We start from the raw sequence: 72089 nt of genomic DNA on the forward strand, positions 1-72089 counted from the left end.
ATGATTTTAAATCATTGAGTATTTTTCTCGTACCTAAGAATATATATTAAATTACAACAAATCGAAGATATATTAAATGTTTTTACCATCAATAACTTTTACATAAATGACAAAATATCTTTATTTTTATAGCTTAAAATATTTATTTGCAACTTGTACTTTAATATTCAATATAATTTAAAGTATATTATATATAAGACATATAATAATGAAAAAAAAAAAAAAAAAAAAACTGAACTCAAATCTCCGGTAGCTGTACTCTTATTTATAACACATAAGACACTAAATGCATTTCCGGTTAAAGTCAACTGATTAATCAACTACCGGAGATTTGAGTAAACGGGTAACGGGTCCAACATTTTTAACCCGTTTACCCGGCGGGTATCCCCGTTACCCGGCCCGTTTCAAAATCCGGGTAAACGGGTCCGGGTAACGGGTAAAAGATTATAGCGGGTACGGGTAACGGAATAGGTGTACCCGGTCTTACCCGTACCCGTTGCCATCCCTACTCATCTTCTTAGTGTTAGGATTTCAAATTTTAGGAATGAAAAGGGTGAATCACAAGACATGCGATCATTTAAACCAATTTTATAAAAGGGGCATGAACAGAATTCTTATTATTAATTATTATTATACTTACTCAAAAAGAGCCTAAGATGTAAGGCAAAAAATAAAAATAAAAAAGTTCGTACTCAGGATATAATGACACTTGACCCAATTAATTAACAAAATCGGGGAATGAAGAGGTGCCGGTAAGATTTGTACTAAAACCAGAGTACTTCCTAAAAATCGGGGTAAACCGGACAAGATTTTACCTAAAAAAAAAAATAGAAAAAGTTTAAAAAACTAAACTGTTTTTCAGCCTATTTATTCAGGCATGGGCCTAAGATTTTGGCAGCCCGATGATAATATATTATTTAGTCATGGGCCAAACTTGTAGGCTTCAGGTTATTATGTTGTGAGCAATTCCTTCGCCATTTCTAATACATCAAAACTTATATAGCTCAAGGGGAATGAACTCAATTAGTAGCAATTTTGATATTTTTGAACCAAAATAAATCGAATTATGTTTTTAGATAATTCTACTAGTAATTATAAACATATATATATCTTTAATTGTTGTTATTTGCAAACTTATAAGTTTACAATTTATGATAATTGTATATTTTTATGTCTACAGTTATTAATAGAAGTGTCCAAAAATATTATTTGATTTATTTTGGTTAAAAATATCAAAATTGCTACTACTTATTAAACTTTTCCATAACTCAACTCCACTAGCTATGTGAGACTTTTTTGCTACAAAATAATGAAACAAATGATTTGCATACATCATCATTGTCAACAATCTCTTTTTATTGGTAAAAGTTTGTACCACATATATTGTTTACACTTTACATCATGATAATATATTTTTTTGAATTTATAACCATAGATATTGTTGTATTAAAATTAAACAAAATGATACTTTATCTTTCTTTTTTAATCTTGATTGTTTATTTCATTATTACTTTAGCTAAGTATCATATTATCATCAACATTTAATACCAACAAATATTAATAAAAGTATACCATATGTTATTATTTAGTTTTAGAAGATGATATATATATATATATATATATATATATATATATATATATATATATATATAACATATTTAATAAGGAGCACCACTCCTTCAACTTGCATCCTGAGCCGCCACGTGACGCCGCCAGGAGGCGACACGTGGCGGGTTTTTTTTTCGGCCCCTGACCTTTGATTTTTTTTTTTTCGGCCTTTGCCCTTTGATTTTTTTTTTTCGGCCCCTGGCCTTTGTTTTTTTTTTTCCCAACTCTTGTCCTTTAATTTTTTTTTTCCAACCCTTGGCTTTTGATTTTTTTTTTTCAACCCTTATCCTTTAAATTTTTTTTTCCTCTCTCATCAACATATTTTGTATAGTTTTTTTTCCTCCCTCTCTCATCAATATATTTTGTATAAATTTTTTTATGTATATTATAATCATAATTACTAATATTATATTATACTATATTAATAACATACATTATGTATATGCTTATATATATATATATATATATTATTTGAAAAACTATATATAGATTTTATATTAATATAAATATAAGAAACTTTTTTTACTTTCTATTTCTCTATATTTTTTTTTCTTTAATTTTGTTATTTGTTAAACATCATTGATAACGATATTTCTAGATTTAATTTAATATAATTAAAAGTCTTCAACTTACTCTATTTTACTTATTTTTCTTTTTGACTTAAAAAAAATAAAAAAATTGCTAACTCGCGCATCGCGAGTTTATAAAACTAGTATATATATAAATACATGTTTGTATTAATTTGTTCACTTGATACCCTTTCGATAAGTTCGGTATTTGCTGATAAATCATGTCGATAATAGTAATTTCATCTGTACAGTTTACTCTTGTTCTCACTAGATATCTCGATAAACCATGGTAAATTGGTTCGGATTCTTCCAACAAGTGAGTTTTCGTTCCAAACCATTAACAAAGTTTGTAATTTTTTTTTCCCTCTTTTGGTTTTTCTAGGGTTCATGTTTTTTGTTCGAATCTCAATGGCTTCAAAATACTTTTTTTTTTAATTTCTTTGTTGCTATGTTATGACTTATGAAAACGATGCTGTTTTTGGGTACATTTTTCTTTATCATAAACTAAGGATATGGCAGGCCGCAGAAAGGAAGGAAAAACAAGGTGAGTATACGTATTGCTTTCTATATGCTTTTACTTTTTGTTTTCTGGAATGAAAACAGCAGAGCAAATGAAAACAGGTGCTTTGGAATGAACAAAAGAAGCTTCCTTTTTCTGAATAGAAGGAAAAAAGAAATGAGGGATGACTTGGAGTTGCTAAAGATTATCTTTTAATTTAGTTTTGATGTAAACCCATTAATTATGAACAAACCAAAACTCTTATTTATCTTCTCTACTTCCTTGCTGGCTTCTTTATTACATTCTCTTGGGACCCACCGGCACACCGCCTTCCATTGCTTGAGCCCCGCGCAAATCTCCGCCGTAAGGACCCAAGAAGTATTCTTGATTAACTTATTTAATTATTACCACTGCGTTTTGCTGTTGTGTGTCCCTATTTATTTTTCCTGGTTTTTTCCTTGCTCAGATTCTTCTTTCTTTCTTAGCTTTTCTATTTATATAATTTTTGGGCGAAAATGGCAGCAAATGGAGTCTTAACAAATTGAGATGTTCCGTATCCAGGAACTTTCAGATGTTCTATATACTGTACATAGCATAACACATATATTCATTTACTTTGTTTTCATATTTTACTACTTGAAGAAAACTGATCTTAATCATATTTCTATGTATCAATAATACAGGCTAATTCATTTGAATAATTTCTTGAATTATTGTTATTTTGAATTATATAAATAACAGTAAATAAAACAATTGCCGTGCCAGTAGTACTAATTATTTAATAGTGGTGTAAAAGTTGGGTAGGGTATAAAGATTCCTAGCAGAATAAATAGATTCAGTTGGAATCGCCATGTGATGGGCCATATTTATAAGTTAATGTCATAAAAGGAGGTAGCGTCACGGTGGGACTGTCACACTGCTAAATAAATCCACCAATTTTGGAACACATACATACTGAGATAGGTGGTTATATGAAAAGAAAAATATCATAAAACCTGTTGAACTTGATGACACAATCTTGCCATTTTTTACGCCCTAAATACATGTTTTTGACTTAATAAGACAACCATCTCTGTCAGCGGAGACACATGACGACCAAGGGCCAAGTGCTCCTTTAATTTTTGAAAATTATAATTTTTAACTTATATATTTATCTATTTTATATTTTAAAGATTTTTTAAATTTACCATACTGTAATTTCTAGCTCCGCCATTGATCATCTATGTTTTACTCACTATCATACGAATTTGATGCTTTTTATGTTTTTGTTTGAAAACCATTATGTTCACATATAGGCCCGACCCATCTACAATGAAACTAAAGCAAATGTTTTAGGCTCCCTCAATCAGAAGGTCCAATTTTTTTTTTTCATTTATATATGTACCAAAATATGTACAAGGACTCCATACCAATTAACCCATCTTGATTGTACTCCATACCCATCGGTTAATTGGGTTAATTGTACCAAAAAAAGAAATATGTACATGGACTTCATACTAAAGCTTTTTTTGTTTGTGTAAAACACTCCACTGTAACAAAAAGTAGCCACATTTCATCTTCTCCCCAAAAGAATTAAGAAACAGCGACTAAGTGACGATGGCAAAATCGTTTTACCAGCATGAAGAAGGAAGACAATGAATTAATTTCAGGTTTTATCTATCTTAATTTTATTTTTCCTTCTTAGTGTGTCTTGCTTGTTTTTTAGATTTAAATTAATTTTTGTGTGTTCAAGTGTGGTTTTTTTTTTTTTTTTTTTTTTGTCAAAGTGTAAATTTTTATTTCTTGGAATTGTAATGTTTTCTTGGTTTAATTTAAATATGTCTAGTAAAAAATATCAATCGGGGTATGATAAAATTAAGAAAAAAAAGAAAAGAAAAAAATTTGATTCATCTCAAAAAATGAGCACTTGAAAAATTTCTTACAAAAAGACATGAAACTACAAGTGAAGCAATAAGAGAAGAAAATTTACCTAATTCAAAGAGACGTGACAAAGTGGTGGTAGAAGAAGGTCTAGATAAAGAGATTAATATTGATGAAACGTGTGATATTGTAACGATTGATGAAGAAGGTGAAAAAATCATAGAAAAAGAGGAAATTGATATGGACACCAAGGGTGATAAATGTGATTTTATTGAAAATTCGACCAATATTTTTGACCCGTCTAAATGGAAAAATATAGATCAGAAGTTGAGAGATTTATTGGTGGAAAAAGGCCCCATTAGAGATAATGATATAACATTTCCAAAAGATGATAATTGTAGGCATTTTTCAACTTCTTTTTACACGAGAAAATTACTAAATGGGGAAAGATGTGATAGAAGATGGTTAGTCTATTCAAATGAATCGAACAAAGTGTATTGTTTTTGTTGTAAATTGTTTGGTACGAAGTCTAGTGTAAACCTATTAGGAAATGATGGAACAAATGATTGGAGAAATCTTGGTGCAAAACTTAAAAGTCATGAAACAATTGATGAACACATGATTAATATGAAAGATTGGTTTGATTTGGAGTTGAGGTTGGTCAAAAATAAAACAATTGATCAGAGTGCTCAAAACATAATTAACAAAGAGAAAGAACATTGGAGAAGTGTTTTGATAAGAATAATTGCTATTGTTAAAAACTTGGCTAAGAATAACTCGGCATTTCGGGGAACAAATGAAAAGATTTATCAATTTGGTATGATATCTTACATGCTATTAATTTGGTTAGCAAGAGTTTACAAATTAAAGATATGCATATCGATGTGGCATTAGATCAATTGAAAGGTCTTGTTTCATATTTTGAGAGTTATAGAGAAAATGGATTCACATCTGCCATGATTTCGGCAAAAGAAATTGCAAATGAGATGGGAGTAAAATCCCAATTTCGTGAAAGACGTGTGATTCATAGGAAGAGACAATTCGATGAGCCAATAGTTTCCGATGATACTAAATCTCTTGAAGAATTATTTCGAATTGATTATTTTTTATACATGGTTGATCAAGTTATTTCCTCAATTCAAATTAGATTTGAGCAGTTTCAAGAGTATGATAAAAATTTTGGATTTCTTTTTTACTTTTGATAAGCTGAAATTATTGGACGAAAATGTTTTGAAAACATATTGCTTGAATCTTGAAAATATTTTAAAACATGAGGAATCTTCGGATATTGATGGTTTAGACTTGTTTTCGGAATTAAAAATATTAAGAGTTGTTTTTAGAGCAAACTAACGGTCCAATTGAAATACTTGATTACATAAAAAAAAGGTGTATTCTTTTCCGAATGCATGTATTGCTTACAGAATTTTATTAACCATTCTCGTGACTGTTGCATTTGCAGAGAGAAGCTTTTCAAAGTTGAAATTAATAAAAACTTACTTGAGGTCAACGATATCACAGGAACGGTTATCTGGGTTGACTATGTTGTCTATTGAAAAAGATTTGCTGGAAAAATTAGAATATAATGATTTGATCAATACTTTTGCATCGCAAAAGGCAAGAAAAGTCAAGTTTTGAAGTTGTGTGCGTGTGTGTGTTTTTTTGCTTTGCAGGTTTCTCATGTTTTGTATGGTGTGAACGAAGAATATTGAAGTAAAGAGTTTGAAGATGAAGTTCATGGTGGAGATAGTTGACAAACATATTTTTGTTGAATATTTGTATTATTTAATGGTATTACACTTATGATTACCATATGTGAAGTTTATTTTGCGTGTGTTAAAAAAATGTCTGATTTTGTATATTTGCTTTAGGCCTCCAATTTCGTTAAGCCGGCCCTGTTCACATATTATTTTGAAAAGCAAACCTTAAACTTGAACCTAGAAAAAATAACCTTATATTAAGAAAAATTCAACGACATTTTATCATTATAATAATCGTTGAACTATAAGCACATTGGAAGATTTTATCATCAAGTCTAAGCTGAGTATTTTTTATACCATATTTTCCGGGTAAGACAACAAAATTTTCTAGTCAAAACTGAACGTTTTCATATGAATGTATTCCGTGTATGATATATATATAGGACAATGTAGAACACGCTTTCGGGGTTCACTACAACAAAAAACCGGCTTTTGGTTCGCGTACTCGAAAATAGAACTAATCTGAAATCAATAAGAAAAAAATGTTCATCATGTAAGAGCTTTGGGGAAGATACCTGCTAATTGATTTTCAGTATTGATGTGCTCAAGAGTGATAATCTTGTATATGATCTCTTTTGAAGTGGTGGAAAATTTCAATGTGTTTAGTCTTGTTATGATGAACATGATTTTTTGCTATGCTTATAGAACTTATGTTGTCACATTACAGTGTCAAGACATCCTGAGAGACATTGTATTCTCCTGTCATACGCTTCATCAAATCAAGTTGAGTGCAGCTACTTCCTACTGCAATGTACTCAGCTTCTTCAGTAGATAGGGAGACACAGTTTTGTTTCTTGTTGAATCAAGATATGAGATTGTTTTCGATGAAGAAGCGTCCACCAGAGGTATTATTTTGATCATCGATGTTTCCTTCCTAATCAGCATCACAGAACTCAACTAATGAGGAGTTGGTGGCATGGTAGAGAAACTCATAATCAGAAGTTCCATAAATGTACTTGATGATTTTCTTGACAAAACGCAAGTGACTTGCCTTTGGATTGGCTTGATATCAAGCACAAACACCGACAGAGAAAGCTATATCAAATCTGTTTGCAGTAGGATAGAGTAGACTATCTATCATACTTATGTAGATGTTGGTATTATAACAGCCTCTCCATTCTCATCCTTAGATATCTTAACATGAGTGGCAACATGAGTTCTCTTAGGTTTTCCATTTTCCAAGCCAAATTTATTTACAATATTCTTGGCATATTTACTCTGTGAGGGAAAGATGTTGTCCTCCATCTGTTTGATCTGAAATCCCAAAAAGAAAATGAGCTCATCAACCATGCTCATCTCAAATTCAGATTGTATCTCTTGATCAAAATGTTCAACCATTGTTTGAGACTTTCCACCACAGACAACATCATCCATATAAATTTCAGCTATCATTAGCTTAGAGTAAGAATTCATCATGAATAGAGTCTTATTTGCCCCTCCTCTAGTGTATCCATTGTAAGTAAGATACTTTGTGAGACGCTCATACCAAGCACGAGGGGCTTGCTTGAGGCCATAAAGAGACTTTCGAAGTTTGTAAACATGATTTGTGAACTTGGAATCCACAAATCCTTTTGGTTGTTAAATAAAGACATCTTCATTAAGAAATCCATTTAGAAAAGCACTATTGACATCCATCTGGTATAACTTGTAGTGGAGGTAACATGAGACACCCAGCAGCAGCCTAATGGTTTCACGACGTGCCACGATAGCAAACGTTTCTTCATATTCTACTCCTTCTACCTGAGAGTATCCTTGAGCAATAAGTTAGGCCTTGTTTTGAGTAACATATCCATGCTCATCAGATTTTTTTTCTTGAAAATCCACTTGGTACCAATGACGTTTATAGTCTCAAGTCTTGGAACAAGTTCCCACACTTCATTTCTTTCAAACTGAACCAATTCTTTTTTTTTTGCATGGCATTTATCCAATATTCATCATGAACGGCTTCAGTGACGTTCTTTGACTCAATCCTGGAAGTGAAGCAAACATTTTCGATCATTTCCAAGTAGTCCACTAAATCCTTTTTATGCATTTAAATTCCCAATGATGAAGTTGGTAGGATAATTCTTCTTGACCCCACTAGAGGATTTCTTCACAAGGGCATTTACAACACATTCTTCTTCACTTGAGCCAGAGTCGGAGTCTTCATTGTCAGTGTTGATGTTATTAACATCATTTGAGACATTACCAGTGACAAAGCTGAGAGAAATGACAACATCAACTTCATCTCTACCAGTCTCAACTTTCTCCTCATCATTAATGAAAACATTGATTTACTCCATGAAAATCTTGGGTCGCTTGTTATAAACCCTGAAAGCACGGTTGTTGGTGGAGTAACCAAGAAATATACTTTCATCACTTTTCGAATCCAGCTTCTTTCTAGGGTCACAATTAGACAAAATGTAATAAGTACTGTCGAAAACATGAAATTATTTTACACTAGGCTTTCTCCCCGTCCATATTTTATAGTTTGTGAAGGATGTACCTGGTCGAATAAAGACCTTGATCTAGGTATGACAGGAAGTGTTGAGTACTTCATCCCAAAACATGTAGAAAATCTGTTTAGCATGAAGCATAATTCTAGCCACTTCTTGAATTGTTATGTTATTGCGTTCAACTATTCCATTATGTTGAAGAGTGGCAGGGGCAGAGAACTCGTGCATGATTCCCACTGAGTTCCTGTTACGAATTATTACCCACGAGAATATGCTTTTGTAAATTCTCGTTGAAATATTAATAAAATAAAGTTTTGACATTTATAAGTTATTCTAATCAAAATCGTTATTTCTTATATATTAAGATTTATAAAACATTCATCAACCCATAGTCTCTGTATCGAACTGAGTCACGTGCACGACATCAGAGCTTGGGCGGTGAACTAAAGCTGGAAAAATGATTGGTTCATGCATGGGTAGCTGAATCTGAAATCATATATGTGGAACACAAGTAAAGGTTGAACGCTTAGTGTGAGCATTCTACACTTGTGATAAGTGTACGAATCAGACAGGTCTTGGTTGTAGATGTGTCGTTTAAGGACCATTACGACACACTAGCCGAGGTCGCAAATGATGGTCACAGTGAGACTTGATCTAAATCCTGAAGTGATCATGGACACTGGATCATGTTACCATACTATTTGACTCATTCGCTAAAAGGCCATTATCATGCTAATCATAGCTTATGTCTTGGAAGTTGCGGAAATGGTTCGACTGGAAAGTGATTTACAGATATGGAATCCAGCCTTCCTGAAAGAAGGTAAATGTTCTCTCATCTAAGGGTTGATTCCAGAACCGATAAGTTGCGCGCACTTCCGAAGTTTGTACGTTCGGAAGAATTTTTCGCTGGGGAAGCAACAATGCTTAGGGCTTATAGGTATCAAGAAAAATATAACGGAATGATTGACTTTTCTCGACACTGGATGAACTTGGAGGATCTTGATCACGAACTAACTATATCAGTGGACACTCATCACGATGAGTAAATATAATTCTAGTACCAATGATGATTCAGTCTTGGCTTGCAAGGTGGAGTCTGACCAAGATTAGACAAATCGATGTCGAAAAGATAAAGGAATTTTTTGGTCTTTTCATCGGATTTGTTAAGTTCTTATCTGATAAAGACAGATAAGAACTTTCGAATGATAATGTTTTCATTATTATAATCTCACTAGTAGTAATTGTGATTGACAGCATCAATTTTGAGATATGGGTATTTGCATAATTAAATAATAATATATGGTAGTATATTAATTATTTATTGTTTGATCAAGTAAATAATTAATCAATTACTTCTTTGTTTATTGTTGGACCAAGTAAATAAATAATTAATTGGTTTTAAGCAATTGGTCCTTGTACAAAAAATGAGGTGGCCGATTTTTTGGGGATTCGGGCACAAGGATTTGCGTCATCCCCCTTGGCCGTGTGTGTCCAAATTCGTCCATGTTATATTAGTACTTACCAATATTTTCTCTTTATTTGTTTAAATAAAATAGAGAGAAAAATATTTAAAAGGAAATAAAATATTATCTTTTATTCTCTCTCATGATTATTTAGAGAGAATAATATTTAAAAGGAAATAAGATATTGTCATTTATTCTCTCTCATGAATATTAGGAGAGAATAATATTTAAAAAGAAATAAGATATTGTCATTTATTCTCTCTCATGAATATTATGAGAGAATAATATTTAAATAGAAATAAGAAATTTCCTTAATTCTCTCATAATTAAATATTCTCTATTTAAACAGAAAATAAAATCTCATAGATATTGATCTGATGGCTAAGAGAGAAAGAAGGAAGAAGGATTCATGAAATGAGATCCAATGGCCAACCTTTGATTCACTAGTGTAAACACAATAAAAGGAAATAATATATTTTGGAAACTACCAAGAATATATCATTTCCACTACTATAAATAGGGGTTCATGAGAAGGCAACATACACACTTTTGTGCTTCAAAAAGTTCGACCAAGAGCTCTCCCTCTCTCTCTCTCTCTTGGCCGACGCCCCTCTCCCCTTCTTGGAACTCCGTGATTCCAATACCATAAACATGGTGCGATCTAAACACCTCGTTGTAGATCGTAGTGAGATAATGATTGTGCCCACTCACTTATTCGTCTCGGAGATTACGTCTCGGAAGATTACAATGCCATCACTGACGAGTTCAGAGCATTGAGGAGCTACAGCTTGAAGATAGTCTTTTGAGATGGAAGACGGATGAGTCAAAGCTTGAAGATTCAGTAGATGATCCGAATCATGTAAGTATCACTGAATCTCTGAACCTTGCTCTTATTGGTTGCTTGATATTGCTTTCAAGAATAATTAATAAGTAAATCTAGATATTGTTAGATAACCATAATATCAATTAGCTCTTGTTAGTGGCAATAATCACAACAGTTACAAAGTCAGTGAGCTTACGATTCTCAAATTCAATACCATGATCACTTCTGATCCTCACAATTTTGCCTGAGGCTAACTCTTTCTCACGTTGTAAGTTGAGACAAAGAGGTTGAAAACCTGAAAATCTTCAAATTTCTCACGCATAAACTCAACCCGAGTGTATCTGAAATAGTCATCAACATTGAAAAAATTTGTGTTTCTTTCCCCCCTAGACTCTTAACTCGCATATGACTCATGAGATCAATATGAAGGAGTTCAAGAAATATGCCGGTAGTGATGTAACTTACACTTTTTTTATAAGCTCTAGTTTTTTTTCTCAATTTGGCATTCCCCACATATCTTTCCTTCCTTGATCTTCAACTTAGGAAGGCCATGAACAGTTTCCGTGGACGAAATCTTACCTATGCTTCTTGGATATAGATGACCAAGTGGATGGAACAGTAGATGAAGGATTCCACAAGTAGCAGTTGTCAGGGGATATGATGCTCTTCATCATGGTAGACTCATCTTTGCTAACAACAAAACACCCATCTTTCCAAAAGTCCACAGTCATGTCTTGATCACAAAGTTGACTTATGAAAATAAGGTAAGCAGTAAGACCATCTACTAGCAAGACATTATCGAGCTTAGGGAGACCAGTGGCATGAAGCTGTCCTATTACCTACCACAATGCCTTTAGCTCCATCTCCAAAAGTGACATGGATTTTAGTACACGACTTCATATTGATCTGTTAAGATTTTTCACCTATCATATGACGTGAACAACAACTGTTAAAGTACTAGTCTTCTCTAGATGTGGCTTTCAAAGAAGTGTAAGCAACATGTGCTCTATGATCAGCACGAACCCTCCAGCCCATATAAACCACCACGGTAAGACTATTGATGGTCTTCTCATTTAGATCTATCTTCAAATGAGGATATCGACTTGAGCAAAAAGAATGAATTGGATGTGCCTTATGATCTGTGGCTTTTTCTCCAGATACCTTCAATAGAAAACATAGCAACAAGGATAAATGTGTCCCCATTTTCCACAGTAGTGATATCTACACTTGGTTTTGGAGCTGTGGAAAGCACTATAGTTACTTGATGTCCTAACTCTTGTTAGATACATCTTCTGAGAAACCTGATTCTCAAGCTTAACAGGAGGGACAACACACAGTCTTTTGTGAAGCCTTTGAAGATGACTGAAAGCCCAGCCCTCTGTGACTAGAAGAGGGTTGTCTCGTCTTCATAATGTCATTTAGATTAGAGATAATTGAATTCAATATTTGAATTGATTTGGCCATAACAGATAGATCACATGACCGCTTAGCAACCTATTTCTTCAAATCAGTTTTGATTCCAAGAGATTGGTCATTTCAGAATGAAGAGTTTCAATACTCTCCTTCAAAGAATCAGGGGAATTTCTCTTCATATTGTAATGCTTTTCAACAGATAAGCTTCACAATCCTCTAGCTCTTCCACTATCTTCTTCTGTTTCAAGAAAGCGTTCGATTCATCTACCCATTTGACAAAGATGGTTTTGTAAGCTTCTTGGAGAACGTCATCATTTTCTGGATGAGCCATCTCAGTAAGATCATAAGAGCAAGACATGCTTCCAACAATAGGACTATTATCAGATTCTTTTGTGACAGATTTAAGAGTTTTTGAAAGTTTTACAGTAAAGGCAACAAACTTGTTAATACGAGACTCTTCTCTTCCATTGTTAGAGTCACTATCTCCATCACTTCATGACATAGGTAACTCCGTCTTCGATGAGCTTTTTTTGAGGACTCCACACATTCACAAAAGCTTTCCAAGTCTTATGTCGATTGATTTGATGAAAGCACTCATCCTGACTTTCCAGTAAACGTAGTTCGAGTCATCGAGAAGAGGATCACGACTCACAAAACCACCTTCCCTGAAAGCAGCCATCTCAACGAAAACAGTCAAATTACCAAGGACCACACCCTAAATAGGCAAGGTGCCCGCTCTTATACCAGCTGAAGAAGTAGATATACTGCTTTCGTGACGTCTCTTATTGATGTTCTACCAAGTTAAGCAACACCTACTAATTTACCATAATCCTGGTGAGAAATTGAATTGTAAATAAATAGATAAGAAATTAGTAACCTAGTTTGGCTAATCGTTTCTACGTCTGGAGGGATGATACTCTTGGTGAAAATGGAACTTCACTAACCGATAGAATAAGTACAATAGCGGACAACCTTGAATGATCACCTTTCATGTTTCCTCAACTTCAAAACTATACTAGTGAATTATAACACAGGCTCCCCATGTGTTTGAATTCAACTCATTTTCACTCAACTTACTCGCCAAGTGATTTGAACAATACTTATAACAATGCGTGTTTTACAATACCCATAGAATAAAACCCAAATATGTATATTGCTCTAATAATGGCAGTCAATAACAACAGATTAACGTCCCACAAAGGACAATGTGTGTAACTCTACTTAAGAGGGTAAACATTTCTTTTATAGGACACAATCCCAGTTGAGAATCATGTTTAAGGTTTTTCAATATAATCGTTAAAATCTCATTAGCCGATGAGAAAAAGCGTGAAACCATATATGACAAAAAGCACTCTGCATAAATTCCACGTCAATGATCTTCACGTGAATTAAGACACTAGATGTCATAGCAGAGACGTTCCAAACAACATAAAAACAATAGTTTTTCTAATAATAAAAATAGTTAATCCATAGTAACAACAATATGCATGTGCGTCAGGCCGGGAGTTCTCTATACATTTATTTTATCTGAATATATTTATTTTGCAGCCAAAGGTAGCTATCAAAATCACATTCCATACAAAATTCCACAAACAACTGCAATTCATGTACAACAATTAATCATAGATTTCAAGTAACGTCACGAGCATCGTCAAACAAATTCACCGATTTAAACAAGACAACAAAAGTATGATTGTCCCCATTATACTTTTATCTCACTAGCTCTAATGAACGGAACCAAAAAGAATCAATGACTTACACGGTGAAATATATATTAGTACGTCAAAAGGATTACTGTTTGGAATTTGAACATTCTGATTCTTGAAAGACTATCTAACCTGCAACAACAATAAGCTGGCTTCATTTCATAAAAATATTTGATTTTCAATCTTTTTTCTCAACAAGAAACTTAAACCATATTATAACAATTAAATACATAGAGGTAATTTAAAAGAAGGACTAAGTAAATCCAGCGTGTGTACTATGTTTTTTTAGTAATTAACTACCACATCAACAAGAAACTCCTCGAATTTGGGCAAAATCCAAGTCCCGTGTATGTTTGAAACTGTTTGGAACCTGAAAAAACCCTAGGTAAAAAACAAGAAAATTCATTTAATTTTTCTTAAGTTGTTTGGGTGAGAAAACTCGAGAGAGAAAACTTTTTCTCTTGAACATCTTAGTTAAAACACTTACATAATTATACAGCTATATAGAAACTTTATATTTGCATAATAGAACGTTTAATTAATGATAGTTAATTAGTCATTGATTTTATTAACTACAATTAAATTGACAACTTTGTCCAAATAATTCCTGTCTATCAACTGAGTTATATTTGGACTAAATTGTCAATTTAATTACAATTAATAGAATCGGTGGTTAATTAATTATAATTCACAAAACGTTGGCTATTTAGCAAATAATAAGTTTGATGTGCTTTAGTTACTTATAAACTTTATTAAAAAAAAAAAGGAATGAGCGTTTAGCTATTCAGCAAATTAATCATTTGTCGTTTGGACATTTGTTGTTTGGATAAAGAAAATTTTAGGATTTGAAAGTTTGAATATTGATGTATAGCTAGCGTAAATCAAAATTTTCGTTCTCTATTGAAAAAGTATGTGGAAAATGAACATCCAAACAGATTTGAATTCGTGAGAAATGTGTAATACTAAGGAATACATGTTAGTTAATTCCTTGATTTCTAAACAAATTAAGAAGAAAAAAAAAATCGATTATTTCTCTGAGGCTGCTTCAGTTTCATCATTATCCATCGTGAAATTCGGGCTCCAAACATAGCCTTAGCCAAATTGATATTGCACTTTCAGGGTAATTTTCATATAAGAGAAAACAATTAAACATTGAAAAATTAGGGGATTATTCCAATAGAAAGTTTTTTTCCGTTATCTATTAGTAAATCTTATTATTCTTTTATATTATAATAATTGTCGTTAAATACAGTTTTTTTTTCTTTTTCTTTTTTTTTTTTTTTTTTTTTTTACATTTTTTATATTAAATACAGTTTTTCATGACATGTAATGTCATAAACCTTGTTGATGAATAACCAATTTTTTTTTTTTTCCATTTAGTCATACTTTAGGAATAAAATAACCACTTTTAAATATTAACCATTATTAAAAATAAATAAATAAAAAACACTAAAATTCGTTCATTTTTCACTAAACGTAAACCTCGGTACAAAAATACTCCAAATTTCATAAACACATAAGAAAAAGAATTCCAATCAAACAACCCAACCAACCTTAATATCCGAACAAAACACAAGAATCTGAACACTCTCCATCTCCGGCGACCTCATAGCCCCCAAGAGTTATCAAAAGCGGCGGAGGTAATGGCTCGCTCGAACTCGAGAAAACTAATCCGACCATCTCCGTCGGTGTCGGCTTCTCTGATCATCCCCGTCAGCTCCTCCGCCGTGAGCGCGTGGCCCAGCCTCGCCATCGAGTGCGCCAGCTCAGCCGCCGTTATGAACCCGTTCCCGTCCCTGTCGAAAACCCTGAACAGCTGCCTCAGCTGTCCCTCGCTGTACGGACACGCCGCCGCCACAAGCTCCGGCGACACCACCGCCGCGAACTCCGAGAACTCTATAAGCCCGTTCGCGTTCCTGTCCGCCTTCGCGATTATGGCCTCAACCTGCTCCGGGCTCGGCTTCAGACCCACCGCTCGGAGGAGCGACGCGAGTTCGAGCTGAGTCAGGCTTCCATCTTTGTCTCTGTCGAACGATCGGAATATCTCCCGGAGCTCCGATATCTGAGCCTCCGATTCCGTCTTGATGTTCATTTGCGATGATTGGTTCGGTGACTTGTGCCCTAAGGCATCCACTCGGGGAAGATGATCTGGATTGTTGTTGGTGGATCGTTTTCTGATGAGTATATGTTGATCTGTTTTTTTGGGTGACGTGAAGTGGTTGAATTTTTCAAAACCTAATGCTTTGTATTTTTATTTATATTATTTGTTTAGATGGGAGGTCAGTTTTCTGAGTATCATATGACATATTTTCTACTATGATACGATGTGAAACGTCGTCGTACGAGGGAAATAAATTATTGTAAAAGAGAATTGGGAAAAGGGCGGGAAGATTGGCGAGAATTGCGTGAGCAAAAGTGCGTTCACGTCTCTATTCTATTCTAGGCGCTGGACTTTATCAAACCAAGAAAACTGGCTCAGGGATTTCCAGCCAATAAGATGGTGACACGTCATGTGTGTTGTGTGGGGGATTTGAGTTGTCGAGATTTGGTTGGCTGGAATGTTGTGGGCTCCACTACGTGGGGAGAGAGAGGAGACGTTTGATTCAATTATTGTGATCGGTGGTTCAAAGAGTAGTTGACCCACAAATCATTTGGCTTCGTATTTATATCTCTCTGATCACTTTTTTCTCGTCTTTTTTTTTTTTGGGGGTAATAATCCTGTGATTTACGAGGATGCTTTCCGATATTGTGTTGTGTATCAGATAAGATTTAGTTTTAATGAAATAAAGTCCAAATTTATTACTATGTAGAATAGGATGCGATGTGATAAGATCAGAATGTAAGCTTCTCTTCCCTCGGATTTGATTAAGATAAAATGCAAATTTCAGATTCTTAATTCCTTCCACATAAATTGATCATTGTGATTTCATTTCTATAAACATTGACCATTGCCTCTCATGGAAGCTTGAATTTAGAGCTTTTTTCACGGTTTGATTTAAACTGATTTTTTTAATAATCACAGTCTAACTATTTAAAATTAAATAATAAAAACATAAATCTAATGTATGTCAAACTCTATATAACCATTTTCTTAAATAGTTAAACAACAATCTTAAATCTAAATAGGCTATATACCCAACTCTTTCTTAAAATGTAATCCATTTAAAATAAATTAAGGAACTTCAACTATTTGAGTTACAAACAAAACTTGAAGAGGCTATTGAGACGTGCAATATGAGCCGATCCAAATCATTCTTTTTTTAAATAAGAAGAAATGACGGAAAAAATATCTATTATTTTCATTTGATACACTTAGCTAGTTTTCTTTTCGGCGAAAATATCTAATGTTAGATTTTGGTTCCTCCGTTACTATGAATTTTAGAATTAAAAATCCATTTACAAGTTTTTGATATATGTTGAGTTTTAAAAATATATTCGTTTTTATTCATTTAAAATGAAGAAAGAAATTGTTTCTTAATTAAATGGATTTAAATTAAAATGATTCATTAAAACGATTCATTATTTGTAACAAAAAAAAGGCATTCGAAAGAAAGAGAAACAACGAACCCTAAATTCCCGATTCGAAAACGATTTTCATAATCGAAGAACATAAATGGCTGAAGAGCATGGAAGTGGTGGCGAAGAGGATTTCGCGCCGGGCGAGGAAGATTATGACGACGATGGAGAGCACGAGGTAGACTATTTGAAACAACACATCCTCAACAATGGTGGTCAGCAGTGAACGAGGTTTGTAACATCGTCGACGATGGCAAGGGAGAGTCAGATGGGTCATGGCATGAGAGCGTTTTGGATAGTCTCTGTAATGAAGACGATGTTCAGAAAAGAGGCAAGAGCATAAATGAGTACAACCCAAGGTCAAGATTTGACGGTTTCAAGTTCAAACTAAGTATGGAATTCTCAACCATGTCTCGTATGATGAATATCTTGAAAGAAGTATTCATTCAGAATGATAGAGATTTTTAGTATGCATTCAATGATAGTAACAAGTACGAGCAAAGTGTCGAGGCAAAGGTTGTAAGTGAGTTTATATGCAAAGCTTAAGAATTCTGATTACAAGACAGTTAGGATTAATACGCTTATAAACAAGCATGATTGTGCCATGGCGTTTTATAACAAGCTCGTGTCAAGCCAATGGTTAGGAACAAATTTCTTGGAACATTTTTCGTTTGGACCTAAACATGGACTATACAAGCTTCAAGAGTGTGGTGTGTGCACAAAAATTCGGCAACGTTCCAAGACCATGTTCTGCAGGGCAAAGAAAAAGGGTAGCTACACTAGTGTTGGAAGGGTCAGTGAAGGATCAATACACCATTCAAGATTATTATTGTAAGAAATTGGCATCCACTAACCCAGTTATAGGATTAAAATTGTTTTAAATGTTACAGATTATCTTATAATTGCTTTGAATTGATATGCACATAATCTGATTATGGTAATTTAATTATAGGTACGATTGCATTACGAAAGACTATTGTTGATCACGGCCAAAAGGTGTTCGAGAGGGTGTACATATGCTTCAAAACATCCAAAGATGGATTCTATAAGGATTGCAGACCGTTGTTAGGGTTTGATGGATGCTTCCTGAAATGCTACTAAAAATGTATGTTATTGGGTGCTATAGGAATTGATCCAAATAATTCTCAGTTTTCGGTAGCCTCTGCAGTGGTTGAGAAGGAAAGTACTAAGACTTAGACGTGGTTCATGAAGCTACTGCATGAGGATCTTGAAGTTCAGAATGAAGCTGGGTTCACACGGATGAGTGACAAACAAAAAGGATTGGAGAGAAAGCTCTAGGTGATGTTTTTCCTGGTGCTGGAATACGATTATGTGTGAGACATTTGCATGATAACTTCAAGAAGGACCATAATGGGTTTTTTGTTGAAGCAAATGATATGGTCTTGTGCACGAGCTACAACAACTGCTGAGTTTGATCATATGATGAGTGAACTAAAAGATAAGGATGCAAAGGCTTATGAGAGGCTGTTGAAAAAGAACCCCAAAGAGTGGAGCAAATCACACTTCAAAAGCCTGCACAAGACAAGCTGATAGTCACACTTCTCGAGAAGATCGGGTTTTGGTTGATGTGTAGGTCTGCAACAAAAAGAACTGTTATTCAAAAGTGGCAACATCCAGTTCACAAGCAGATATCTTGGCTCATTGAAAAACACAAAAACATTGCAAGATATTGTCAATCTACATTAGCATGTATTTCTAATATTCGATTTATGCTATTAATATCTTATTTGTGCTATTTTTAAAACATGTTTGTGCTATGTCAGGTAATGCTAAATTCCAGGTCACTTTCCTTGGCGCTGAGTCTTTTATGGCTGACTTGAGGGCCAAGGAATGCACTTTTTGGGGTTTTGAATTAAGTGACATTCATTTCCCTCATGCGTTGTATTTGGACCTCCTGAATAAATCTTATGGACTACGTCGACAACTCGTACAAAAATGATGCATTCAATTTTGCATACAATGAGATTATAGAGCCAGTGACCATCCAAGACAAATGATCGGAGCCTGGAAAAAATCAAATTTTACCACCACTTGAGATAGCTTTACCGGGCAGGCCAAAAAAGAAGAGGAACAAGACTAATGATGAGCCACCGCCAGGTTTTCCTAAGCCATGCAATTCTTAGAAGTATTCTCGGAAAAGACAAGTTAACTGACGCAACAAATGTGGTCAACCAGGACATTCAAGACTCACGTGCAAGAATCTAGCATTGGAGAAGGCAATCAATTGACTTGATGACAAATTGCATTTAATTTTTATTTCTCTAAACAAATACATGTACATATTATAGCTCAACCAGTCAAAGAAGAGAGGAAGACCACCCAATATTAACCGAGCCCCAGCGACAATGAAGAGAAATAAGCGAAGGCAACGACAAAAAGTCAAGTCCAACGCTTATCAATCAAGTAGAAGCCACAAAATTCCCAGTCAACTATCTAAAGTCATTCAATTTAGGACTTGGATTTAGTAGTTAAGAGTTGTTTGATGACATTATGGATCTGTAAAGTCTGATCTTTTTGGCAACAACTCTTTTAGATATAGGTAATGGTCATTTTGGAAGTGCTCTTGTTTGGACAACCTATATGAATATGACACCCTTTTTGTAATAGCAAGTGTTGTATTTCAATATCAAGATGACACTCTTTTTGTAGTAACAAAGGCTTTATTTCAATATCAGTACATAATATATTACAGACTTGTCAGATTACAAAAGCCACACACTTGTTTGATTACAAAAAACGCAATCCATCACAAAAGACACAGACTCTAACCATTACAAAAGCCACACTTGATTATACTAACATTACACTCTGAGACACATACTTTCTGGTTCATTACACTAACATCAGACTCATACTCTTATTGAGAAGAAGACTTTAGTTGTTTGGTTTTAGTGTTTTCGGAGGTTTCTTGCTTTGCAAGTTATCTGATATTTTCTTTTTTCTTTGGTCGTTTAATTAACTCGGTATAAACGACTTGTCGTTGTTTTATACTTAGTTAGTTATTCTCGTTATTACTGTTTATAAATACTATGTATTGTTTGTTTTTCCAATCAATGAAAAATTCCTTTTCTCTCGATCCTCTTCTTCGATAATTTCTGATTCTCCCTCACGAAGATCCATCGTAAAATGGTATCAGAGAAAATTGCTCCGACCAAGCTTTTCTTCATCAGATCGAATTTTCGAAGCTTTTCCTCACCTTTTTCTTCTCCGACAATGAGTAAAAATCTAGCGGACGAAAGCTCTGCTACTCAAATCTCATCGCGAAGAAGCGCCAATGACGAAACCCTAGATCCGTTCTTTCTTCACCACACAGACACCACCAGTTAGGTTCTTGTAACAACCGCTCTCACCAGCGAAAATTACCCTACCTGGAGAAGATCGATGAAGATCGCGTTGTCTGTCAAGAACAAGTTTGGTTTCGTCGATGGATCCATTCCCAAGCCGATCGCCTCAGATGTGAATCGCCTCAGTTCCTGGAAAAGGAACAATGATATCATCATCGCGTGGATGCTGAATTCTGTCTCCAAATAAATCCCATCCAGCGTCATCTACAATGATTCAGCGGCAGCAATCTGGAAATATTTGGAAGAACAATTCCAACAGAGCAATGCGCCGAGAATCTTTGAGCTTAGGCGTGCCATCATGAATCTGGTTCAAGATCAAATGACTGTGGGAATGTACTTCACGAAGTTGAAGATGCTCGGGGAAGAACTGGCCAATTTCAGGCCAGACTGTCCGTGCTCGTGTGGTGGATCGAAAGATTTGGTCAATTTTGTGCAAGATGAGTATGTGATGAAATTCCTGATAGGACTAAACGAATCATTCAACAATGTTCATGGTCAAGTCCTTCTGATGGATCCAATGCATTCTATCAATAAGGTTTTCGCCATGGATATCCAAGAGGAGAAACAAAGATCGTTGAGCACCGATGTGCTTGGAGGCCAAGATCTCACCAACTCTACTGCAATGGCTGTGAAAGATGACCAGAAAAGATCCAGCAACAACAAGAAAGGCCGTCTTGTCTGCACTCATTGTAAGATTATCGGACACACGGCAGATAAGTGTTACAAACTGCACGGATTCCCTCCTGGCTACAAGTCAAGGTTCAGGACGAATGCAGCTGAAGGATCAACAGCTCTCGATGAGGTCAGCAACAATGGAGCCACTAACACCATGAGCAACCTCATCAATGCCCTCTCAAATCAACTCATCATGCCAACTACACAATCTGAGGGAACCAACAACATCAACATGACTACCATGAGTACAGGTTCTTATTGTTACAATAGTGGCACAGGTTGTACTGTTAAATCTCCTTTTTCTGGATTCTTGACTCAGGTGCATCAAGACACATATGTGCCTATAAGAATGTTTTTCACAATTTTAGGACCTTGCATAATTCTACTATCACCGTGCCTAATCACACTGTTATCCCTGTCCATAATCTAGGTGATGTTAGGATTGATAAGAATCTTGTGCTCAAAGATGTCATGAACTTACCTGGTTTCAAATTCAATTTGTTATCAGTTAGTGCTTTGACATGAGATTCTCAGGTAACCATCACCTTCTCAGCTGATGAATTTGTGATACAGGATATCAGGTCCAAGATGAAGATTGACAGCGGTAATGTGCACCACGATCTCTATATGCTAGAAAGAGATGGCAATACCTACATCAACAAAGTGTCCTCTCAGATCTGGCATCATAGATTAGGACACCTTTCTTATAAGAGACTTGATCTTCTGAAAAATAGGCTACATTTTCATTCCTCAAATAAACTTGTTCCTTGTGATGTTTTTCCTCTTGCTAAGCAGAGAAGGCTTCCCTTTGAGTCTCATAATCATCTTGCTAGTAAGACTTTTGATCTCATACACTGTGATGTATGGGGTCCTTATTCTGTTGTATCACATTCAGTTTACAAGTATTTTTTTTACTCTTGTGGATGATTGTAGCAGATTTACTTGGATCTATATCATGAGGAATAAAAGTGATGTACATCTTATCATTCCTCGGTTTTGTGCCATGGTTACTAACCAGTTTTCACTAACATTAAGCAATTTAGATCTGATAATGCTAAGGAGTTAGCTTTCTCTGACTTTTTCTCCAAGACAGGTATTCTACATCAATTCTCTTGGGTAGAGACACCACATCAAAATTCAGTAGTGGAAAGAAAGCACCAACATCTCCTAAATGTGGCAAGATCTTTATATTTTCAGTTTCATATTCCTGTTGAATATTGGTCTGAATGCATTCTAACTTCAGTCTATCTTATCAATAGAACACCAACTTTTCTTTTGTCTAACAAATGTCCTTATGATATCATGTTTGATAAGCCTGTTGATTATGATTTCTTAAGAGTGTTTGGCTGTCTTGTTTTTGCCTTAACCCTGAAATCTCACATGACTAAATTTCAACCTAGAGCACGCAAGTGCATTTTCATAGGATATCCCCCTAGTGTTAAAAACTACAAGCTATTGGATTTGCTGACCAGAGATATTTTTATATCTAGGGATGATGTGTTTCATGAACACATATATCCCTTTCATGATCATGCACACAGTAAAATGCAGGTTGATCATTTCCCTGATTTAGTGCTCCATATACCATCCTTGACTCATGTTCCCTACATCGAGTCAACTGATCAAGCATCACACTCAAGTCAACCACATCCACAAGCACCTATACCAAGTCATGACAATCATGACCTGGAACCAGCCTTGGAAGTGGAAGAACCAGTTACTATTGTTAGAAGATCAGTCAGACCTAGAGCACCACCAACACACTTGAAGGATTATCACTGCAACTTGTCACAAACAACCACATGTGTACTCTCTCCATCTCCTCATTATTTGTCTAAAGTTCTTTGTTATGATAAGATTTCCCATGCGTTTAAGGCCTTTGTTCTTTCAGTCTCTGATCATTTTGAGCCAAATTACTATCACCAAGCTTGTAAATATCCTCATTGGATTCGGGCTATGAATGATGAACTCAGTGCTATGGTAGACAATAACACTTGGTCTGTTGTCTCTTTACCAAAGATAAGAAAGCTATAGGTTGTAGGTGGATTTATACTAACAAGTTCAATGCAGATGGTACCCTCTCAAGACACAAAGCAAGATTAGTTGTTAAAGGCTATAATCAGAGGAAATGGGTGGACTTTATTGACACCTTCTCTCCTGTTGCAAAGCTTGTGACTGTTAAAGTTCTATAAGCTTTGGAAGCCTCACAAAATTGGTGTCTAGCTCAATTAGATATCAATAATGCTTTCTTGAATGGAGAGCTTTTTGAAGAAGTTTATATGGACTTACCTCTGGGTTATTCTTTTCAGGGGAGCAACACAGTCAAGAGCCTGGTCATCCTAATGAGAAACTTGTCTGCAAATTGCACAAGTCCATTTATGGTCTGAAGCAGGCATCTAGACAGTGGAACATTACTTTTGCAAGAGCTATTGTAGCTGCTTGGTTTGTTCAGTCTAAATCAGACTATTCTCTTTTCACTAGAGGAAAATCTGATACCTTTGTTGATATTCTTCTTTATGTTGATGACATCGTTGTGGCTGGTCCTAATCCTTCTATCATTGCCTCAGTCAAGTCATATTTACACTCTAAGTTTAAGCTTAAGGATCTTGGTCCTTTGAAGTTCTTTTAAGGCACTGAGATTGCCAGACACAGTCTGGGATTGTTATTAATCAGAGGCAGGTACACTCTTCACCTTCTTGAAGATTATGGCTTTTTAGACTCTAAGCCTGTCAAAACGCCTATGGCACCTAGGCATACTCTGAACAATGTAGATGGTGTTCTTTTAGATGATGTCAAGCACTATAGGAGCTTGATTGGACGTCTCTTATACTTGACTATTACTCGTCCTGACATTACCTATGCAGTTCACTCATTAAGTCAATTTTTGCAAGCCCATCATGATACACATCTCTCTGCTATCCATCACCTTCTACGATATCTTAAGGGTTCTCCAGGCCTTGGTCTGCTTTTACCAGCACGGTAACGACTCAGCTAAAGGGCTTCTTAGATGCTGATTGGTGTACTTGTCCAGACACAAGGCAATCCGTGACTGGATATTGCATTTTCCTTGGAGGGGCGTTGGTAGCATGGAAGTCAAAGAATCAGAATACAGTTTCACGCTCCTCAGTCGAGGCTGAGTATCGAGCGTTGGCAGCTGCTATACCAGCAAAGTCTTGTGGTTGAAGCAACTTCTCCACGACCTCAGAATCACATAACACAGCCATGCATGCATGTTCCGTGACAATCAAGCCGCTGTGCACATTGCTACAAATCCTTCATTTCATGAGCGTACTAAGCACATTGAAGTTGATTTGTACTTTGTTCGAGATCACTTACAACTAGGTGATTTCAAGCTTCTACCTGTGAGAACACACCATCAACTAGCCGATGCGTTCACAACACCTCTTCCAGCTCCGGCCTTGTCTTCTATTATGTCCAAGCTGTCCTTGAAGGATCTCTTTCACCATTCTTCAAGTCCATCTTGAGAGGGAGTATTGAGAAGAGGACGTTTTGTTGTTTGGTTTTAGTGTTTTCGAAGGTTTCTTGCTTTGCAAGTTATCTGTTATTTTCTTTTTTCTTTGGTCGTTTAATTAAACTCGGTATAAACGACTTGTCGTTGTTTTATACTTAGTTAGTTATTCTCGTTATTACTGTTTATAAATACTATGTATTGTTTGTTTTTCCAATCAATGGCAAATTCCTTTTCTTTCGATTCTCTTCTTCGATAATCTCTGATTCTCTCTCACGAAGATCCATCGTAAAAACTCTAGCCGTTAACAAAGTCACAATTGTAAATAACCCTACAATCAGTAGAACAATCGCACTATCACACAATCACAATTGCAATAAGTACAACAATAACCAATTGTAGCCTCAAAATCTTGCTTCATAGCATATTAGTCTCACACTCTAGCTTGTTCTTCTTCTTAATCAATCCAGGAATCAATTGCTTGGATCTCTCAAACATTTCAGGATCGTTCCAGAGGAAAAAATTGCACCAGCCTTCATTCGGTGTACCGAAAAATAAACAAAAGAAGAAGAGGGAAATAAAAATTCGATACAAATGTAAATTCACCCAAGTATACAAATAAAAACTAAACCAACGATGACCATGTATCACTTACCTTTTCCTGCAGCCGGTATAGATCCTTCGCCTAGGATTAGCAATGGTCCACGACGACCACTCAACCAACGGGAGGTCACAATCACAAGAAGACCACCGTAAGTGCTGCTCTTCCATGATGATTTCGTGAGTTGAAGACGAAGAAGAATACTGAGATGAAGACTAACGAATTTGAAAGCACAATATGAAGACAAAGAAGAATCGTGGATGAAGAAAAACGCTTATGTTATATGATTTTCAGTACGGGGCTTTTATTAGGTTAGGTAAAAAATCATCAGGGAGTGGTCGATTTAAAAAGATTAATATTATTAGGTAATACATATAATGAGAACTTGGTAAAACATTTAAAAACTCGAGTTTTCAGAAGACACTAACACGTGTACTTCCGTTTGCACTTAACAGTCCAAGTAATAACGCAGGAACCAAAACCTAATATTAGGTATTTTCTCCGTAAAAAAATGTAGCTAAGTGTATCCAAACAAAAACAATAAGTATTTTTGCCGCAATTTCCTCTTTAAATAAACATATGTAACAATATGAACTTGCATATTTCAACCTCTCAAAATATATTCAAAAGACCTTCTGTTTGAAATTGAGCATACAAATGAAGTATATATATAATGCCACATTATTGTTTGTCGGAATGGAAAAATCAGAGAGAGATAGAGAGAGTGAATCATTGATAGAGAAGAGAAGAGCCTTCCTTGGCGAGGACGAAGAGACCTCCGTCACCTCGGGAGATTCGAAAGTCGGTGTCGAGGTAAGTGGTGAGGAGCCAGGAGGCGGTCCTCTCTCCCGGAATGGGGAGTTTGAGGGAAGGCTGGCCGGAGATGAGCCGCGAGATGTTGGCCACCGCACCCTGAATCGGCCCCAGGCCCTGCTGCAAAGGGTTCAGATTTATCTTCTGCCCAAACACTTCCACCTCTTCAGGGAGCTCTACGCTTGACTTTATCTCCGGGGGTTCAAATTTTCCCTCCTTAAATTGTACCTGGATATTTCCATCACCACCAGTCATTTATTTATTATTGATTTTAGGGTAATTGGGCTAATGGTAGGTTAACTTTTGTTTTAGCAGTTTTGGTACCCAGATTTTAATTTTTTTTTTTTTTTTTTGGCAATTTACTCGGAATTCCCAAGTTCTTGTCATTTTTTAGAAAGAAATTAAAAAAAAAAAATCAGCAGTTGATATGTATTTTTTTTTCTTTCTAAACCAATTGTATTGTGAAGGACCAAAATTGCTAAACAGTAAATATAAAGTTCCAGCCGTGACCCACCTATTAGACTAAATTAACGTTTAAATTAACTGGGATGGAGGAATCGAAAATTTAAATATAAAAGTAAAAATAAAAAAGAAATTTTGTATGAAACTCAATTTTGCCTAATTTTATTTATTTATTAAAAGGAATGGTTTAGTCCATAGGTCCCACGTCTAACCCCACAAAGATTGGGGAATTAAGAACACTATCAATCGCTAGGTGGGTACTTATCTAGATTCTAGAGTCTGGAACCAAGGACTCTCTTAGAAATAAACCAAAGATCTGACCACTAGACCAACTCTGATAAAATTTCACCAACTTCTAAAATATTGTTCCCCTATTTATTCTTCAGATATACCAAGTTTACATACAATTGATTCACTGTCCTAAGTGGTCCTAATTCATTTTTCTTATCCTTTATCTCACCTTTTAAAAGATAGACAAACAAGACAAGTAGATGTTAAAAAATCATATATGTATCGTGTTTGTTAAGGCTATCATTATCATACCTGTATTCTGGAGGGAGTGCGAACTTCGAAAGTCGCAGATGCGCTGAAAGTGAAAGTGGAGAGCGCGTTCGACAGCGTGATCGAGTTCACGATCGTGGACGAGCTCGAGTCAATCGACTGAGTAATCTTATCTACTTTCAGCAGCGGCGTCGATCCCATTGCCAAGAGCGGCAACAGCTCCGAAGACCCAGTGTACCTGCGTTCCGTTTCAGCAATTAAGCGAAACCACTTAAGGAAACAACACGATTCGTGAAACGTCTCAATCGTTGGTTTCTGGTGTAAACAGAGAAGTTTAATTTATCCTCCAAGATTGACCACTAACACAACAATAAATAATCTCGGGTCATTAAATATTAGGTGATCTTGCTTGCCATATACTGCAAGTACAAAGGAAGTTCTCGACAATAATTAAGGACACGATTAAATTCAAAAGATGATGCATAATTAGCCATGTTTTATGGAAAAGAAAAAAAATAAATGAAGCAGATAAAATCACAGGAACATATTTCGATGCTGCGTTTGTTTCTTAAGAATCTCCCATAACCCTAATGTGTGTAACACTTTCTATTTTCCAATAGACCCGTCTTCCAAAAAGAAACTGATAATCAATAAACTAAAAACGCCGTTTCATATGAATACCCTATGCCCTAAGATACTTCTGTTTGCCATCAAACAAAAAACGCCATTTCATATGAGCACCCTAGTCTAAGATGTTACACATTTACGAAACGCAGACAAACCATGTCGAATTTCCTTAAGTCCCAAACTTCCTAAAGAACTCCAATAAACAAAAACAAAATCCCATTCCTATAGCGACACAACTTGTTTCACCACCAACCGCCCTCGGTAAAATATGACCATCTTGTAAAATGTCAAAAGTTCCTTAAACATCCATACCACAAAGAGGCAAAATCAATGACCAATACAAACCCCATTTCGTATCAAAGCCCTATGACTACATAATGACACTCCTTTTTTTTCCCATTTTTTTTATACATTTTCTAAACGCAAATAGACAATGTTAAACTCCTAAAGATACACACTTGATATCTTCATGCTATACATGACACACTTTTCTTCTTTACTTTTTTTTATGTTTTGTTTTCCTATCGTCCAAGCAATGAATATCATCAAGCAGAGCATTTCATCCAGATTTAAAATATAAATAAAAAAACTCACAGCAAAACCCAGTTTCCATCGAGAAGCTCAGGGCATTGAGTCGGAGCCAGAGTGGGATTGAGAGCCTCCAATTGGTTGACAAGCTCCATAATCTCAGCTCTCTCCTCCGTCTTCGCGCTAAACCCCATCTGCGTTCCGTAAAAGCTGTCCACCATGCACCTCTTCAGTTCCCTCACCTTCTCGTCGCCGTCGCCGGCGGAGGGAGTCTCCGCGGCGGCGGCGGCGTAGCCATCTTGGCCCCACTCGTCGTCGTTGGTGGTGGGGTCGGCGTCGGAGAGCTTGGAGCGGGCCGAGGCGAGCTCGGGCTCGGCGGGGTCGCCCCACTCGTCGGTGAGGCCCGACGGCGGTTCGGGCTCCTCGTCGGAGTGGACTCGGAGAGGCCGGTTGTGGAGGAGCTTCCTCAGCGGTGTGGGTCTCGAGATTGGGAACGACAACGATGACGTAGAAGAAGAAGAGAAAGAGGGTTGTTTGGTAATGGGGTTTGGAGAGGAGAAGAGGGAAGAGTGTGGGCATATGAATAGCAAAGCCATCTCTCTCTCTCTCTCTCTCTCTGATTGTGAATCTTTGTCGAGGAGGAATCGAACTTGTGTTGTGTGGAGAGAGGGAACCTGTTTTTTATTTTTATTATTTATAAATATCTGAAAGGTGTGTTGATTTTTGCCCCATTGTAATTTGTAAATGCATTGATTTCACTCACTGGATTATATCATAATTTTATGAAGATTGTGCGTTTCCAATGAATATACTTGCATGCTCTATATCTGCAACATGAATTGAATTAAAATAAGAAGACTGTCCGAAGAAGCTATAGTTAACTAGAGTTGACCGTATACGAGGAAATAGGGTGTGGTTATTGGTAAGTGAGAATTTTCCGCAAAGCAGTCTCAATTTCTCACAAGAAAGGATTTAAATGCCATTTTTTATGCCGTTTCGAGTCTCTTAATTTACGGAAAATCGATATGTCGACGAAAAATCGAACGGAAAAAATGTGAAAAAAGGCAAATAAAATGTCATTTTCATATGCCGTTTTCGATGAAAAACCGACGTACCAATGGAAAATCGAACGGAAATAATGTTTCCTAATATATTAAAAAGATAATACATAATTATATATATATATATATATATCTTTTGAATTTTTAAATTTGAAAAATATATTCTATATAATATCTATAGATTTAGTACGTATTTATACGTATTGGTGTTTATTTTTCTGTTGAGAGTAATATGTATAATAATGTTTTGGGTTTAATACCCATACTTTGTTTTTTTTCTTTGCATTCTTTGTTTTTCCATAGGGGTTGATATTGAATAAATATTTAGACAGTAAATAAAATATCTTAATTTCAAATTATATTCAGAATATTTACACTCAATGTTTTTTGTTCATTATGTGTGATGAACTATGTCATTTTATAAATTATATCTTAGTCACATTCAATCAATATTTTATTTCATTAATTTATTTTATTTTAATTATGATCTTTGCGTTCTTTGTTTTTCCAAAAAAAAACATTTGACAATGTATTTCAATGTCTACCTCCCAAATAATAACAAAAAATACAAAAGAAAAATATGAGGTAGTCGTAAGTAACGTTCATGTATACATCTCCTTTAATTTCCAAATCCACTCTCTCTTGACTTCACCATTTGCTTCTTCACAAGTTTGTAGTCGTAAATCAAGTTGTATAGATATCTTATTTTAGTTCAAATTTGTCTTGAGAATCTTTTTTTTAGTCGCCGGAAAAAAATGGTATTTCGCCGAAAAAAATGGTGGTTCACCAGAAAAAATGGAGGTTCGCCGGAAGTCCTCCAAAAAATCAGAATATATATATATGATAGATCGTCACATTACAAACAACATTCATGAAGGGAATTATATGAAAATAAAAATCATTTTACCCCGAAAAATGAAGATTTAAATATCCGATTTTCGTTTTTTTTCTTCTTTTTCTCCGACTTTCGTCGAAAGTCCTAGGCATTCTACAGCTTGTATACTATGTTTTGACCGAAAATTGAAGGTCATTTTCGTCCGAAATGGCATGTCGTTTCCACGATATTCGAACGACAAACATGAAGGAAACGACATTTTCCTCTATCGCCGGCCGTTAGCTCACCGGAAACAATTTTCTCCCGGAAATTCCAGGAAATTCGCCGGCATTTTAAACATTGCAAGAAACATCGATTTTTTTTTTTAGAGGTAACTTTGCCACCATAGATTGAACTCACGACCTCTCTCCCTAAAAAAAACAAAAAAAAAAAAAAAAAAAAAAACTCACGACTTCTACTTTTGAGGTAGTGTGAAATTACTAACTAAGCTATGGCCTTGAAATTTCGTTATGAGTTCAAAACCAACCTCTAAATATATTGAAATAATGAATTAATATTTTTTGAAATTGAAAATATAGAACTGTTGGTGTGGAGCCCTTTTAATGAATCGAAATAAAGATATGCATAATGCGTAAAATAAATTAGAAATGATTTAATTGATAAATGATTACGAACTGGAAGGTTGATGATCACAGAGCTCGAACGATGAAACTGTTATGCATGTAAAAGAGAAAATGTCATGATCTTTTATTTATAGATCTCGAGTACAGTAGGCGAGCTCCAGTTGTTATGGGACACGTAATATCTGAATATGTCCTCTTCTTATCGTTGTGTGCAACATATAGTGTTGGATTTATTAGCGTATATATATAATATATTAGTCATTATTATTATTATTATTATTATTATTATTGTATTTAGGATTATTTCCCTTTTTTCTTTATTTCCCTTTTTTGGTTGTATTAGGGTTATATATACCCAGACTATTGTATTTTGTAATTCATCAATTCAGACTTCCTGTTTTTCTCTGAATCCCTAAATCTTCATGGTATCAGAGTCATCTTCTCCATTCATGGCTTTTGTTAATTGATTGAAGAAAGTTAATATACCAAGCACGGTGTTCGCGGATCGAGCTACGTTTTTCGTCCGTATCATTGGTATTTTCGCCTCCTTTTTTTGATTTGTGGATGTCGTAATTGGTTGAGTGATTGTCCTGTTCATCGGTTCGGTGCTGTTTGGATGCGTTGTTGATTTCGTTTTCGGATTTCAATTTGGGGGTTTCTATCTGTTTGTTTGGATTTCGTTGTTTTTGGAGTGTTTGGATTTGTGATTTTTTCGATATGGCGGGTCGTAGAGATGATTCCCTTCAGGCAATTGGTGTTCAACTGGATGGCAAAAATTACTCATATTGAAGTTATGTTATGAGGAATTTTTTGCGTGGAAAATCGATGTGGAGTTATGTGACGGGTGTGCGTCGTAAGCCTACCGATGAGAAGGCTGAAGATTTTGCAACTTCGATTGATGTTTGGGAGTCTGACAACGCGAAAATTGTCACGTGGATTAACAACTCTGTTACCCACTCGATCGGTGCTCAGTTGACGAAGTACGAGACTGCGAAGGAGGTCTGGGGACATCTAGAGAGACTCTATACTCAGTCTAATTTTGCCAAACAGTATCAGTTGGAGATGGATATTCGTGCGCTTCGGTAAAACGGCTTGAGTATTCAAGAGTTCTATTCTGCCATGTCCTCATTGTGGGATCAGTTGGCATTGACTGAGTCGGCTGAATTGAGGGCAGTGGCGGCTTACATCTCTCGGCGTGAAGAGCAGCGATTGGTTCAGTTCTTGATGGCCCTTCGTGACGACTTTGAGGGATTGCGTGGTGCGATTCTTCACCGATGTCCTCTTCCTTCAGTTGATTCTGTGGTCAACGAGCTGCTGGCCGAAAAGGTTCATCTCAAGTCCAAGATCGACAAGGAGAGTCCATCACCCGCGGTGCCTGCTGTCCTTGCTGCCCCGTACCGTTCTCTTGCTGGTAGTACGTCCAGGTCATCACACCCTCTGGATAAATGTGCCTTCTGTAAAGAGAAGGGACATTGGAAGGCTCAGTGTCCGAAGTTAGGCAGGGACAGAGCACAACCGCAACAACAGCAGCAGCAACAACGCCCAACCCAGCCTCAGTCTCGCCCGACGGCTCCGTGGGTACCACGTCCAACGGCTCCGTGGGCACCTCATGCACCGGCTCCGTGGGCACCTCGTCCGACACCTCCATGGACACCTCCGCCCACCAACGACGTTGCTGCCCCATCTGTGGACCCGTACATGTTTGAGCAGTTCCAGCAGTTCCTTGCCTCTCAGCCTCATGCCATGTCAGCCTCTTCCTCTAAAGGTTTGTCTTCATCGTCAGTCCCAGGTATACCATCCTCCATTTGGATACTTGATTTGGGTGCTTCTAACCATATGTCCCCTCATTTTTCATCTTTTGTGTCTTTGTCCCCTCACTCGTCCATACCCATTATGACCGCCGATGGCACCCCTATGCCATCAGAGGGTTTTGGTTCTGTTGTTACATCTCATATTTCCATTCCTGATGTCTACTATATTCCTAGTCTTGCTTTAAATCTTGTGTCTGTTAGTCAATTGACCGATTCTGGTTTCGTAGTCACTTTTTCTTCTTCATCTTGTTGTGTTCAGGATCCGCAATCTCAGATGGTGATTGGGACAGGCCGTAAGCAGGGGGACTCTATGTCTTGGATGAAAGTAACGGATGTGGCTGCCTCTAGTGTGAATTTATCTTCTTTTCGTTTGAGTCATTTGTCGTGTGACTTTTATTTGTGGCATTCTCGTTTGGGTCATGTTTCAGCGTCTCGTTTGCGTTTTTTGGTTTCTACGGGAGTTTTAGGAAATTTGAACTCCCAGGATATTTCTGATTGTAGTGGTTGTAAACTTGCAAAATTTTCAGCTTTACCTTTTCATAAAAGTGTTTCGTCTTCTCTTGCTCCGTTTGATCTTGTGCATTCTGATGTGTGGGGACCTGCTCCCGTGTCTACTAAGGGTGGTTCTAGATACTACGTTTCATTTGTTGATGATTTCACTCGTTACACTTGGGTTTATTTAATGAAGCGTATATCTGATTTTTTGAGCATTTACCGTGATTTTAGAGCCCTCGTAAAAACACAACATTCTGCTATCATTAAATGTTTTCGTTGTGATTTAGGAGGTGAATATACTTCTAACGATTTTTGCCAGTTACTTGCTTCCGATGGGACTATCCGTCAAACCTCATGTACTGACACACCTCAACAAAACGGTGTAGCTGAAAGGAAACATCGTCACCTTGTTGAGACTGCTCGCTCATTTCTCCTGTCTGCCGAGGTTCCTAGTATTTTTTTGGGGGAAGCTATCCATACCGCTGCCTATGTCATAAACAGAATCCCAACCTCTCATAATTCAGGTTTGTCCCATTTCGAAAAGTTGTTTGGAAAAGTCCCTGATTATGCCAGTTTGCGTGTTTTTGGTTCCACTTGTTTCGTTCTCCGACCTCACGTTGAGCGCGATAAATTGTCTCCTAAGTCTGCCTTGTGTGTCTTTTTGGGATATGGTGTTGGTCAAAAGGGATATCGTTGTTTTGATCCGGTCAGTCAAAAATTGTATGTCTCTCGTCATGTTGTGTTTTTAGAGCATATTCATTTCTTCTCTGTTCCCGCTAGTTCTCATAACATGACTCAGAATGATCTTATTCGCATTGATCATTTTGATATTGACACCGATGAGGTTCACATTGATACTTTGGTTCCTGATACACACACGCCTCTGACTCCTCCTGCTACGACTGCTCAGCCATCACTTGAGATTGCGGATCATCCTCCTCTGCGTCAGTCCACCCGTCCTCGTAAGTCCACTAAACTTCCCGATTTTGCCTATTCTTCATACTCTACATCTTTTATTTCCTTTCTCGTGTCTCTTCACTCTTTGTCTGAGCCTTTTTCCTATAGAGAGGTTGTTGTTGACCCCCTTTGGCAGACTGCTATGGCTGAGGAACTTACTGCTCTACATCAAACCCACACTTGGGACTTCGTACCGTTGCCGTCAGGGAAGCGGGCCATCGGTTCTCGTTGGGTCTATAAGATCAAGACCAAATCAGATGGGTCCGTGGAGCGGTACAAGGCTCGTTTTATTGCTAAAGGCTATTCTCATGAGTATGGTATGGATTACGAAGAGACTTTTGCACCAGACGCAAAGATGACGACGATCCGCGCTCTGATCGCTGTGGCTTCCGTACATAGTTGGGAGATATCTCAGATGGATGTGATGAATGCCTTCTTGTATGGTGATCTTCACGAGGAGGTCTACATGACACCCCCTCCTGGTGTCGCGCATCAGCCCAGTCATGTATGTAAGCTGCGTAAAGCCCTTTATGGTCTCAAACAAGCACCCCGAGCTTGGTTTGAGAAGTTCTCCACTGTGATCACCTCCCTTGGTTTCATTCCTAGTCAGCATGACTCCGCTTTGTTCGTCAAGCATACAAGTACAGGTCGTATCCTCTTGTCCTTGTATGTTGATGATATGATTATTACCGGCGATGATTATGATGGGATTGAATCGTTGAAGTCTGACTTGGCTCGGTGTTTTGCTATGAAAGATCTGGGTTTGTTGCGTTACTTTCTGGGTATAGAGGTGGCTTTTTCTCCGAAGGGCTACCTTTTATCTCAGTCAAAGTATATATCAGATCTCTTTGAGCGCGCTCGTCTCACTGACAACAGAATCGTTGATACTCCTCTTGAAACCAATGCACGCTACTCTCCATCTGATGGGTCTCCTTTGCCCGATCCCAGTCTATACCGCACGATAGTTGGAAGCTGGTTTATCTCACGGTTACTCGTCCTGATATTGCGCATGTTGTTCATATTGTCAGTCAGTTTGTCACTGCTCCTACCACAGTTCATTGGGCTGCTGTTCTACGCATTCTCAGGTATCTTCGTGGTACTCAGTTTCAGAGTCTATTATTTCCCTCCTCGTCTTCATTGGAGTTGCACGCTTACTCTTATGCTGATTGGGCTGGTGATCTTACGGATCGCAAGTCCACCACTGGATTCTGTGTTTTCCTTTGAGATTCACTCATCTCTTTGAAGAGCAAGAAGCAGGATGTTATTTCTCGCTCTTCCACTGAAGCTGAGTATCGCGCTATGGCTACGACTACATGTGACATTGTTTGGTTACGCTGGTTACTTGCTAATCTGGGTGTCACTCTTCATCATCCTACGCCGTTATTGAGATTGCTCGTAACTCGGTCTTTCATGAGCGAACCAAACATATTGAGATTGATTGTCATTACACCCGCCATCATCTACAGCTTGGTACAATCACATTGCCATATGTTCCCTCTTCACTTCAGATTGCCGATTTATTCACGAAGGCTCATTCCATTTCGCGCTTCCGCTTCTTAGTTGACAAACTCTCAATGCTTATTGTTGTAGCATTGTGAGTTTGAGGGGGGATATTAGCGTATATATATATAATATATTAGTCATTATTATTATTATTGTATTTAGGATTATTTCCTTTTTTTCTTTATTTCCCTTTTTTGGTTGTATTAGGGTTATATATACCTAGACTATTGTATTTTGTAATTCATCAATTCAGACTTCCTCTTTTTCTCTGAATCCCTAAATCTTCAGGACTAAGTCATGTTGGGGCGATTGAGAATATCATAGTTGACTAGTCTTCAACGTCCTTGTCACCGCTTGAATGAGTTTTTTTTACTGAGCCGGGCCGAGCTAAGATGGCATCACCTTGGGTAGTTGAAAGTGACGAGCTGACTTAAGGGGCGTTAGGTCATTGTTCCTTTGCTTGGGCCGGGCTAAGAGGCGGACGTCTCAACTCAAAATTTTCATCATGGGCCATTCCTCTGGGCTTCGAGATTGATCTCTACACATAAACTAAGTTCTTCATCTACCCCACTGAGTCCAATATTGATGAGGGAAACCCAACACCAACAATTATTATTATTATTATTATTTTGTAAAAGGGTTGCTGTTATAAGTTCGACTAATATCGCTATCTTACTAAGCACACGAAAAACCTTCTAAAATTACCTCCAATCAAGGACGTTGTGAAGGTGAATAACACAAATGCGGAGCTTTCTCCCCCAACGCCAATCACAATATGATCGAGTTCTACAACCTTAAACATGTAATAGAAGCACTCATCCGTCATGGAAAAGGTAATGAAATACCAGGTTGGCAACCCCATATAAGAGGCAAAAGAAAAATAATAGTGGGCGTATTTTTGCATGGCCATCTTTACGAGAGGACCTAAAATTCGAGAAGAAACTAGACTAGCACAAAAGACCTATGTAAGAGACGTTTTTTATATTTCCTGCTCAAGTTTTATTTTTCTCCGAACATCGACCATCAAATAATCTCAAGACAAAGAATGAAATTACATCACTTTGAATGGACATTTAAAAGTTGGGTAGGGTTACTAGGGTATAAAGATTCCTAGCAGAATAAATAGATTCAGTTGGAATCGCATGTGATGGGCCATTTTTATAAGTACGCGGTGCTAATTAAACCCACCCAATTTTGTAACACATACATACTGAGAAATAGGAAAAATATCATAAAAACTGCTGAAATTGATGACACAATCAATACCATTTTTTACGCCCTAAGAGTATGTTTTTTATTTAATAAGACAATCATCTTGGATAAATGGTCTCAACTAGTAGCAATTTTGATAATTTAGATCAAAATAATAGCAATTATATTTTTGGACACTTTTAATAATAACTATAAACATTAAAGTATACAGCTGTCATATAATTGCTATTATTTTTGTCCAAAATATTAAAGTTGCTACTGGTTGAGACTATTTCCCATCATCTTGGGCAGCGGAGCCACATGAAGGACCAATAACTAAGTGCTCTTTTAACTTTTGAAAATTTTAATTTTAACTTTAATTTTTATCAATGTTATATTTTCAAGATTTTTTTAATTGACCATACTGTAATTCCTACCTTAACCATTGATCATCTCTGTCTTGCTCACTATCATACGAAATCTCTACTTTTTTATGTTTGTGTTTGAAAAACCATCATGTTCACAGTTTATTTTGAAAAGCAAACCTTAAACTTACTTGAACCCAGAGAAAATAACCATATCAGAAAAAATTCAATTATATTTTGTCGTAACAAATAATCGCTGAACTATAAACACATTGGAAGATTTTAACATCCAGTTGAATATTTTTTTATACTATATTTTTCGTGTAAGATAAAAAAAATTCCATTCAAAACTAAAGAGAAACGTGATCTGAGAAAGTAGAGACGAGAGATAAAGAGAGAGAATAAATGAGACTAACTGAATTTAGTTAGAGTTGTTGTCATTCTCATTAACGATTTTTTATCTTAATTAGTCAAGATATTTATACATAATCAATCTATTTAAATTACCACGTCACTACTGCACTCTATATATAATCACATCCCCCCTCAAGGTGAAGGACATGGAAGTACGAAGAGCTTCGTTCTTAAACAAGTGAATGGTGCAGTGGCAAGAGGCTTTGTGTGGCCATCAAAAAGTTGAGCTTCTGATTGAGTGAATTGCACGTGAAGACACTGGTTAAGGATCTTGTCACGAACAAGTGAAAATCGATTTCAACATGCTTCGTTTGTGAGTGCAAAACTGGATTTACCGCTAAGCACGTTGTACTGAGATTGTCACATAAGACTGTTGGAGTGCGAAAGTAAGGAAGGCCAATGTCACGTAGTAGTGATGGTATCTAGGTAAGCTCATAAACTATTGAAGCAACTGCACCATTCCCAAACTCAGTGCTAGATCATGACATGACGTTTTGTTTCGCTGAAGACCAAGCAACTAAGTTTAAGCCAAGGAAAATGCAGTGGCCATCATTGCTTTTGCGGTCGTCAGGGCAGCTGGCCCAGTCAGCTTCCAAAAAGGCAGAGACATCAAGAGTTATGCTTCTGTGCAGAGTGAGGCCAAGGTGAGGTTTACCCTTCAGATAACGTAGAAGACGTTTAGCTTGCCAATGCACATCAGTTGGTTCATGCATAAATTGACAGAGCTTGTTAACTAGCAAAGCTGATGTCAGGGCGGGTTATAGTGCAGTATTGCAAGCTTCCCGCAATGCTCCTATACTTTGTTGGATCAGCTAGTGGTACCCCATCTTTGGCTGATAGAATAGGTGATGTAACCATCGGGGTGGAACAATCTTTTAAGTCACTGAGCTCTGCTTTTCTGAGTAGATCACTGATGTGTTTTGACTATGTGAGATGTAGTTGAGTGGCTGTTCTTTTGACTTCAATACCTATAAAGAACTTGAGTTGATCAAGATCTTTTAAGGAAAATGATGAGTGAAGATCTTTGACCAGAAGATCAATCAGCATGTTATCATTTCCAATGATGATAATGTCATCAACATAGGCAAGTAGTAGCAATAGTCTGGACCCTGAATGAAAGACAAACATAGAAGTACCTGCCTTTGACTAACTAAGTCTCTATTTTACAAGAATACTTGAGCTTTTAAAACTAGGCTCGTGGAGCTTGTTTCAGGCTATACAAGACTTTCTTCAAGTGGCATATATGATGTGGATACTTAGGATCTTTGAACCCGGTGGTTGTTGTATACACACAGTTTCAACTAGATCACCATTTATGAAAGCGTTGTTCATGTCTATCTGTCTCAATTGCCAGTTCTGAGTCATAGCAATAGACAATACTACTCGGATTGTGACTTTCTTGATGGTTGGACTGAAAGTATCAAAGTAGTTGAAGCCAAATACTTGGTGAAATCCTTTGGCAACTAAACGTGCCTTGTACTTGTCTAGGCTCCCATATGAGTTGAGCTTCGTACGGAAAAACCTCTTGTAGCCAATGAATTATGCATTTGGTGGTGCTGCATTGAGTTCCCACGTGCCATTGTGATGGAGAGCACTTAGCTCAGTATGCATAGCTTGTTGCCAATGCTAAACTTTTAGAGCCTCAATGTGACTATCAGGGTCACATGGTGAAAGTTGTATCTTTGCGTGAAATGCTTTTTGTTTCAAGTGTCCAGTCTTTGATCTGGTAACCATGGTATGTGTACGTTGAGTTGGTTGTAAGGAAGGTTAAGTGGATGATGGTATGGGAGTAATGTTAGTTGTAGTGGTTTTTGTTTGGTTATTTATGTGTTGGGGTTGAATTCTGGATGATGAATTAGAATTTGGGGAGTGAGTGGGTTGTGGGATTGGAGATGAGATTATATTTGGTGTTGTGATTATTGTATGATTTGTGTGTGTTTCATGAGTGTCATGGTTTGATGAGTGTATCTGGGACGTTTGAGTTGGGATTGGATTGCTGAGCACAGTTATGGATATGGCAACATGTATAGGTAGTGAGGTGTGGGTTTGATAAGAGGGTAAGGTGGCATTGTACTTGATTAACGACTAATATATAGAACATGTGAGCAGGAATATCTAAGCACAAATAGCCTTGTGCTTTAAGCTGTACGTACCCCATAAAAGCACAATGAATAAACCTTTCTTCAAGCTTGTGTTTGTTGAATGGACGCCACTACCAGAAAAAATACCTTCAACTACAGTTTTTTTTAAAAGTCTACAGTTTTGTCTAAAACTAAAGTCTTTTGAAGTCGACTATGGTCATCCTTTTTTCGGCAGTTAATAGACTCTAGTCAGTTTTAAAACTGGAGAGATTAGCTTAATATTCTCTACGATCAATATAAAAACATAGACTAAAATTAAAAAAATTAAAAAATGGGTCAAATTTTCACTAAGTTGAGAAGGAGGGAAATTTTCCCTCTAAACATTTCATTGAAAACTCCAAAACTAATAAGTATTAGAGTATATTCTCTCTCTCTCTCTCTCTCTCTCTCTCTCTCTCCCCCTTAAAATAAAAGTTCTTCTGACCTAAATCACCACCGGACCATCATTACCACAAAAACCACCACCACCACCACATAGATTTAATGACCTCGAATCTCAAAGATTTATTAGGGTTTCGTCTGGAATTTCTTGATTGAAGCTTGCTAACTGGGTTGATATGGAAATCAAGAGGAAGAGAGATATTGAAAGTGAGAGAGAGAGAGATACGTTGATAGAAGCTCTGAGGCTGCGAGTGCGGGAAAGACAGAGACTCCTCAAGGAAAGAGGCGGTGGTCGTCGCGTTTAACTCAGTCAAGGTAAATCCTTGATTCGTTATTTTCTTCTTGCTCGAAATTTAAGGAATATATTTCGAAGAAAGTAAATTTCAACAGACGAGGACAATATCTAATCATTCAAGGTAATTTTTTTTTTTTTGGATTTTTTATTCAAAAAATTGGGTTAATTTCGGAAATCCTAATTTATTCAAGAAAGAGCAGTGGGGTCGAAATTTTTCAAGGTAATCTCCGACTCCTCTCCTCATTGCTAAATTTTAGAGTTTGGGAAATTAGGATTTTATTGGAATTTCTTGATTTGAAGCTTATTGGCTTAATGATTTTTGTGGATTGGGTGTAACCTCTGTTCGGTTCTGATTCATGAATTAAGTTTTATTTTTTTCCGAGTTAAGGTTTCAAATACAAGGATTTAAAATGAAACTTGATTGTGGTTGATATCACTAGCTGAAAAATATTTTGTCAACACTGGTTATAAAACTTCATTTTTGTTCATATTATCTCAGCGACGACACTGGTTTAATTTTTTTTTAGCTGGTGAGGCCGTTCTTGCGGATCTTGCCGAAGGTTGAGAGCGCATAATGGGGGGTTCCATCGGATACGGAAGTTGGTATACATAAGCAGCGCTATTTCCAAATTCTTGGTTAGCAGTCAACTTCCTCGATGTAAGGGATGTACATGGACAGGGCTTCCTGCCCGTTCACCAGGGCCGCTGTCAGCTTCCTCAGCCTCTTGTGCTCTTCAAACGAGATCGACACCAAAGTTTGACTATCCTGGGTAATTAAACCTCTAATTTATCTTCTTTATGTCGGATTCGTGAGGAAGGTAATGTTTTTTTAATGAGATTCAGATTAGGGGATTTCTTTGCTTCTCAACTCAGAACTAGGTTGAGTGATTTTGGAATTTTGCCGAGTGATTTCGGTTGCTAGACCGAGAAAATGGGTCTCGACTACATGGATGTCGAGGCCTTGAAGAAAATTAACACGAACAAGAAGATTGTTAAGAAGCTCGCCAAGAAATACCATGCTTTCTCAGCCTCTGGCTGTGATCGACCCGAGTCTCAACAAGGTTGGTTAGTCTAATTATTTTCATTTTTTATATTTTATTTATATTTTTTTCCTTGTTTTGTGTCTTATTTTCATGGTCCATTGAATACTTAGATTTCGGAGTACTGAACCGAGATGCCACTGATGACAAAGTAACGGTGGAGAGCGCTGAAGCAACTCTCAAGTGAGTTTTGCTTTCATAGCGTGTTTACTTTTTTCCATAAGAATCTTCGAATTCGATGTCATTCATTAGTTTCTTATCAATTGTATTGTTGTTCATTAAACTAACTTTGTACTTCGTTATTAAACCTGATTGCCTGGAAGGTACAATGTTGCTGTGAAATGTGCAACAATAACACCTGGTCAGTTCTATAGAAATATAGAAGTTCTCTTGAGTGGTAATAATAGTTTAATTGAATGTATGTGTGCGTATTTGTGTGTGTGTGTGTGTGCTGTCTGTTTGAGAGTGGGTGTGTATGTGTATGATAGAGTGAATAAATGTGTGTGTGTTTGTGGCTGCAACAATGTGAGTGTGTCTGAGTGTGTGCGTTTGTTTTTGTGTGTGTCCATGTCCCTCTGCCTTTCTCTTTTCTCTTTTCTCTTTTCTCTGACTCTTTCTATCTATCTTAGTCACACTCCGGACTCTAATGCTTAGTTCTTAGCTCTGGTTAGTGTGCATGTGGTCTGGTGTGTACGTGAATGTGTATGTGCTTGCTGTGATTGTTTGGTTGGATTTGGTTTAATACTGTTTGGTTGTATCATTGACTTGTTGATTGGATATATGTGGTCAACCATCCTTTGAAAAGGTGGTTGCTTCGTCCTTTCTTGAGTTGGGTTTTGCAACTTGGTCACCATTTATGCACTACTACAAATACAGTTTTTCAGTGCGGATGAATTTTGGGTGCGACTTTTCGCACCTAAAAGTCGCACCAAAAAATACTTTCGGGTGCGAAAAGTCGCATCCAAAAGACGTTGAAGCAACTAAAAAATTTTGCTGATTTTTTTAAATTTGGGTGCGACAAGTGCACTCAAAAGTTCATTAATACCTTTGGGTGCGACAAAGTCGCACCTAAAAATCAAGGTTAAAAGTCGCACCCAAAAGTCCAAATGTTTTAAGCGGTATTTTTCCCCCCTTTGTATAAATTTTGACCGGTCAAAACATTGGGTGCGACAAAGTCGCACCCAAAAGGTCCATTGGGTACGAAAAGTCGCACCCAAAAGGACTATTGTCGCACCCAAATTCTAGGTCAGGTTATAAAAAAAAAATCAGTCTGAGCTTTTTTCTATCTCTTTCACGCTTTCACTCTCGATTTCTCTGGTCCTCTTTGCCGCCTGAGCTCGCCTGTCGTTCCGCCCCGGTCCGACAGCATCTCCGGCCGGTAAGTCTTCTCTCATTCTCTCTCTCTATCCTACTCTCTCTCTCTCTCTCATTCTCTCTCTCCAGCTCACTATATATATCTCTCCTCTTCTCCGGTCCTCACTGCTGTTAAGCTCAATCAGAAGGAAGAAGAGACAGAGCGAGAGTCGGACGGTGAATCCCAATCAAGAGGGAGAGGGAGAGAGAGTGCCGAAGAAGAGATCGCTGGGAAAAGAAGGAGAGAGTGCTGAAGAAGACTCGAACCCCACCAATTTCACCCGAGGTAAGAAGAATTTTATCTCTAGGGTTTGATTTCTATGATTTAGGGATTATGGAGATTCTAGGGTTTCGAGTTATTAGAATCTGAAAACGGCTCATATAGCGTTGGTTCAATGATGATTCTAGGTGATTGATTGTGTTTTGAATCTTTGATTAATCTGGCCGTGTGTTTGAGATGATGTTTTTAGGGTTTGTTGTTAGTCTTGTACCCTTTGTTTTGTCGGGAAATTATATCTCATGTTGCTTGAAGTGGAAACTTATTCTTAATATAGTTGGTGAAGCTTGGGTTTATTCTGTTGGTTTTGGCCGAGACTTGTGAGTGTGCTTTTGGTTGAAACGATATGAAGTGGTTTGTTTTGGTCGTGAGGTCAAGAATCTGAGAATTTGGTGTATTTTATTTAATCTGATAATAACGTTTGGTTTCATATTTGATGTTTTTTTCCGGATTTGTTGATATGGTTGTTAAGCTTTGGTTTTGTTGCGAGTTTGTTGTCGAGAGTTAGGCTCGGTTTAGGTGGCCTGGACAGGGCACGGGGCAGCGGTTCGGGACGGCGAGGACGCTGTCCGAGGAATGGTGGAGCTGCCATGCGAGCGACGACGAAGTGAGGCTGGACAGTGAGGTTCATCGGCTCGATTGGGATGATCTGTTCGACCAGAAGCGGCAGGGACGTTGTCGCAACCTCTCGGGGGCTATTCACGGCCTTTGGATTTTTTCAAATTAGGGTTTGGCCTTTAGCTATCTCGCTTATTTTTTGTCTGAAATCTCACTATTTTTGTTAACGATTTAGGGGAATGGTGATTTTTGGTCTGAAAATCTTGCTAATTAGCTAACGCGATGGATGGGAGGTATATGCGAATCAGAACAATGTTACTTGGTTTTCCAAAAAGAGCATATCATGGAAGTTGCTTGTAGCTAAGATTTCAAGTACTAATTTATTGATTAGCATGTAAAGACGCTCAATAGAGACCCTTGCTCTATTTCCTTTTGCTAAACATGTTGATATTGTTGATTCAATGAGGTTTTTTTTTTCTCTTAACCAAAATTGGAATTTGTGATATGTAGATAGTTTAGAGGATTAAAACTCATCAAAACTTGAGGACATAAGTGGATCTTGAGGACATATTGTGTTTCAAAGTTTGAGGCTGAACGTATTTAGTTGCTTTTTATTTTTATAAATAAATTAAGAATCGAAGTCACTTTTAAATCAGGTGACAACTAAAGCACTTCTAATAATTACGTTTTTCAAAGATTTAAAGTTACTTTATAATAGAGCGACATCTTAAGCACTATTTCTTTTAACCCACAAATGACTATCGGGTGCGAAAAGTCGCACCCAACCCAATGGTCATGGCGGGAAAATATCGGGTGCGACTTTAGGTGCGGAAAGTCGCACCTAAATGTCGCACCCGAAAGTCAAGACTTTTGAGTGCGACTTTTCACACCCAAGACTTTTAGGTGCGGAAAAGTCGCACCTAAAGATATCTTTGGGTGCGAAAATTGACTTTTGGGTGCGAAAAAAATCGCACCCAAAGGTATTTTTTGTACTAGTGATTGTATCACCATCCATTGAATGCTTCTGAAATTAAGCGCATGGTATCACAGTTGTGCCCACCAAGCTATCAGGGTATGTGACTTTGTGTCTCACGGACAGACTTATATCTCGCACAGAATGTTAATGGAGGTTTTGTTTCATCATCTTAAACTTCTGCAGATTTTTGTTATAATATTGTTTTTCTTCCTCTCACTGCAGTAAACATGGAGTGATCGGAAAGAAGATGGTGGTTTGGGGTTAGTACGTCGTCTCTTGGTTCCAGGTAGCTTGCTTAGTTATGCTTCCATATAGGAAAATATTAGAGGGTGTCCTTAAAAGTGGCAAGGACACCCTTGTCATAGAATCATGTCTAAGTATTTTGTGTCGAGGACAGGATGGACGACGAGGAATTGAATTGATGAAGATTGGGAGCTGAGGACGAGAATGACAACAAGGACGAGAAGAAGAGCGAGTCAGCTTTTGTATCGTTCCCGAGAAAGTCAACTAACTAGAGGTACAGGTTACTTGTTCTTCAAAATTAGGGTGGTATCTCTTGTGGACGAACGAAAGGATTGAGCTGTGAGTTTTTTTTTTTCTTTCTTTTGCTTTATTACCTCTATGTTTATGTTGGAGTTTGAAATGAAGACAACAATGTGTGTGTGTGTGTGTAAGTTAGCTTGTGTGTATTTAATTGTGTGTGTGTGTGTGTGTGTGTGTGTGTGTGTGTGTGTGTGTGTGTGTGTGTGTGTGTGTGTGTGTGTGTGTGTGTGTGTGTGTATGTGTGTGTGTGTGTGAGAGAGAGAGAGAGAGAGAGAGAGAGAGAGAGAGAGAGAGAGAGAGTTAAGTGCCATTGAATTCTGCTGTTGAGCGGAACCGTCGAGGATGAGAGTCCACCATGGTGGTTCCTGGCAGAGCCGAACCACTCACTCTAGAAAGTACTGGTTTTCAAGACACAAAAAAGTCTAAATTCTCTTCACATCTTGTGCTTGGGTGTATTTTCTTACAGGTACAATAATAATTTGTGGAATGACTTACTTACAGGTACTTGGAGGATGTTTGTGCCCACAAACGGGAGATTATGTTTGCACGATTCTATGGCGGAGTTGAGCGTACTTCTCATACTAAGAACAGACAGTCCACTGGTCATGGTCGTTGGCCATTGAAGTACTCCAACCTCATCCTCGACTTGCTCAAGAATGCGTAGAGCAACGGTAAGGTAATGATATGCGCGATATACATAGTATTAATGGTGATATAATAATACAAAAATACAGTAGATGAATATGTGACTTTCATGAGGTCCAATAAATTATGCTAGCCTGAAGTTATGTCATTTGAAATAGATTTTTTCAAGACATGTACTTGTTTTGTGATAGTCTTACTCATAACATGTATTTTATGAAGTTTGTCATATTATTTTTATCACTAATTGTACAAATTGTGTTATGTGTGTGTTAAGACTAAACTCTCAGATCGATAAATCAGATTGTGTTTGGATAATTTTATATCAGTGAAACTTGCATCAGATAAGGAGTTACAATTTCAGTTCATTGTTGGTGTTCGTTGAATGACTCTTGAATAAGCCTGGACAATGCATGTTTTGGCTGCTTGGTTAAAACTTGATGGTTTTAAATATATAATTTTATTAAATATATAATTTATTAAATATATAAGTTATTGAATATATAATTTTATTTAAGACTCCGGTATAATAAACGTAGACTGAGCAAGCAAATAACGAAACACTACGATATTGAACTATAGTCTTAATTGTCTTGCCTTATGAACAACCTAAAAACTACATACAAAAAATGTAGTCTTCAAAATATGCAAGTACAAACACTACAATAAATAGATGTAACTTTAATAAACCTGATACTATTACACTACATAAAACTCATGTAGTCTTACAAATATAAGTACAGTCTTTACACATAGTCATATACTATATATATTTATTAAACAATCCTAGACTACATCAAAAAGAAGTAGTCTTAAAGTATCACTACATTATATATACATACTCATACAGTATATAAATTAATTTAACAACAAAAACTACATAAAAAATGTAGTGTTTTAGTTTAAACTACAAGTAAATATCGTAGTGATCTAGTTTCTCTACGGTTTTGGATAGTATAAGAAACTACGGCAAAAAATCGAAGTCTTATTCAAAGTGGAAAGACTCCGGTGCAATAGACGCCAGAAAAAAAAAACCGTAGAGAAATTATATAGACTACATTCAAAAACTATAGTTAAAAGGCCTTTTTGTGGTAGTGCGCGTGTAAGGAAAGCACACCAAACACCTTCAAGTGATCATAGCTTGGTTGCTTGATGTACATTCTTCATATAGACTCTTCAGATTGAGGACTGGTGTGGGCAATCTATTTATCAAAACTGATGTTTGAAAAGTATAGAAGCATTACTCAAGTGAGACTTAAGCCTCAGTTATAAAAGTTTGTCCTTTTCCATAACGTGCATGTTTTTCCTCTCAACCCAGCCCCTTTTTTTTAGTGTATGGACATGACACTCTGTGTGTAACGTGTGAGCTCTCTAGGTGTTTAGAAATAGATAGAAACTCTCTTCTCTAGTCAGTTTGAAGTGACTGCGTATCAAATTGTGTCAAGACTAGTGACTGAAACTTCATACAGTATGACAATCACTCATCTTTAGCCTTGAGTAAGTAAATCCATGTGAAACGACCGAAGTCATCAATAAAGAGCAAAAAAAATCAAATTTCATTGGCAGTTTGCACAGGACAAGGACCCCCCAAATCTGAATGAACTAGTTTAAAAGGAAATTGAGCTCTAGTATTGATGTAGTGAAAGGCAATCTATGTGATTTTGCAAGTTGACAAAAGCTGCAAAATTCACTGTTAACACATGATTTTACATTACAGAGAGATGAAACCTAATGAACAATGGCTGCTGATGGATGTCCAAGTCTTGAGTGCCAATTTGGAGTTTGCTGCTGCTGAAATGATGATGACAAACACTTCATCTGAGATAGAAAGGTTGTTGATAATGCCGAGTATCTTGTAGAAGTAAATTTGTACAAGTCATTGCTAGTTATTTGTGTTTGGCGATTGTATAGAGACGATTGGATCAGGTGGAGAGGAAGAAGAAGTAGTGTTGAAGGTGTTTGTAGGAATGTCTGGCTGAGCTAGGTTTTGAGATTCCGCCATTGATTGACCAAGAGTTCTAATACCATGTAGAGAAACGTGATCTGAGAAAGTAGAGAGAATGAGAAAGAGAGAGAATGAATGACACTAACTGAACTCAATTAGAGCGGTTGTAATTCTCATTAAGGATTCTTGATCTCAGTCAAGAGTATTTATACATAATCAACATATTTACATTGCCACGTCACTATTGCACTCTATATATAATCACAAAAACATAATGTTTTTATATGATATATTCCATGTATTATATACAAGCTAATATATTTTATTTATATATATATATATATATGGGCCATTAGGAAAATAGTCAATTTAAAAGTTTAACATTGCTAAATAGCCAACGTTTCGTAAATTTTAAGTAAATAACCATAAAGATGATGTGACCCTATCATAAAATTTTATGCTTTCCAGGTTTGTCCCTCCTTTTTATTTCCGGATTTTGATTTAAATTTTGATTATTAATTCAGTAATTTATTTTAGGCAATTTTTTTAAAATTTGAATTTTAAATTCTCTCTTATATTTCCAAAAATATAGAAATCCGTTATTTCTACATTATTTCGTGGATTCCTGATAACATATCAATGCCCAAAATATACGCAACAATTATTCTTCTGATTTTATGTTCTTTAAAATCGTAGTTCACATTTTTACGTATTTACATAATATTTACAATTATTGACACATATTAACACATTTATTCTACTTTTTTATTTGAATATTTTTGTGAGTCATTCATTTAAATTTGAATTGTGTTATGTGTTTAAATTTGGAAATTGATTATTTAGTTGACTTAATCGTGTGTTAAGAGGGGCGATTTCTCAAATTCATTTAAATAGCCAACATTTGGGCGAGAATGATATGTATTGGTATTCTTGTAAAATTACGCTTGTAAATAAAAGACAGTGACTATTTACCTAAGATTTACGAAATGTTAGCTATTTAGCAATGTCAAACGTTTAAGTTATGTATATATTTATATAAACATAAAGTAGCCCTACAAGATCAACATTGTTCTATAAAGCTTATGGCTAAGCAAAATATTAAACATTATACATGCATTTATAGTCTAGTTGGTTTTTTCCTAGTATGTTCACATACCACATACCACATACAATTTGCTTGACGCACATATATGACTGTTAACCTCATAATTTTGTGGTTCATTCTTCTTTCTTCTTGTAATTATAAATTCCACTGCTGTTATTTACCTCATAATTTAGTTTTAATATGCATTTTACTAAAACGCTATTAAAATATAATTAATAAATACACCACTTAGCATACAAAAATCTGTTTTATACAACTAGTATCAATCTTCCAATAGTCAACATGCTATGAAGTTCATAGTAATTGAGCATTCATTGAAGAATTCCCAATGTGTAGCCATTGAAGAATGGATGAGAAGTATTGAAATTCCATAAACAAAACTTTATAAGAGATGAGAGTAATTTATCTCTACCGATACCCGTCTCTTCTGTCCTGTTCTTCAGCTTCCTTATTAGCAACTTGTACGGATTTGAACCACAGGAATGCCTATACGTAAATAAAATTATGTACTGAATTATACTAGTGGCAATTTTGTTCACCAATTTTGTCATTCCTCAGTAAAACAGTCTTCAAGCTGCTGATTAAAAATATCATCACTTAATTATTAACGTTTATTCTTTTAAATTATTTTTATTTTTATTTTTTTAGTGATATAAACTTAACCAGTCAGTTAAGTGGGATAGGATTGTTGAAAATACAAATGTGTACATGAAAAAAACTGAAATGCTACAAAACAAAAAATTAGAGGACTATTTTGTTAAAAAGCGAGTTTATGGAGCTACTTGTATAAGGATCTAGTGTCCATTTCTGCTAAAATTTCATTGAATTAATAAAATCAGACAACTTACTGAACCGGGAAGGCCGGCAAACACGAAAAATCCAAGCAATGGAGCGTAGAACACGCTTTCGGGGTTCACTACACCAAAAACCGGCTTTTGGTTTGCGTACTCGAAAATAGAACCAATCTGAAATCAAGAAAAAAAAAATATTCATTAGGTATGAGTTCAAGTTGAAGGAATTTTTAGCTGAAAATGGGACAAAAGAAGAAAAAAAAATTACAGCTGCGATTGCTGAAAAAGCGGAAGCGAGAAGATAGACGAAGAACGGAGCCTCGAACCCGGCTTCTGAGGTGGGCTTTTCCCCGCCTTCGCGGGCCCACGGAGGAGACTCGTCCGAGCCCGGTTTGGCCCAAGAAGGCACAGTTTCCTCTGATTTGCTCGGTTCCGCCGAGCCTTTGGTCACAGCGTATATCGTGGAGCTGAGACGTTTCTCATTGTTTTTTTGACGATAAGTACGGCGGCTTCGGATCCGGCTTCTGTCGCTTAGGAACGATGATTTCGATTTCAGATACGACCGGTCGTCGTTCTTCTTCGTAGAGCCGTGGAATAGTTTCGAGTTGTGCGTGAGTATGATGTTCGAAGCCATATCTCTTTGCGTCTTTTTGGATTTCGAAGTGTCTCGATACAAATGTTACGTCGCTGAGAATGTCGCGGAAGTTATTTACTTAGTTAGTCCTCCAATGTTTTTTTTATAATGCCCAAGATTTTGATGGAAACAAAATTCAAAGATTTCCATATTAGTTCCGACTATTGTATAGTCCGAAATTATAATGCCCAAAATAAATCTCATACTTGAGATTTATTATGAACTTCTAGCTAAACCAGCCACAAAAAAGATAGAATAAGTATAAGCTCGGAAGAGCTTTTTTTTTTTCCCTGCAAAGCTCGGAATAGCTAGAACAAATTCAAATCAAGCTCAATATATATATATATATATAAAAAAAAAAAAAAAAAAAAAACAGAGTAAATGGATAAAATGAACACATAGAAACAGTCGAAACAATTTAACAACAATAAGTGTTGATAAACCAAGTAATTGGTATGCATTGAATGAAATCCGTCTTAAATAAAAATTACTCGTCGCAAATTGACATAAAATTGCACCCAAAAATTAAGCAGAAATCTTATGAAGCTATTGTGATGTCAAGCATTGTCTTTATTTTATTTTTTTTTTGTTCCGACATTTATAAGAGTTTTTAAGTTCTAAGACTTTCTTCCTCTTCACCAGGGAAAATTTTCACTCCTATTCAAATTAGGTAATAATAAAAATAAAAATAAAACAATTACTTCAATTTTTCATTGTGGGACAAGGAAATAAGAATGCAATCTTAGTTTGTGGAGTTTGTAAAAGGCTTGGTTCTTACTTCTTAGAGCAAATAATATCACAATTTTAATTAAAATAATAGTAATAATAATATTGATAAGAGAAAAATATCATTTCCGTGTTGTGAGTCGACTCGAGGATGACAAAAAGATCTCGGCATATAACACATTTACAAAAAGAAATGATAAACTAGAACATACAGACAGTTTTCTTAAAAAAAAAAAAAAATACAGACAGACTGATGAATTATGAGTGATTGCTGACATCGCTAGCTGTATTGTATGAATTCAAGAAAATTCAAATTTTTTTTATGCGAGGTGGTGAGCCATGTCTTGGATAAGCACAAAACATATAATGCAAAAACATATAATGATTGCTACTTTCACTATGGGGGCTAAAGTTGTGTCTTGTTTTGAGGCTACATCGCATGACATTTGTTTGAAGACTTTTGTAAATGAACTTAGATCTATAGACTCAATTTATAGGCTACCACTGAAGTTATACTGTGACCCTCAGACTCAGCTGGCTTAGCGGAATAAATAACAAAAGTGAAAATTGAAAGAAGCGTATCGACATAAAGTATCTAATCATACAGGACCGTGTAATATATGAAATTTGATCATTAAACACATAAGTCTTGAGTTGATGAGTGCCGATCTATTAACTGATGACATACCATTAAAGAAATTTAAAGATCATGTAGAAAACGTGGGACCTGGTTCAATTATTTAATCTTTCATTATTATGTGGTACATTTGTTTCTAATAATAAAACTCGTACTATTTTCCATTTTTTCATATTATTGTGATCATTCATTTTTTTTTTTGAAAAATATTATTCCATGGACATAGAATAATCATAATGTTTATTTACTTAAGCATATTGGGCTATTACTTAAGAATCTTGCTACAGATTGTTGTATACGATATATAATATTTGTTATTGCCATTAATAATTGGTGTAGTACATATAATATATACTTTGGGTATAATTTGGGTTCGGCCTAACAATAATGGGTTCAAGATAAAGATCACATGAAAGCCTCAGTCCAAAAACTTGGCACCGATGGGTGGTCCTTATTCGTTCGAGAAAGCCACCCAAAACTAACAGCACGTAAATGATATTTTTCTCTTATCAGTATTATTATTACTATTATTTTAATTAAAATTGTGATATTAGCCTTTTGCAAACTCCACAAACTATAATTGCATTTGCATTTGAACATAAGTTGCCCAAGTTTTTTCTCTTTAATACTATGAATCAGTTCTGAAGTAACTTGGGCAATAACGGGAAAACAGAGCTTGTGAACTCATTTGGGCTGTCTTCAATGACCAATTAGAAAGGTTTTTGTGGCGTGGTAAGTACTTTTGAACTATTATGACTTTTTCATGTTATGATGATTCATACTTATTGAGTTTCCCATCTGTAGCTTTGTTCGTGGTTTAATGTTTGTCTTAATATAGGGAGTGATGATTGATATCCCTGAACATTTTTACATTACAATAGCTTCATAAGATTTCTGCTTACGAAATAAAATTGGACATATATAAAGCCAAAGAAACAACAAGTGCTTCGTTAACGACGGAAGTTCTTAACACATATTTAAAAAAATGAAATCGAGGCAAAGCAGGGAACGAGATCAAAGAAATAGAGACAGATACAGAAAAGAATATGAGATTGTAACCTGTGCCTGTGGATGAACTCTGCACGAAGTCGATCGAGATTTCTTCGACGACCTGTATTGACTTGGAAGAAAGTTTCAATGGAGGAAATCCCCAAATTCGATTTCAGTATTTGGGGATTTATATATGGGATTGTTAGATAAGACTTGCGACGGACGTTGTGTGTGGGACTTAAATTCATTAAAAAAAAAAAATAATAAATAAATAAAAACTAAAAATATGGTGTATATATATATATATATACATAAAAGTAAAAGAATTTCGAAACTAGGGAGGTCGAATAAAAGTTAGGCTAAAGAAGGAGAAATTGAAAGATGAAACGTCTTTTCTTTTATTTACACTGAATATTCGAGATAGGGGGCCAAACTCCAAAGAGATAAGAAGAACGGTGAAAATAAAAAAAAGAGATGACGTGTTTCTTTATAAGCAAAGCAATCCACGTACTGGAAATATAAAATTGTTCAATATATTGACGCGAAGTTGGGCTTAAGCCCATGATAATTAAGGTGTTCCATTTCCTTTTCTTTTGCTGTAGAAGAGAAATTGGGCTTCAGTCTCTATATATATATAAATAAATAAAAAATAATAAAAAAAGTGAATGACGATCCAATTAAAGCTCATATCAGTCCAAATTTGTTTGACGTTCCTACAATCAAGAAATTTCATTTTCTAGATCTGAAATAATGAAAGTATCTCAATTAGACTCATTACTTAAAAAATATACAAAATTAGATTTTTGTACCAATTTTGGATGAAAATATCCTCAATTCAAAATAAACCATCTCCATCTCAAATCCATCTCTTTCACTCTCACTCTCTCACTTTCTCTCACTTGCTCTCCACACCAAATCTGACGGACGCCCATATTTTGACGCCCATCACTCCAAATCCAACCTCCTCCAACGCCCACCACACGAAATCCGACCGAAACCACCACAAATCCGACCCCCACCAAGGTCTCAAGCTCTCAAACTTCTATACCTCAAAATGATAAAAAAAATAAAAAAAATTTAGTTTTTTTTTTTCATGGTTTGATTAGTGTATGATTGATACGATACAAGATTTTAGTGCTTATTAGTTATTTTAGGTTGATTTGAATGAGATTTGGAGGTGAAAATAGATTTTTTTAAACAAAAAAAACTGGAAATTCCGATGAAGACCATCGGAATCCATCGGATTCGGTCGGATCCGACCGAATACGACCGAATCCGATGGATTCCGATGGTTTTCATCGGAAATTTCCGACATGTTCCAACGGGATCCGACCAATTCCGACACGTTCCGACGAGTTCCGATGGTGTTTGAATTTTTTTTTTTAATAATTTAAGATAAATAAAAGAGTTCTTTTTTATTTATGAACAAAATATACTAATAACTAGTTGTTTTTTCTAATTAATGATTAGTCGTTTTTTAATTATGAACAACATACTAATAATTAGTTGTTTTTTCTAATTAATGATTAGTTGTTTTTTTTAATTATGAACAACATATTAATAATTACTTGTTTTTTCTAATTAATGATTAGTTGTTATTTTTTTAATTATGAACAACATACTAATAATTAGTTGTTTTTTCTAATTAATAATTAGTTGTTTTTTTTTAATTATGAACAATGTGGGGGTCAAAAATCAATTTTCTAAAAAATAATAAAACCACTTAAGTTGGGCTTTAGTTCGACCAAAGCCCAACAACAGACCCAGTCCGGCTCTCAAGGACGTATTTGGGCCCAGCTCGACTCTTGAAGGTCGGCCCAATCCCATTCAGAAGCTCAGTTCGCCAGAGGAAGGATGAGTCGCCCGTGTTGACCCAGTTAGAGGAATTGATCTTGATAAGATAAAAGACCTCGCCGCGAAGACCGGATCTAAGGTGACTTCAACCAGCGACGTGGCAGAGCCGAGCTGATCAACACGTGTCCTCTTCAACGAATTCTCTCATGCTTTAAATAGAAGCCAATATTTCGATTTTTCGCACACACAAGCATACATATTGACTCTCGATACTCTTTCTTCTATTTTCTTGTTCTCTGAGTTCACCCGTTTGAGTTCGTCACTTCGCCCCCTGATTGTAATACCTCCGATTATTAATAAAAGCATCAAATTTTTATATTTATTTTCATTTAATTCTTTTCGAATTCCTTTTGCTTTTTATACGACGTCATCCGAAACCCATATTTAAATAAATCAAATATATATCATAGTATAATTTGAGATTGTTGAAATCGACATCAACAATTTGGCGCCGTATGTGGAAAACCTCGGAAAGGCTAATCTCGAAAGAAGCAAGTTCACCAGAAAAGTAATACCATGTCTTCCACCCCAACTCACTATGAATCGGGAGAGGAAATCCCTCCGGGGATCAAGGCAATCCTAGATATGCTGAATAAAAAAATAGAAAGTCAAGAAGAAACCAACCGGAGCCTCAAGGCCCGGTTGGATTCCTTCTTGACCCCTCAGAATACTCCGGATCAGCACGCAGGATCCGGCGAAATGACCGCCTCGGAATCCGCTCGCAACACGGCGACAGCCGCGTAGACGAGCCGGGTTCTTCCTCCCGGAGTCCGCTTGGACTTTGCCGGGATCCAGGTCTCCCAGGGGATAGATCAGCCCCCGGGCCCGAGCTCACAGCTCGGGGGGGCTGCAGAAGAGGTCGTCACTGAAGAGGCGAACGATCCAACCGGATTGCCCCCGCCCCCGCCAGCGGGAGCGCCCCTTGGATCTTTCCTAGCAAGTTTCGGCCCTCACCCTGCGACGACCTTCCAAATGTTCACCCCCCAATATTTCGGTGGGCTGAACCAGACACAGTACAATCAGGTTGAAGTCACTATTGTCACTCCAGTGCGCACGGGACTTCGCCCTTCTCAGGAGGGCGAGCCCAGCATGACCGAGTTCGAAAGGTTCAAGAAATCGGTGACGGCCGAACTAAAAGCGGTGCACTCAAAATTTCACATCGCGACCAGTTCGGCCCCCGAGATAGACCGACTCGTCGCCGAAACGGGAAGGACCCCTTTCGCTAAAAACATCACCGACGTTTTCATTGGAGATGCCGGGAAAGTTTGTCTTCCGAGATACACTGGGACCTCGAACCCGAAGGCTTATATCCTGTCCTTTAGAATTGCAATGGGACGAGCTATGCTGACGAAGAAAGAACAAGAGGCGGGATACTGCCAATTGTTCGCCGAAAGCTTGTTTGGAGCTGCTCTAGAATGGTTCTCCAGACTCGAGCCTAATTCCATCGATAGTTTTGCTAAACTATCGACAGCTTTCTTGAAACATTATTCGATGTTTGTCGAGGACGAACTCACGATAGCAGACCTGTTGGGGGTCCAGCAGAAGGAGAGCGAGTCCTTGAAAGACTACATGATCCGCTACAAGGACGTCCTCTCAAAAATCTCCAACGTAGATCCCGAATCTGCCATAACCTCTCTAAGGAACGGTATGTGGCATGAATCGAGATTCAAACTAGAGATGACTGTAAACCGACCCCTTACATTGGAAGACGCAATCCACAAAGCCGCAAACTACGCTAAGGTTGATGAGGAGTTTGCCTCCTTAACAAAACAACATGCGGCCGAAAAGAAGCCACACGCTAACACATGGGTGCGACATGTAAGTGCTGGGAGCAATCCCCAAAAACCCAACCCCCAGGAGACCGGACCACAGGCCAGGAAGCAGCACGCCCCTTCGGGATTTGCTTTCAACATATGAGACGAGAACAAGGAGGGAAGTCCCCAAGCGAAAAAAATGGACCAGTGACCCAAACGCGTTTTGCGATTTCCATCAGGCCAACGGCCACGCCACAATAAATTGCGAAACTATGAGCAAAGTTTTGGCTGAGAAATATACGAAGGGGGAATTAAAAAACATCGACCTGGGTCCCCCGCTCAAGAAGAAGGTTTTCAACAACCGCGGGAGAGGCAACCCCTCGCCTAAAAGCTCCAGGCCCACCGATGAAGGGGAGCCAGAATCCCCGCCAACCATGACAAAACATCGAGTCGACTTCATAATAGGCGGTTCAAAATTTTGCAACGGCTCAGTCAACTCAATTAAAGCTCATCAGCGTCAGATGATGAATAAGACCACCAAGATCGGAGCAGAAAGGATGTTCAAATCTCATTCTCCGAAAAAGAAGCCTCCGGGGCAGCAGAGCAGCATGACAACGCGCTCGTAATAACAATCGACGTGTCCAAGTGCGAAGTCGCTCGAGTCCTAATCGATGGAGGAAGCTCCGTAGATCTTATTTTTAAAAGACACCCTCAAGAGAATGGGAATCGAGGAATCTGAGACCCAGTTGACGGGCTTCAACGGGTTGACTACCCCATCAATAGGAATCATTAAGCTACCTGTAAAGACCAACGGGGTAAACAAATTAGTCGAATTCCAGGTTCTGGAATGTCTCTCTCATTATAACATCATCTTGGGACGACCATGGATACACCGGATGAAGGCCGTCCCCTCAACCTTCCACAAGTGTATTCGATTTCCCACGCATGAAGGGACAAGAGAGATAAGAGGAAACCAGGCAACCTCCCGCAGCTGCTATCTCACTAGCCACAAGTAGAATATTAAAGAGGCTAACGAGAAACAATAGCAATTAATGAACGTAGAACCAATAGAAAATGAAATCACTAAACTGGAAGAATCGGACTCCCCAAGTACTGAAATGACGGTACAAATACAGCTCGATGGCCTCGATCCCTCCAAATGTGTAGGATGTTGGAATCGATCTAGGGTTTAAGAAAATAATTAACGCTTCGGTAAGCGGCGGAATTTTAAAAATTTTCTTTTACAAGTAAAACAGTTTTTACTAACCTAGACAAGTGCAAGTACATGTAATTAAAAACTAATATGAGCTAGAAGTTTACTAACCTTTCTTGAAGCTTGAACTTTGAAGAAGCTTTTGGAAAGTTGCAACGCTCGTCTCCCCTCGCAGCACGTCTCTCTTTCTTTCCTCGGCACCTCGAGCAACCACGAAAGTTTCTATCACTAAATCACTCGAATAAAGGAATCAGTGAGTGGGCACTTTTGAACACTACGACTTAAGAACGAGTCTTGAAGTCGCAGAGCTAAACTCTAGGTCAAATGAGGACCTAGGTGCCAAAACAAAAATCGAAATTGAATAGAGAGAGAGAGGAGAGGGGCGGCCAAGCTAGAGAGATAAGCTCTCAATCTCTAAAACTTGGAATGAATGAAATGTGTGGAATGAGGCTCCTATTTATAGGAGAGGTCTCACCTTCAATAAGGTAGTTTCCTCTTCTATAGAATATCACATATTCATGAGCAAATATTGCCCATTTCCCTCTTATTCCACACGGCCAAGGCAGCCTTCTAGAAGGCTTGGATTTGTTTCCTTTTTTGTTCCTTGCCTTGCCTTTCTCTTACTTGGTCGATTACCCTAGTGCATCTACATGCAAATTTGTTTCCCCTTTTTCTTTTGGCAAGTATCTAAATACATTTATGCACAAAATAAAATCTCTTTCTCTTAGGTATTTGGGGGCCCATATTTTCTCTAGAAGGAGCTTCTAGAAGCTTCTTCATTTGTTCATAACAACATGAGAAAGGCCCATTAAGAATTTTCAATAAAATTCTTATGAAATGAAATTAATCCACAAGGCCCAATGATCAAGTCATGGCCGAGTATTATTAAGTCATCAAATGAACTTGTCAAAAAATTTATTGACATTCATTTCATCCTTTGTCTCAAAAGACAAAAATACCCTTTTGACTATTTTCGTTCTCGTTTTGACTTAGCTTCCAGTTTAACTATTCCTATCGATGTGATTCGTGACAGTGACCTCATGGACCCAAATGAACAAAGCTTGAGCTAAACACTTGGACTCAAAAGTTCACAAACCTTTTCCAAGTTTAGCTTAATGCCAGCTGACTCCACTAAAGAGCTGACACTGAAAATCTCTCGGTTCAAATGAATTTATTTTCTACTCAAGAATTCACCTAATTATAATGAGCGGATCCATTGAATATTATCTATGCTACCCTTCATGAATGTCATCAGCTAGTCGGGATTTACTAAATTACCATTTTACCCTTCTACCTGTTATTTCCTCAACTCCTTTGTCGCTTGTGAATAAGTTAGAAACAATGTATTGACGAGGAGCTAACAAGTCACATTGTTTCATCCAAAAGAGTCAGGACTCAATTTGGACACTGGCCAGTTCATTTATTCACACTCCAAGGAACAAAGCATGAGGTGACATACATTGCATTTCACCAATCTTGTACATGAATTCCATATCTATGAGAACTTCACAAAGTTACTCATGACATACTCACAACTTAGTACTTCACCAATAGGCCCTGTTCGGAATCACATAGTGAGTCCGAACTCTGACTTTCTCAAATGAGAATACTAAGGTGTGAAATGGCATGTCTCATTTCAGGATTAAGGTAAGCATGATGCAATTCATACATAGTGACTTCGAGACATAAGAGGTTAAATGGTTTGTTCTTATCTTGTCTCTAGAAGTGCACTGGTCAATTCAGTACCTTCGGAAGATACCTAGAAGAACTATAGAGTCTCCAACTCTCAATGTCTCATAACCAGACATCATAGATTCTTCTAACAATCGTACTGGGGTCAATAGTCCTTTGATCCTAAGATTGCGAATATATTGTTTTAAGCAAACTACGAAGAGTTTGTTCATGCAAATCTACATTTGTCTCTTCGTAAGTTGTTAAGTTTGTTTATGGACTAAAAGACTAAGGTTTTATCATAAAGCTTCAAACAAACAAAGAAAGAATGAATGAACGTTTCAACTTTATTAATGAATAAGCAATTACAAGCAAGAGTCTTCGTAAGACTATATGACATCAAATGTACATAAATAGACACTACTACTCTTCTTGTGGGCACCATTGACAACATAGGAATCGAAGCTGAGCTTAAGGGAAGTATAAGACGAGGGGACCTGGACACTAAAAGTGGACGGCGCATCGTCAAAACAAGGGCGAGAGTAGGAATACACCTAACATCCCCACACAGTGAGGTCATTGAACAATCCTTCAGACTCGACTTTGTTGAATCCAACAACGAGGCCGAGTACGAAGCACTGATAGCCGGACTAAGATTGGTTACAACCGTAGGAAAAAAGCAAGTACAAGCTTTCTGCGACTCTCAGCTCGTAGCAAATCAATACTCCGGCGAATACGAGACGCAGGATGAGCGAATAGAAGCCTATTCGAAGGTCGTAAAGGACCTTACAGTGTAGTTCAAACAATTCTCCCTAACGCGAATCTCTAGGGGTGAAAACACCTCGGCAGACGCACTGGCCGTTTAGCATCCACCTCGGATCCGGACCTCAGAATGATAATTTCAGTCGAGACAATCAAACATCCTTCCATAGCCATCACTGTCGCTACAGTGATAGCTATAGAAGGGGAGGATTGGAGGGTTGAAATCGTACATTACATCACGACTGGTACAGTCTCGTCCGACAAGATGACGAAACGCAGACTTGTACTGAGAAGTGCAAGATTCTGCGTGATAAACAGAAACCTGTTCAAAAGAAGCTTTGCAGTTGCATATCTCAAGTGTGTCGACACAGATGAATCAAAACGAATCATAGAAGACGTACACGAGGGAGAATGCGGAAGCCACACAGGAGGAATGGCACTAACCATCAAAATAAAGAGGCAAGGCTACTTTTGGCCGACTATGCTGGCAGATTGTGAGGCACATTCGCGCCGCTGCGACCAATGCCAACGCCACGCACCTAACATAAAAAGACCCGCGGAAGAATTGTTCTCCATCTCGTCTCCATACCCATTCATGAAATGGTCTATGGACATCGTAGGACCAGTGCCGGCCGCCCCTGGCGGACTGAGATTTTTATTAATCTTAACATATTATTTCTCCAAATGGGTCGAAGCAGGCGCCTCTGTCTTGATAAAAGATTTGACGTCACCGCCTTCATCTGGAAGAATATAATCTGTCAGCATGGAACCCCCCACAAAATCGTAACAGACAATGGGTCACAATTCATATAAAAAAAATTCAGGAGTTTTTTCTTCCGCAATAACATTGAGGTGAGGATGTCAACACCACGATATCCTCAAGAGAATGGACACGTAGAAGCAACAAACAAGACCATAGTAGACTTCATAAGGAAAATGCTCGATGCTAAGAAGGGACGGTGGGCAGAAGAGCTACCCGGTGTGCTCTGGGCGTACCAAACTAGTCCACGAAGGTCGACAGAGGAAACCCCATTCTCCCTGGTCCATGGAGTCGAATCAGTCATCCCAATCGAACACCAGGTGCAAACCCTTAGGGTGATGCATGCGCCTGAGGATGAGTGAACAAATAATGAATCACTATGTGACGCCTTGGATCTTGTAGAGGAAAAACGGGATTCGGCCCTGGTACGGCTATCCCACTACAGGCAATCCATTGCCAGATTCTACAACAAAGACGTTAATGTTGGAATTGATCTAGGGTTTAAGAAAATAATTAACGCTTCGGTAAGCGGCGGAATTTTAAAAAAATTTCTTTTACAAGTAAAACAGTTTTTACTAACCTAGACAAAGAGCAAGTACACGTAATTAAAAACTGATATGAGCTAAGAAGTTTACTAACCTTTCTTGAAGCTTGATCTTTGAGAAGCTCTTAGGAAGTTGCAACGCTCGTCTCCCCTCGCAGCACGTCCCTCTTTCTTTCCTCGGCACCTCGAGCAACCACGAAAGTTTCCATCACTAAACCACTCGAGAGAAAAGGAATTAGTGAGTGGGCACTTTTAAACACTACGACTTAAGAACAAGTCTTGAAGTCGCAGAGCTAAACTCTAGGTCAAATGAGGACCTAGGTGCCAAGACAAAAATCAAAAATAAACTAGAGAGAGAGAGAGGAGTTCGGCCAAAGTTCTAGAGAGAGAGTCTCTCAAATCTCTTAAACTTGGATGACTGAAATGTGAGGAAATGAGGCTCCTATTTATAGGAGAGGTCTCACCTTCAATAAGGTAGTTTCCTCTTCTATAGAATATCATATATTCATGAGCCAATTTCCTCTTTTTCCCTTTGAGATACTCGGCCAACACAAGGCTTCTAGAAGCCTTGATTTGTTTCCTATTTTGTTCCATGGCTTCCTTTTTCTCAACTTGGCCGATTCCCCTATGCATCCCATATGCAAATTTGTTTCCTCTTTTTCTTTTGGCAAGTATCTTGATACATTTATGCACAAAATAATCTCTCCTATTTCTCTATAGGGTAGGCGCCCATATTGTCCAGAAAAGGCTTCTAGAAGCTTTTCCATTTATTCATGACAACATGAAAAAGGCCCATTAAGAATTTTCAATAAAATTCTTATGAAATGAAATTAATCCACAAGACCCAATAAGACTAGTATTGGCCGAGTGATGCATGTCATCAAATGACCTTGTCAAAAAATTTATTGACATTCATTTCATCTTATGTCTCAAAAGACAAAAATACCCTTTTGACAATTATCGTTCTTGTTTTGACTTAGCTTCCAGTTTAACTATTCCTACTCGATGTGATTCGTGACAGTGACCTCATGGACCCAAATGAACAAAGCTTGAGCTAAACACTTGGACTCAAAAGTTCACAAACCTTTTCCAAGTTTAGCTTAATGCCAACTGACTCCATTAAAGAGTTGACACTCACTACAACAAATACAGTTTTTCGGTGCGGATGACTTTTGGGTGCGACTTTTCGCACCTAAATGTGACTAAAGTCGCACAAAAAATTTCACTGATTTTTTTAAATTTGGGTGCGAAAAGTCGCACCCAAAAGTTTATCCTACCTTTGGGTGCGACAAAGTCGCACCCAAAAGTCCAAAACATACTAGTCGCACCCAAAATTCCAAAACATTTGGTCTAAAAATTTAGCGGGATTTTGTTCCCTCTTATTTGTTTGTTTTTTTAGGGATTCCCTCTGATTTGTTTTCACCAAAGAATCGGGAAAGGAAAAAAGAGAGAAGAAAAGAAAAGAAGAGAGAAAGGGAAAGAGAGAGACCGAGAGAATGAGAGAGAGAGAGAGCCGAGAGAAGAGTATCGGCCGATGGAGACCGAGAGACCGAGAGAGAGGTAGAGAGCGAGGGAGTGAGCCCGCGGAGGAAGAGCGAGGCCGACAGCCACCGAGACCGGGCCACTGGACGCGTGCGCGGGCTGAGAAGAAGCGAGCGCCGCCGCGAGCCGCTGAGCGCGCCGCCCACGAGGAGACGCCGGAGAGCGAGAGAAGTAACGTTCGGGAGTTGATTTCGCGAGCAAGGTAAGGAGATTTCATTCTCAGCCAAGAATTTCGAAAGTTAGGGTTGAGAGTTTGATTTGGGGGTTTTGATTTCGGAGTGAAATCTGAGGTTTTGGCTTGGTTGTGATGTTCATTGAGCTCGATTTTGATGGTTATGACTTGAATTTGTCCTTTGATTTCAGATTTCTTGGCTGGGTTAAATTTTTGAACGAATTTGGTTGATTTTGGTCACTTGGCCATGTGGTTCATTGTGTTAGTTCTTATATTCGAATTTTGAGTTCTGTTTTGTTGATGTTGTTATATCGAGGCTGTGATGAATTTTGTGTGCTCTCTACTCTATCTTTCTTATATAATACACTTCTCAGTTTGATGAAGTCATTTGGATCGTTATATGTGTCTATATATCTATCTATATGATAAAAGCAGCGATGTGATTTGCCGATAGCCTGACTAGAATAATTCCTGGAGTGGGGAGGGCCTAATCCCTGGAAAAAGGTGTCCTTCGTACGATCTGAATCACGAATTATCAAGGCAGCGGAAATTTCTCGAGTCCCCATGTCAACAAGAAAAGTTCTGGTATGTGTTCGATTGATTGGTTTTGGCGATTTAAGGATATATAAAATCGATGTTTCCGTTTTTTATTAGTATATTATTCAGACTATTTTTTGTAGGGCTAATGTTATTGACCTCGCCGAGAGGTTAAGCATTGCAGAGTTATACATCCGGTTAGGTCTTAATTTTTCTTTGCTTGACTTGCGTTTCTGGTCGTTTTTAAAAGAATCTGAATGTGGTCTGGTAATAAATTTGAATGTCTTTCAATGGCCATTTTGTTTTGCTTGATTGGGATACTCGGATGCCGAAATTCTCTCATCTTTTGGTTGTGTTTCCGGAGACATTCGTCATCTTTTGTTGAGGTATAATATGATGTTACCTCTCCTCTGATGTTATTCTCACAGTCCCACGGACATATGTTCGTGTTTATACTATTGTTGGTTTTATAGTGTCTATTGATGGATATATAGTAGTGTTTATATTAATGGATATGAACCAAGTATAAATGGAACTGAATTCATATTGCTCAATCGGAGAATTTTGAAGATCTGAGTTGTTTTTTTGTCTGAATTTTTTTAGAACTTTTTGCTGCTTTTTTCATCGATGCGCAGGTATCTCGATTTCTCTCCTTGCAACTATTGTTTCTGTTGTCTGTGAGTTGTGTTAGCAGGTTTTGGATTCGAGACATCTTTTTTTTTTTTTTTTCGTGTGATGTTGTCCAAATAAAATAAAGATGAATGTCTTTCATCCGAACGCACTCGCTCCATATGCTGATTCTGGTTTCATGCCTTGTCTTGCCGATGATTCCACCGCTCATGAACCGTCTGTATTGCTGATATGCCACTTTCAAGGCATCAATATCTGCGTTTAATTATTGCTCCCTTGTGTCCTGGCTAATTTTTCAATATTTGGCCACCTTCATTCACTCATTTATTATCAGAATTTGTGGTAGAGTAGCGAACAAGTTTATAAAGCTAGTGCATAGCTTAGACTTGATTAAAAATATCGTTTTAGGCGGGTCATTAGAGTTATGAGAGACTTGGTTAATAGAGGAGTGAGCCGAGTTTATCATTCTGTGTATTATGTGTATTATGGACCATTTATGTATAATTTTTATTTTTCAATTAAACAATTCAATATAACAAGTTTCATTCAGCCTTTTATTTTTAATTGCTTAATTGCTTATAACATGTTTCATTAAATTAAATCAAGTAATGTCATTTAATTGCATTTTATTTTATAAATAAATTAAGAATCAAAGTCACTTTCAAATCAGATGACAACTAAATCACAGTTAACAATTACATTTTTCAAAGATTTAAAGTCACTTTATAATAGAGCAACGTCTAAAGCACAATTTTTTTTCCCCAAAACTGACTATCGGGTGCGACTTTTGACTATCGGGTGCGACAAAGTCGCACCCAATGCTCTTTTACCCGCCTTTTCCACGGATTTTGGTGACATTTTAGGTGCGACTTTAGGTGCGGAAAGTCGCACCGAAATGTCGCACCTGAAAGTCAAGACTTTTGGGTGCGACTTTTCGCACCCAAGACTTTTAGGTGCGGAAATGTCGCACCCAAGTCGCACCTAAAGATATCTTTGGGTGTGAAAATTGACTTTTGGGTGCGAAAAAAGTCGCACCCAAAGGTCTATTTTGTACTAGTGACTGAAGATCTCTCGGTTCAAATGAATTTATTTTCTACTCAAGAATTCAACCTAATTATGATGAGCGGATCCACTGAATATTATCTATGTTTACCCTTCATGAATGTCATCAGCTAGTCGGGATTTACTAAATTACCATTTTACCCTTCTACCTGTTATTTCCTCAACTCCTTTGTCGCTTGTGAATAAGTTAGAAACAATGTATTGACGAGGAGCTAACAAGTCACATTGTTTCATCCAAAAGAGTCAGGACTCAATTTGGACACTGGCCAGTTCATTTATTCACACTCCAAGGAACAAAGCATGAGGTGATATACATTGCATTTCAGCAATCTTGTACATGAATTCCATATCTATGAGAACTTCACAAAGTTACTCATGACATTCTCACAACTTAGTACTTCACCAATAGGCCCTGTTCGGAATCACATAGTGAGTCCGAACTCTGACTTTCTCAAATGAGAATACTAAGGTGTGAAATGGCATGTCTCATTTCAGGATTAAGGTAAGCATGATGCAATTCATACGTAGTGACTTCGAGACATAAGAGGTTAAATGGTTTGTTCTTATCTTGTCTCTAGAAGTGCACTGGTCAATTCAGTACCTTCGGAAGATACCTAGAAGAACTATAGAGTCTCCAACTCTCAATGTGCCTCATAACCAGACATTATAGATTCTTCTAACAATCATACTGAGGTCAATAGTCCTTTGACCATTAGATTGCGAATATATCGTTTTAAGCAAACTACGAAGAGTTTGTTCATGCAAATCTACATTTGTCTCTTCGTAAGTTGTTTATTTTGTTTATGGACTAAAAGACTAAGGTTTTATCATAAAGCTTCAAACAAAGAAAGAATGAATGAACGTTTCAACTTTATTATTAAATGAATAGGCAATTACAAGCAAGAGTCTTCATGAGACTTTATTACATCAAATGTACAAAATAAAGACTACAACTCTTCTTGTGGGCACCATTGACAATAGTTAACACGAGAAGATTTGATATAGGGGACTTGGTCCTCCGGAAAGTCTTCCAAAACATTGCTGAAGCAAACGCCGGGAAGCTTGGTGCGAACTGGGAAGGCCCATATAGGGTCACCAGAGTAGCACACCCCGGGGTCTATGAGCTCGAGACACTCAATGGAGTTCCCGTTCTGAGATCATGGAACGTAATCAACCTGAAAAAATACTACTGCTAACACGGTAAGAATCGAACTACGACCGACTTGATCCCTACATAAGGGTACGTAGGCAGCCTTTCTCTGCAAAGGCACAGTCCCATAAAATAAAATAACCTAAATCGCTCATTTCGAGACAATTGCAAAAGCATGACAATAAGGCTCCAAAGCCCACACCTCGTCCTAGGGGTCCAGGTCCCGAACTAGGGCCACAGTGTGAATACCTCACGACCTAGGCGAGATACTAAATCTCACTTCGTCATATCACATAACATCTGAATCAGAGGACGCACCTCGGCAGGGAGGGCCTCGCCCAGGAAATACATAGTGAAACCTTTTGGATCTCGACGATCTAAAAGACTTGGCAACGCCTGGGTAAAATTCATTTGATTACTTCAACCTAAGGGAAACTTTTTAGATACTCGGCGATCTAAAAGACTTAGCAAATATAAAGGACATGCCCATGAGAAATTTTAAATATTCAGCGATCTAAAAGACTTGGAAAATATAAATGACATGCCCATGAGACCACGGCCAAAGGGAAACATTTTAGATATTCGGCGATCTAAAAGACTTGGTAAATATAGAGGACGTGTCCATGTGATCACGGCCCAAGGGAAACATTTTAGATACTCGGCGATCTAAAAGACTTGGCAAATATAAAAGACTTAACAGATTCTAGAAAACCCGGGTTAATAAAGACTTCGACTAAACAAACATTCATGCATTCTTAAAAGAATTTGGCGAGCTAAAAGACCTGGAAAATATTTAAGAAATGAAATTTGCATTGAATAATAAAGAAAAAACAAGAAATCCAAAATAGATAGAGGTACTGAAGCCCCCTATAATTGTTAAAAAAAAAACTACGCCCAAAACAAACGGGCCCCAAAAAAAATATTATTGAAAAACGAAAGAAAAACGAGAGAGGCAGAGGTTGAGGAGAGCAAGGCTTCGAACTCAGGCTTCGGGACGCTTCGGAGATGGGGTGTCGTCGACCTCTGGAATCGGGTTCAGGGCCTCGTCCATCACGCCAATCATCGACCCATGCTCGTCAAAGGAAGGAACTTCTGGCTCCAGAACCTCGACAGGGGCCTTGGGGGCGAAATCGGCTGGGACCTCGGGAGGGGAACAATCGACGTAAGGAGTGAACGGGATGTCCTCGACCTCGGGAACGGAAATGGCGGCATACTCCGCCTCATACTGAGCAATGTCATCCTTATTATCTTTAAGTCCGTCATACTCCGCCTCGTACTACGAGATGTCCCCGTTAATTACTTCTGAGATCAATTCTTTGTTGCCCTGGCACTGCTCGAGCTTTTTTAAGACGAGGGCAGCCTCATCTATCTTTTCCTTTTGAGCGCTATACTTCAGTATCTGCTCCCGATATTGCAGCGATGTCGTCTTCCTCCCCGCTAAGACCGCCCTATCCTTCTCAACCTTGGTCGACCTCTTGAGCTTCGCCACCTCGCTGAGAGTGGCCGTCAGATCCCGGTCCCGGTTCCTCACCCTGGCCTCGGACACATCGAGCTTTTTCTTCAGCTCGGCCGAGTGAACGCCCCACCTCTCGATCGTGGCCTCCTTCTTTTTGACCTCGGCCTCTAAAGCCTTGGTCTTCGCCACCAGATCGGCCTGAGCGGCCTTGTACTTCCCTAAGAGTGCGTCCTTGGCAGCGACGTCCTCCTCAAGGGAAGTTACTTTACCGCTCACCTCTTGGAGTTCAACCTGAAGGGACTCCATCCCCTTCTTCACCGAAACCAGTTCGGTAAGAGCAGCATTTGCCTTCCGAAAGCATTTGATGAAAAATCATGTTTATTTTCATGTCTAAGGCAGTAACATGATGTAAAAAAATCATATTACTGCCTTAGACATGAAAATAAACATGATTTTTCATCAAACACAATGGATCTATTTATGAAGATCTCAGCGTCACGAATCCGTAGGATTTGGAATCACTCAATTTTGAGTTCATATGAGATAGATATGGTTTTTTGAAATTTTTATGAAAAAAAAGTGTAGGAAAAAAAGTATGAGAGATAAATTGACGAATTTAGTAATAGATAAGGGCAAATCAGACTTTTTTTTGCTTATTAGTCCGTTTGGCTATATTCCTAAAATTTGACAAACCAAAAAAAGAGGTTTGCTTTTGGCCATATTTTTAGAACGCCCTTTAAATTATGATCATCGTGTTTTTTTATGTTAAATTTACTTATAAGTTGATGATATTTTGTTTTATGTTATATATTATGTTATATTACAAAAAGTTAAATGAATTATTGTTATTAAAGTTTTAGTTATGAGATCTCTTTAGTTATTGTAGGAAAAATATGAGATTAATCTTGTTGTTATTTGTTTGTTTGTTTAATTATATTAATATTTCATGATATTTAAATATTAATCGTGTTTTAGGACGAATTGACGTTTCTATGCGACCACAACTTTGCGGGTCGAATCACATACGGTGGTTCGGGATCTTTGAAGATGGTGAAAGAAAAATTCACCGTTCTCGGTCTACTTCAAAGGGTCGCGGAGACTCCGTTCGCCCAATTCTTCGAGGGGAGTACGCTAAATTTTTCTATGGTACTTCTACACTCTCTTCTTCTCCGTAAGATCGACCCAACGAAAAGGGGGGAGATTCATTTCGGAATAGGAAATATACGCGTGAGATTCGGAAGACTCAAATACGCGTTGATAACCGGATTGAGCATGGAAGATGGTCTGTCGACAGAGGAGCAGAACGAACGGAGGAGCGATAGGCTCGTCACGGATTACTTGAATGGCGTGTCAAACGCTAGGTTCGACGTCTTGGTCAACGCATTCAAGACGGCGCGTACAAGCTTGGTTTATGTGTGTTTGTCTTGGGATATCTCCTCGGACTAGAACACAACAGAACAATCAAGAAGAAGTACCTCGACATGGTTGATGACTTGCCGTTCTTCTATTCTCTACCATGGGGGAACATCTCGTGGGCTGAGACTCTATCGTCCCTCTCGGTAAATTTGTCGCGCTACTACGAACGAGTAAAGGACAAATCCATGAAAGAGAATGTCCTACAGAAGGAGACAAAGTATTCCTTATCAAGGAATTTGCACGCGGTGCAATATTGGGCGTTCGAGGCGATCCCGGAGATTGGTCAACAGTTCGGGAATAATGCCGGTGTTCGAGTACCGATGATGCATTCTTGGTCAAGCACTCGGGTGGTCACGCGCAAGGATGTCGAGAAGATTTTGCTCAAAAAAACGACAATTTATAATTTATAATTTTTAAAAATATTTATAACTACACTTATCTAACTTATAAATATTTATAAATTTTGTTGTCTTGTAGCTCGGCGTTTTTCAGATGTTGAGAGCACGGAACAGAGAGCGCGAGTTCTTCGAGCTACTAGAGACGCAACTCAGTCAATCACTCAATCCGGCTGAAGGCGAAGACGTGGTTGAGCCACGTAATATCGAGGAAGAGATTGACTTAGTAGAGTCAACGGCGAAAGAAGCCGGCGTACTCAGACAAGCCGAAGAGGACGAGGAGAAGAAGTTGTGGAGTGAGGAAGATGATGACGAAGAACATATTTGAGATACTCCGCGAGTACCTCGTCGGGTAAATTCTATTTTAGTAGTTTATTTATTAATTAGTGAGTAGTTTATAATTTATTAATTAGTTAGTAGTTTATAATTTATTAATCAGTTAGTACTTTATTTATTAATTAGTGAGTAGTTTATAATTTATTAATTAGTTAGTAGTTTATAATTTATTAATTAGTGAGTAGTTTATATTTATTAATTAGTTAGTAGTTTATTTATTAATTATTGATTAGTTTATAATTTATTAATTAGTTAGTAGTTTATTTATTAATTAGTGATTAGTTTATAATTTATTAATTAGTTAGTAGTTTATTTATTAATTAGTGAGTATTTTATAATTTATTAATCGGTAGTAGTTTATTTATTAATTAGTGAGTAGTTTATAATTTATTAAATAGTTAGTAGTTTATTTATTAATTAGTGATTAGTTTATAATTTATTAATAAGTTAGTAGTTTATTTATTAATTAGTGATTAGTTTATAATTTATTAATTAGTTAGTAGTTTATTTATTAATTAGTGATTAGTTTATAATTTATTAATTAGTTAGTAGTTTATAATTATTCATTTTAGTTCGAACGTCCTGAGTGTGCCGATCATCCCGCACCTCCCGCTCGTCCCGATCATCTCGCACCTCCCGCTCCTCCTGATCATCCTGCTCTGTGGGCTTTAACGGAGGATATGTGGAATCAAATGATAGATTCTCAGGCGACCGTATTGAGAGCTCTGAGTACGAACGGTTGCATGCTATAGAGAATGAGGCGAGACTAGGTTAGTTTTAATTTTCGTTTAATAAATAAGTTTCTAATCAGTCGTTTCTATAATTGTTTATTTTCTTATTTAGTATTTTGTGTCATCAACTTACAGATTGCCATGTTTGAGAAGATAAACGTCATGTTCGAGGACATGACGGGTTTACCTCTAGGGCTGTTACCAACTACGCAAGCTGTTCACGTCGTCGACATCGATCACGTAGTCCTCGTCCTCCTGGTCCTCCTAGTCCTCCTGGTCCTCCTAGTCCTCCTAGTCCTCCTCCTCCTCCTCCTCCTTCACAACCGTCCTCTTCGACGCCATCTTCGACGAAGCCGCCCTCTCCGAGTAGGAAACGTTCACGGCGGCTTGATGTATCGGAAAAGTCGCTCCCACTGTCAACCCTAGCGCAGAAGAGGCTAAGGCTGGAAAGAGACTCGGTACGAACGCCATCTCAGAAGCGTCACCAAAAAGATACTTTTCCCTCCGATTCCACGGACCCGACGCGGTCGAAATACTCCTCAGAGGTGCGGGTAATGCCGTTCAGACCTTTGAAGGAACCAAAAACTTTTGATTCCAATGACTGCGTGAAGTGGACCCGCACTTCTAAACTTGAGGGGAAGTTCTTGGGCCGAGTTTATGTGAAGGTCGTCGATGTGGAGACCGAGTTCTTCAAGCTCCTATTGGAAAATGGAAAATGGCTAACAGAAATGGTAAGTCGAATTACATTGCTTTGAATACGTTTATAAATAAAAAGTTAATTAATATGTTTATTGTTTCATAAACGATCATAGCATATTGATGCTATTCTGGATATGCTTCGGAGACGCCAACGACAGTATGCGGAGTATCGTCAAGACGTATGTGTCATGGATACCTGGTGGGTCCAAAACGTATACGGTTGTTATATGAAGCAAGAGGAGAACAAGAAGATAGCCGATGAACAAGGCACAATGGTGGAGCTCTTAGAATGGGATCCATGAGTAAGGCACGCAATCCGTTGGTGATACAACTTTATGAAGGTCACGTGATGGTTCACCATGTCCCGATGGTTCACCTTGTCCCGATGGTACTGTAAAATATTTGACAAAATCTTCATATTCTTCA

General features: G+C 37.5%; 3 protein-coding genes and 1 pseudogene across 4 annotated transcripts; 1 reads left to right on the top strand and 3 right to left on the bottom strand.

The window, feature by feature from the left end:
- Positions 1 to 13900: 13900 nt before the first annotated feature.
- Positions 13901 to 16502, bottom strand: LOC149404719 (putative calcium-binding protein CML18). 2 transcript variants are annotated; one of them, XM_089604864.1, is made up of 2 exons: positions 15687 to 16502; positions 13901 to 14265 (listed from the first exon to the last, which is right to left on the bottom strand). In XM_089604864.1, the coding sequence occupies exon 1, from the start codon at positions 16223 to 16225 to the stop codon at positions 15740 to 15742; it is 486 nt and encodes a 161-aa protein (XP_089460990.1). In that variant the 5' UTR covers positions 16226 to 16502; the 3' UTR covers positions 13901 to 14265; positions 15687 to 15739. The 2 variants fall into 2 exon arrangements, with proteins under 2 accessions (XP_089460990.1, XP_089460995.1); XM_089604869.1 differs by lacking the exon at positions 13901 to 14265 and adding an exon at positions 14487 to 14503.
- Positions 16503 to 26285: 9783 nt separating this feature from the next.
- Positions 26286 to 29380, bottom strand: LOC149404720 (Plastid-lipid associated protein PAP / fibrillin family protein). The gene is made up of 3 exons (XM_089607071.1): positions 28757 to 29380; positions 27578 to 27773; positions 26286 to 26800 (listed from the first exon to the last, which is right to left on the bottom strand). The coding sequence occupies exons 1-3, from the start codon at positions 29284 to 29286 to the stop codon at positions 26489 to 26491; spliced, it is 1038 nt and encodes a 345-aa protein (XP_089463197.1). The 5' UTR covers positions 29287 to 29380; the 3' UTR covers positions 26286 to 26488.
- Positions 29381 to 31926: 2546 nt separating this feature from the next.
- On the top strand, positions 31927 to 33317 carry LOC149404721 (uncharacterized; annotated as a pseudogene).
- Positions 33318 to 49408: 16091 nt separating this feature from the next.
- On the bottom strand, positions 49409 to 53220 carry LOC149404722 (uncharacterized). The gene is made up of 4 exons (XM_089607086.1): positions 53049 to 53220; positions 50261 to 50679; positions 50050 to 50166; positions 49409 to 49687 (listed from the first exon to the last, which is right to left on the bottom strand). Exons 2-4 carry the CDS (start codon positions 50624 to 50626, stop codon positions 49610 to 49612), a joined length of 561 nt encoding a protein of 186 aa, XP_089463212.1. The 5' UTR covers positions 50627 to 50679; positions 53049 to 53220; the 3' UTR covers positions 49409 to 49609.
- Between the last annotated feature and the right edge of the window lie 18869 nt (positions 53221 to 72089).

Source organism: Urtica dioica, chromosome 2, assembly GCF_054948205.1.
Source record: "Urtica dioica subsp. dioica isolate 48M chromosome 2, U.dioica_male_clone48M_v1_H2, whole genome shotgun sequence".
Taxonomy (NCBI): Eukaryota; Viridiplantae; Streptophyta; class Magnoliopsida; order Rosales; family Urticaceae; genus Urtica; species Urtica dioica.

Bases quoted from the DNA above. Each gene is read 5' to 3' on its own strand.
- LOC149404722 (XM_089607086.1), bottom strand. From the start codon at position 50,626: ATGGCTTCGAACATCATACTCACGCACAACTCGAAACTATTCCACGGC. The intron at 50,167-50,260 runs GTAATTTTTTTT...TCTTGATTTCAG, and splicing joins CTTTTTCAGCAATCGCAGCT to ATTGGTTCTATTTTCGAGTA. The intron at 49,688-50,049 runs GTAAGTTGTCTG...ATTTACGTATAG, and splicing joins TTGCCGGCCTTCCCGGTTCA to GCATTCCTGTGGTTCAAATC.
- LOC149404719 (XM_089604864.1), bottom strand. From the start codon at position 16,225: ATGAACATCAAGACGGAATCGGAGGCTCAGATATCGGAGCTCCGGGAG.
- LOC149404720 (XM_089607071.1), bottom strand. From the start codon at position 29,286: ATGGCTTTGCTATTCATATGCCCACACTCTTCCCTCTTCTCCTCTCCA. The intron at 27,774-28,756 runs GTGAGTTTTTTT...AACGGAACGCAG, and splicing joins GATGGAAACTGGGTTTTGCT to GTACACTGGGTCTTCGGAGC. The intron at 26,801-27,577 runs GTATGATAATGA...GGAAATATCCAG, and splicing joins GCACTCCCTCCAGAATACAG to GTACAATTTAAGGAGGGAAA.